General features: G+C 39.5%; 3 protein-coding genes across 6 annotated transcripts in view; 1 reads left to right on the top strand and 2 right to left on the bottom strand.

The window, feature by feature from the left end:
- The window catches only part of phactr2 (phosphatase and actin regulator 2), a 38,568-nt gene extending 18,476 nt beyond the window's left edge, over positions 1–20,092 (top strand). For 3 of the 4 annotated variants that reach the window (XM_079362514.1, XM_079362516.1, XM_079362515.1), the window contains exons 2-13: positions 2,419–2,601; positions 3,836–3,910; positions 4,310–4,450; positions 5,670–5,915; positions 7,868–8,414; positions 9,338–9,513; positions 10,108–10,264; positions 10,576–10,631; positions 12,747–12,808; positions 13,197–13,334; positions 14,578–14,654; positions 16,159–20,092. In XM_079362514.1, the coding sequence (XP_079218640.1) occupies positions 2,419–2,601; positions 3,836–3,910; positions 4,310–4,450; positions 5,670–5,915; positions 7,868–8,414; positions 9,338–9,513; positions 10,108–10,264; positions 10,576–10,631; positions 12,747–12,808; positions 13,197–13,334; positions 14,578–14,654; positions 16,159–16,174 (1,874 nt within the window). In that variant the 3' untranslated portion in view covers positions 16,175–20,092. The remainder of the gene's footprint in view (positions 1–2,418; positions 2,602–3,835; positions 3,911–4,309; positions 4,451–5,669; positions 5,916–7,867; positions 8,415–9,337; positions 9,514–10,107; positions 10,265–10,575; positions 10,632–12,746; positions 12,809–13,196; positions 13,335–14,577; positions 14,655–16,158) is intronic. The other variant, XM_079362517.1, reaches the window with a different exon arrangement.
- A 9,190-nt stretch (positions 20,093–29,282) lies between these two features.
- On the bottom strand, positions 29,283–30,367 carry sf3b5 (splicing factor 3b, subunit 5). Its single transcript, XM_079362208.1, has 2 exons — positions 30,238–30,367; positions 29,283–29,900 (listed from the first exon to the last, which is right to left on the bottom strand). Exon 2 carries the CDS (start codon positions 29,871–29,873, stop codon positions 29,613–29,615), a length of 261 nt encoding a protein of 86 aa, XP_079218334.1. The 5' UTR covers positions 29,874–29,900; positions 30,238–30,367; the 3' UTR covers positions 29,283–29,612.
- Positions 30,368–38,460: 8,093 nt separating this feature from the next.
- Positions 38,461–71,225, bottom strand: oprm1 (opioid receptor, mu 1). The gene is made up of 6 exons (XM_079362377.1): positions 70,555–71,225; positions 43,603–43,952; positions 41,905–42,080; positions 40,966–41,144; positions 40,296–40,479; positions 38,461–39,731 (listed from the first exon to the last, which is right to left on the bottom strand). Exons 1-6 carry the CDS (start codon positions 70,812–70,814, stop codon positions 39,726–39,728), a joined length of 1,155 nt encoding a protein of 384 aa, XP_079218503.1. The 5' UTR covers positions 70,815–71,225; the 3' UTR covers positions 38,461–39,725.
- Between the last annotated feature and the right edge of the window lie 864 nt (positions 71,226–72,089).

Genomic DNA, 72,089 nt, shown 5'->3' with positions numbered 1-72,089 from the left:
TGCCTTGTCATCCAACTTTTCTTTTGTTTCTGAGGAGTAATGGAGACGGACATGAGCTGAGATCAGATGGTCCGTGCGAAGCTTGGATTGATATTTCACTGTCGCATCTTTAGTCATTGTTGGATGACATGTATTCTTCTTAAAAGTAACTCGAGTCATTGTTGGAGTGTTTATAATGTTAATGTAGGTGTTGTTCTATCTTGTAGTTTGTGTTTTTGAATATATAAACTACATTCACGGCAGCATGACAAGGTTATTAGCACATTTAAAGTTAGCTTACGAACTAGCCAGCCGGCACTGAGGGGCGGGAACCATTGCCATGGTAACAGCGAGCTCTATCAATCGAGACGTCGCTGTGACACTCTATGATCATGGGTGGTGTAGTTCTTTCAACACATATGGAGAATAAATCTTTTTCTTCAAACGAGGCTGATATCAGATGAGATTGTGTCTCTTACAGGAGCATAAATCGTCATTTTACACTCGGGTAGCTCGTGGTCACTCTACCTGTGATGGTTATGACATCATGGCGAACAATCAAATCGGCAATGGAGAAAATGAACAGGATTTTAACTTCCGGTAACAAACTGTTGAGCCCTCCTGTCTTCAGAGAAAGCTCCGGAGCGTCCTCTGTACGATGTCATCTGACAGTGTGCGACTGTATCGCTCACGATGTACAACCAAAGTTGACGATAATCTGCTCGCACTGCGTAGACCTGAGCGCTCGAAACGCGTTAAATTAATCTCTCTGTTTATCTGGCTCTGATATATTTCTGGAAGGTGCAATTAACAGTATGTGTGTGTATGTGTGTGCACACTTGTGTTTATGTCTGCTGAAAAACCTAAACAGAGATACAGTAAATAAAGTAAAAATGTTGAGATTGTTATTTAGAGAATCTGTATTATTTTACACGTTAAATCTGCTGGACCTTGACTTTATACTCATGAAAATGGTGTATAAAGACTTTTGTCCCCCAGAGGACAAAATTGCTTTATTAACAGTCAACCTTACGACAGGCTAAAAGCTAAAGCTGACTCTGCTCTTCAATTTTTCTGACATACTGTGATAGAATCTATCCGTCAGATCAGCGACACACTTTATTATGAAAAGCTCCAATCCTTCAGATGACATGAAAAACATTTCACCCCCTGTACAGTGTGTGCTGAGAAAGACATTCAGACCAGTTTAGGTTTTTTTTTTTTTTTTTTTTTGTAGCCGGCTGTAAACATGTTTATTTGTGCTGTAAGAACTAGCCTTTTTAAAAGAGTGTGTATGTGACATCTCGGGCTTCTGCAGACAGCCTCACATGGACACTAGAGACAGAATCAGAGAAATGAATGAATCATCTGAGGAGTGATTTGAAAATGTGAATATGAGAGAAGAATTCAGACTCTGGAGCAGCTCTTTACTCTGGAAAATCACCTGGGAACCTGTTGTGAACCCTCATCGTGTTCATCTGTAACTGACAAGACCAGCAAATGCAGTAGTGCCAGAAGAACTGAAATTACTCTGCACTTTGTGCCAACCCCTGAGACTCTGGGAAAAAAAAGAGTCGTAATTTACTGCAGAAATAGTAAAACGTTTAATCCCCAGCGGGGTCCCTCCAGTCAGAGTGATTCAGCAGTAGATGTTATGTAGCTGAAAAAACAAAACCCTTCCTCTTCTTGAATATGAGGAATTGCACCTCTCTGTCCTCCGTGTGGTTCTGACAATACACACACACACACACACACACACACACACACACACACACACACACCATCCATCTGCAGTTTTCCAGAGTTCACGGCACGTCTTATCCTTTTAACAGGAAGGGGAGGAGTTGTGGAAGGACATGGATCTGGCCAAGTCATACAAATACAGGCAGACACACTTCCAGGACTGTACAGACACACTACACAGTGTTGTTTATCTACTGAAAGCTGAATTATATAGAAAGGCAAATAATTCATTCAAAAACATGCTGCCATATTGTCCATGACTGAAGTCTTGAGCTTTCCTTTCACTGCTTTCTCTAATCTTTTTCACAATGGATTTATTGAGTCCATAAAAATTTGAAAAAGCGCCTCTCGTTATCGTTAGCTTCTCAGATGATTCATCAGTTTGTTTGTTTTTTTCTTTAATCCTGTCAGGATGTAACCTTACATCACATGGATCCACACGACAGATAACAGATCTTCTCATTGGTTTACCTTGTGATTTATCAGATCGTTTTGTTTGAAATGAATCCTGCTGAAAAAACCCTGCTTAAAACAAGGACGATCTGTTCCTATTGGATATTGTGTTTTTCATGTGTTATTGTGATTATGATTTGATACAAAGAACCGAGGTGCATGGTTTGTTTAGCAGCTGGTTTATGTCTTCGATCAGAGTTTTTGTGTTTTATGTGTTTGTGTCTCTGCGTGTCTTTCTTCTAGTTGATGGGTTGGAGAAAGCATCAATTGCAAGCTGTGAAGTTGCTGTGGAAAGTGCCTCCAATACCCAAAATGCCCCTGGATCACGGCAGCAGCGAGGAAAGCTGTCATCACTCGGAAAACTGTTTAAACCCTGGAAGTGGAGGAAGAAGAAGACCAGCGACACGATGCAGAATCTGACCATAGGTTTGTGTGTGTGTGTGTGTGTGTGTGTGTGTGTGTGTGTGTGTGTGTGTGTGTGTGTGTGTGTGTGTGTGTGTGTGTGTGTGTGTGTGTGTGTGTGTGTGTGTGTGTGTGTGTGTGTGTGTGTGTGGTGCATTGTTTATACAGCATCATGGCTTCAGGAATGAATTCATACTGAACATTAAGTGCGAACAGCAGCGGTGTTGCTCACAGGCCAAACAATAAAAAAGGAGAGCAGTACACACACTCTCTCCTTTGCTGCTGCGAGGTGTTCGTATTCTGCTCATCACTTCTTATCTAAGTGTTCTCTTCACAGTCTCATGTCCCTCGGGTTGGTTCTTGGCTACTGGTGAGATGCAGAGCGAAAACGATTTATCAAGTCTTTTTTTTTTTCCGATTTCTTTTTTTTTTTTTTTTTGGACGTCGGGTGCTGCTGGAGCGCATCACACTCGGGGGCCCTGAGAGTGCTAATCCTCGTTTCTCAGTAGCATCAGGAGCTCATGGTCTACAGTCAGGGTTACATTTTTCACCTTTTTTTATCTCCATCATGTTCACTTCCTGCTCTTCCATTATTTGTTCTTTCTTTTTTCAATTCAAGGTTAAATACTGTTACATAATACATATTTTAGTAAGCCTTTTTATGATTTTGAGACACCTGGTCAAACGCACTCTGAAATGTTGAGCTTCATTTTTCTTTATCCCAGAACTGACTCGATAAACTCAGAATTGAATATTTAACTGTTTGGAGCATTTGGCATTTTTGGCCATATTCAGTCTGATTTTCATTCCACAGGATTGTTGGTTGTACAGATACTCTAATGTGAATGTAATGTGAGTATGGAATTGGGAAAGATTTGACTCCCAAGAGTACTGCAGAGGTACCCTTGAGCAAGCGTGTCTCACAAAAGTTCAATCACAATTTATAGAGTACATAACATTAAAGATCAACAAGCTTCTCCAAACACAATAAACAGCCTACTATCATGTACTGTGTGTCACAGAAGAACAGCAAATGAGTGTTTAGCCCCCTGCTTGTTGATGTGCGGCCGCAGGCTGTCAGCTTTGTTCCTCTTTTATGACTCCATACACGGTGCTGTCACGTGCGCTGTGAGGATTGCAGCGATGGTTTTTGCAATAAGGAGAACAAAGTGGCTCCTGTGCGAGGAGAAAAAGAAGACAGAAGAAAAGCAAATAAAATGTGCTGAAACATACACTGAACTTCTGTTCATCTTTTCAGTTCTGGAGAGAAAACTCTCCACCAGACAGACGAGGGAGGAGCTGATCAAGAAAGGAGTTCTTATTCCTGACCAAGGTTCGTCCGATCCCTCGGTCACGTGTTTCTTTATTTTCCACGTATCCACTTGTCAGCTGCACAATGTCAGACTTTAATATCGAGATACAGGGAAATAAAAAAGGAGTCAAATGCTAAATGTCTCTGAGTGGTCCATGATGGAGCCTTAATTACAACTCTGAACATTTCCTGACATTTACCATCAGCTCAAAGGGGACAGCTGAAAAACTTCTTCTATCTTGATTATATAAAATGCCTTCTTTTCCCGTGTCCACGTTGAGTTCAACTTTCCCGCCAGTCTGAGTTTCTTTGGCTTGTTGTAACTTCAGTTCGATCAGGATCAAAAAGACTTTGACTAAACCCGATAAAAAACAGGGATTTTTATGTAGAGTAACATTTTGGTTTTTTTGTCTCTGTTAGAGGAAACGATCAGCAGTGAAAATCTGAACGGTCATGCCACAGCAACAGAGACAGCAGAGGAGGTCAAAGTTGACATCGAGTCTCCAGAAAAAGCGCCGGAGGAACAGGCCACTAAGCCTGTCAGCACTGAGGGCAAAACAGGTACTTCCACATCAATCATGTGATCTGCAGCTGGGGGATACCTGAAGATTTCACTTTTAAATCTCTGGACTAGTTGAGGCCTTGAGTTTTGGATGTTATACTTTTACTGCTTTTATTAAAAAAAAAAAAAAAAACAAGCAAGCAATAACCTCACAGGGTTTGGTATTTCTTTTGTAAATTGTGCTGATAATTCCTCTTCAAAAACAGGAAGCGACTCATTGTCACTATCTGAAACAGCACTTGCATTCAAAAGGGAAAACAACTTTTGACTGGTGCTGAAATCATATGAAGTAAAAGTAAAAGGTGTTGTGTTTGCTTTGGGGGAAATTGTACTTCACCTTATAGTGGGGAAAGAAGTGGAATAAAGATTCTCAAACCAAAAACCATTAGTTTGGTAGATGCAGATACACTTAATCCACAAGTTCTAAAAATCTGCTTGGCTGAACAGCTGTAAACACTAGCAAACCCTTCCCACTGCAAAGAGAGTATCAGGAATATGGAACTTCTTGCAGCTCTGTAGTGACATCATACTTAAATGGTAGAATCAAATTCAGCCTTTTTTTTTAATACTTTAATTGCCTTTCCCTACGTCGTGAAATGCATTTGTATCGGCAGCAGTTTTCTGGCTGACATTGAACCCTCTTTGGGTTTCCAGACCAGGTCTAATGTGCTCAAATAGATATTCCCATTATATCAGCCTGCAGAAGGCATTCTCAGTCTGCACCCCGAGCGGTAACCTCTTCCTAATGCTCTCCCTGTGCCTCAGGAGACAGGCCTCTGTTCTCCTGTCTGGTGCTGCTTAAGTGTTGTGCTGTTCTCATCTCACCCTGTTAGCATTGAACTCAAAGCTATTTGTTTGTTGATCTGTCAATAAACAGAGCGGCCGGGGTAACAAACACTGCCTGTGCATGCAGGAGGAGCACAGGCTCGGTTCACAGTGGAGGGCAGGGAAGGTTAATGGGTACAACTTACGTGCTGTGTCCCCAGCCTCAGTCATCACTCTTCTTTTAGCGTTTCTAAAAAAAGCTGCTCCAGACTACACGATCAAGCATTGTCTCTTATCATCATCATCATCATCATCGTCATCTCCTTCTGACCCGCCTCAAATCTATCTCTCTATCTATCTATCTCTTTCCTTGCTTGTCTGCATGTCATTTATTCACCTCATTTTGTCTGAAACTCTTCATATCTTACCTCTGCTGCCTCCTGATCTGCTCAGCGAGGCGTGACAATAAGCCTCTCCCTCGGGCGAACCAAGCGAGACTTCGAGACGCTCAAGCTAAGAAACCGCAAAGTGCCGCTCCCCCCGTGCCTTCCAAACCTGCAGGTGGCACTGCGGCCACAACCAGGCACAGAGATGGCGCTTCGGGAACTAAAAAGACAGCTAAAACCACAGGCAAGGCAGGCTCATCCGCTCAGGCTAAAGCTAACCCGCGGAGCACTAACACTGCTGGTCGTGGGACTGGTAAGTCTGGCTTGCTTCGAGCCTGTATGCTGCCTGCCTGAACCCCCTGCATGGAAAATGTGCCTGTTTCAAAATGTAAAGCTAAAGAGAAGTCATCATAAAGACGTCTGCAGCGTAAGCTTTAGCCTCATGCCCCCCCTCCAAATGATGTGAAGTATAAGTAGAGTCCAATTCCTGTAAAGTGGCTAACCCCCCCTTCCATGTTTTATATCATCCTTTAATCATTAACAGATAATTACAGTTAAGTGAGTATCTGTAAACATGTTACATTTGTGATTTCTCTCAGTTTTCTTAGAAAGAAGAAGTGAAAATTCAGTTGTCAGGCTCTGAAAACGGCTCTGCAGTGTGTTGGTGTGTGTGTGTTTGTGTTGGTGTGTGTGTTTGTGTTGGGGTGTGTGCGTGTGCGTGTTGATGTGTGTGTTTGTGTTGGTGTTTGTGTGTGTTGGTGGGTTTGTGTGTTAGTGTTGGGGTTTGTGTTAGTGCGTGTGTGTTAGTGTGTTTGTGTTAGTGCGTGTGTGTTGGTGTGTGTGCGTGGGTGTGTTTGAGCAGTCACGTGACCGTGATTGAGGTCAGTGTTGATGTCAGGGCACGATCATTACCCGTCACCCAGCGTCTGTGTACTTGTTTAACCTGCAGCATGATGAAGCTCGGCAGCACAGAGGACAGGATACTGCATGATGTTCATGCGGTTCTCCTCTCGAAGCCTCCGTTTAATGGATGTTCAGTTATTGGGAAAGTGGAACAAGAGTTGTTGTTGTCTTTGAAGGGCGTTTTAAAGTCCATGCTGTTTCCTCAGGCTTCCTCCACCAGCACACAGAGAAACTTCAGAGACACACAAACGACTACTTCACACAGTTTTATTTGAGATGTGCGGTTTATAAATGTGATTAGATATGGTAATTCTATTATTAGAATACTAGGCTGCAAGCATTTGCTCTTTAATGAAATGAACTATGAAAGTTGGGCACAGAAATCAGGAATCAAACGATTAGACAGTCAGCAACAGGAAATAAGTGAGAGATTGTAAAAGGTTTGTTATGACTGTGCTAAAGGAAATATTGATGGACAGCTTACTAGTGTATTTATAGATTGAATTATTACATTAATCTATTCATAATGTGCTTCCTGTATTGCATTAAATAAACAAAACTCAGTCTGTTTCCTTTTGCTTGAATGAAAAACTCGTTTCCATACAGCCAGACCAACAAACAGCCAGACTGTCTTTTTCAGTTTTTAATTATTATTATTTTTTCATATATCGTGTCAATTCAAAAACATTATCTCATGGAACCGTGACACGTAGAACAGACCTTGAATATACCTTTTTAAATTTTAACTACATAGACAACTTCTCCACGAGGAAACACTGCAAACAAAAAAAAAGAAAAAAAACTTCTAAAATTAGCTTTCCTGCCAAACTCTCCTCTTATCTAAAAGTTACAAACAAAACCCACGGCCTGGAAGCTCAGTGAACATCACTTCAGAGTGTTTAGATTTCTGTGTGGTCCTCAGTTTGACAGACTTCTGTTAACAACATGCTGTCTGCACATAAAGTGAATGCTACACGGAACAAGTTTATCGACTTTCCTCTGATCAGCCTGCAGGGGTCCAGCTCACTGGAGAGCCAAATGCTCATTTTGTCAGAATAGAAAAATGTGTTTTTGTTTTTTTTTTACATCTCACCCAGGAACATTTAGCTTTTCTTTACATATGAAAATAATGTAATACCACTTCTATATACTCATACGAAGTACATTAAAGTATTATTAATAGTCATCAGGAGTTATGCACTTTACAACAGGATGAGTTTAAAGCCGACCACATGATACACTTATGGAGAACTTTTGTACTTTACATGTTTTTATTTTGGAACTACATTTCTCTGACTGTGGCAGTGAATCGACTTGAAGATGGAAGAAGTCTCATTTAAAATCTTTCCCTTCTCTTTTTAGTCAAATCATCACATCCAAAGAAAACAGGATCCACAACAAAAACTACCCCCGTCTTGACTTCCACCTCCAACTCCACCCCTCGTTCTCGCGTGTCTAAAGACGCTGCAGCACCGGCTGCTGGGACAGATGGAAGGACCAGCCGGAAATCAGACACTCCCACCTCTTCCTCAGTACCTCAAAAGGCCTCTGCAGAGACTCCTAGCCAGCCCGGGGAGCTAAAATCCTCCCCTCTTTCCTCAGACACCAAGACAGCTGCTTCATCTAAAGCGTCAGGCAGTGAAACAGGGGGGACTTCTCAACCTGCTCCTGAGACTAAAGCTACTCTCAATGCCTCACCTGCAACTGAGGAGACCCACAAAGATGAGGCTCCTGGATCCACTGTCCAGACTCTCCACATCAACTCTGCTACAGAGGACACTTCCTTCACAGAGGGAGAGACGGACAGCTGCTCAAAGGAGGAGACAGAGAGGAGGACAGGGGGAGAGGGGGGAGAAGAAAAGAAGAAAGAAGAAGGAGAAGCGGACTCTGTTGTGGAGAATGGCCCAAGGTAAAACATGTCGTCAGCATAGTGTAGCCACACTGTAGTCTTCAAGGTCCCCTAATAGCCGGGACGTCCTGTATTACAAACTGAATAGATTTTTGGGGACACCCTTTGTCCTGAGTTGACATTACTTCCATGTAATCATGAGATGACGCTGTACTGATCCTGGATCAGATCATCAGGCACAGCCAGTAGCCCAGCATGCACTAATCACATCCGTCAAGTGACACCTGTCATCCAATCACAGCCCTTCTCCCATGCATCAGATGTACATACAGCATCAGAAGCGCTGTAATAAAATTTGTTCATGGATGGTTGACGTTCAGACGCCCTGTGGCGCACAAATATATGTCGATAAGATTAGAGAATAAGATAAAGACGACGCGGGTTAAGCACTTGATGCCCTCGGGAATTTGTCAAACTGGGACAGAGGTGAGAAAAACACAGAAGAAGGCCAGCTTAGCAAGAGGTTCCTTTTATGCTTTTATAGGATTGCTTGATTTTTGTGCAGTTTTTATTTTTGGACTCCAACCTTTTTGATTTATTTTCTCATTTCTGTTAAAGTCTGTTGGAGTTGTTCTCAAATCAGAGTCCATGGACAGTCAGAGGTTGAAAAGGGGGGGCTACAGCGGGTCCCAAGTTGAGATTGGAATCCCTTCTTTCCACTCTAAAAACTCTTATTTTATCTTTAGGTTACCCAATGACCGGATGTGATTTCATTCACTATCTGTATAAACAATCTGTACAAGTATTCTTTTTGATTTCATCATCATAGCCACACAGCTGTGGCAATGAGCTCCAAACTAAATGTATTAGCCTTTATGAAGAGTTGGCAACCATAGTTTATAAATTATTAAAGTATTTAAGTTATAAGTACATCTACGATGTTATTAGTTGTGTGCTAAAAACGTTGTGGTTATTTCCTGCAGGTCGTCCGGGCGCCAAGCTGACAAAACAGCAGGCCTGAGTGTAAACATGGAGCAGCCGGAGGTGACGGTGATCCCCGACAGGCCGAGAGACAGCACAACTAGTGACTCTGACTCTGATGGACCAATCCTGTACCGCGATGAGGAGGAAGAAGAGGAGGACGACGAGTACACAAACAGTATGGCCTTAATCCTGGATGACATCCTGTAGTGTTCAAGATACTCAGAACATCATTTATATAAAGAATACTGAGAAGCTTCTGGAGGCACTTCTTTAAACAATCGCTGTGCAAATGAGTGAACTTGACAGAGAAAGTCTTTGAAATGTTGAAATGGAGTCACCAAAATTGGGCCAAATCAAGTTTTTGATTTTAATTAATGACAATAGAGACTGTGATTACTCATTAGTATTATCAGACCCTATTTAATAAAAGACACCTCTATTAACTTCTAAAATGTATAAATCCTCTAAATGGGCCTAAGTGAAGTTCAAAGAAAGCTTGCAGCATGGAGTGAAACAGCCAAAATAATAATTTGAGGGTTTTGCTGTTGCACTCGCATTATGGGATGGCCAGTCAGTTTTCTAGTGAGCACCCTATAGATCTGAGCCCATCCAGCTCATCAAGATCAACACGAAAATGGAGGTTCCTAATACACATTGAACACGAACAATGAACTTTTGGCTTGATGATGTCATTTCTCCCATGTTCTGCAGCTCATCTCCAAGCTGAACAGGATGTGACTGCCTTCTCCCTGTTCTTTTTTCGTTTTAGGCGCTCTGGCCATAAAGATCCGCCGGCGAGACACCCTGAACATCAAACTGGGGAACAGACCCAGCAAGAGGGAGCTGGAGGAGAAAAACATTCTGCCGCGAAGCTCAGAGACGGAGAGACACGAGATCCGCCAGCAGATAGGCAGCAAACTGGTCAGGTACACACAAACACTCACTGAAGTGTGAAATGTTGTAAGGTGTGAATTTCCACCGTAGATTTGGCAGAGGTTCATAACGATGGTTTTTAATCATTTTCATTTGGCGTCGTTGTGGGTGGTGTACTGGCACGAAGGATGCAGTAAAAAAAAAAATCTGGCTGAAGTTTTTTTCTTGGCCTTTTAGACAGAACTGCTTGTAACAAGAAGCCTTTGGATTAATAAGAGAAACAAGGTGTTTAGTGATCTTAACTGTGATAATTCAGGTTTGTTGTGTTAGTGGCATTTAAAAGCACAGTTTCTCTTTTGTTCAGGCGTCTGAGCCAGAGACCCAGCACGGAGGAGCTGGAGCAGAGAAACATCCTGAGGCGTGAGTTTCTGAAATGTTCTCTTTGCTCTGACAGGAGATGTGATTACATTGTTATCACGATGTTTAGAAACTGAATAACGTCTTTTTTTTGTGATCACATTTATTTGTATTCAATCAAACAAAAAGTCATGAATCCCTCGAGGAGAGTTTTTTTTATTTATTTATTTTTTATATAAAGTATTGAGAACTTCTTGAACAAGAAAACAAAAAAAGAAACAGGCTGAGCACAAAGAATTATACAGAAGAGCAGAAATGTGTAGTAATAATAAATACTGATAAATGAATAAATGGACTGAAAAACAAAAACATTATGTGAGAATATAATCAGAATATTTACACCTTTTTTGTGTGTTTTTTTAAATCATTTTAAATAGCAATGGACTCCCTTTCTTTCTAATTATTGACATCAGGTGTAGCAGCCACAACTTTAGCTAGTGAATCTGCAGAAGGCAGTTGTTGTGCTTTTACGACGCGGGTCGAACTATTTTGTCAGTGGTTTCAGAACAGGATGTCCAACAAACTCCTGTACCTGTGTCAGCCACGTTTACACCGTGTCATGGAAATGAAAAGTTCTACAAGACCAACATTAGAATATGTTTTAAAAATGCTTTAGTACTTTATTAATGTTACTGAATAGTTCAAAAGGCTTCAGTCATTCTCTTCTCTGAAGCTGGAAACGAGCTCCCTTTTAAGTCTCATTTAGAGTTTGAACGTAGATCATCCTTAAGTGATGGATCTTCCTGGTTTGATTCAGTGGTGATCCAGCTGTCTAGTCTAGTCTAGTCTAATCTTCATCGGTGAAAACAACAGATGTCCAGATTTGGCTCTTCAATCATCATGAGTCCCTGTTTTTAAGAAGTGCTGGGTCTCATTCACTCGACTGATGTGGTCACATTTAGTTCAATTCACTGACTGCTTTAAAATCGTCTTCATAAACACTCATTGATGTTTCTTTCCTCACTTGTTCCCTACATTGATAATGTGCTCATTATATACACACACACACACACATACACACACACACACAAACACACACTAGATTGTGTGTACATCTTATTGTCTTTAATTTGTTTCTAGACGATACAAACTGTACTCCATGCTACAGAGCAGGACTTTAATCATTCAGTTAGAGGGTTTGCCAGCTTCCATTGTTCGCCCACAGAGACTTAAAAAGAGTGTTTAAGCTGGAGGTATTATAATTTCAAAACAGTTTTGCTCTTGGTCTCAATGAAGCAATTCAAAAAGCAATTTCTTCCACTAATGAGTTGTTGCTTTATGCTAATTGGAAAAAGAACCAAACAGTCCAGAGTTTCATGTTTGTTTAACAAACAGCAAATTTTAAATTCGAACTCTGATATCATCCGTTATGTGCTCTCGGTGAATCCGCAGTGACTATGATTCCTTCTCAAGAGAAATACTGACAAAGCACAGTTAAATCCCAAAAAAGGACTCTCAGGAGTCTAAAGGAAGATCTCTGAATAAGTGAGCGAGAGAGCAGGTACATTTCTTCCATGAATGAGCACTTTCTCTCAGACTGTCACTAAACATTAAAGTGAACAGCTGTTAAACCGCGAGAATGATCTTTGACCTTTACAATTGACTGGTGTAGGTAAACTAAATCACTGACATACAGGCAGTTGGAGCACAATCTTTGAGAACTTGTGTACCCTCATAACCAGACTATTCAATCAGAGGGTTTGCAGCTTCAGTGCATGGACTCCCTCTGAACGTGTTGGACCTTGTTTGGTTTACACGCATCCTCAGTCAGGTCATAACACAGGCAAAACATAAAGTAAACTTGTGATGCGTGTGTCCAGCCTGAGGACTAAAAGAGACAGAGATGTACAACCTTATCTGTTGATGCACAAATATACATGGATGAAGACACTATGAGAGAGAACGCATGTTTATTAGTTATTTATTAGTAAACAGATCATTAATTGTCTCCGGACAGAAAGACATAAATACCCACCTTTGCTTCCTGCACATTAAAACAATCACACCGCTATGTAACCATATAGTGTGGTGAAGCACATTGTGCTTTTATAAATAGAAGCAGAAGTCGGTTGCAGACATGGAAGGTGTGAAATGACTCTGTTGGTTCTTTGTGTGCAGAAAAGAATGAAGCAGAGCAGCAAGAAGCCAAGCAAGAGATTAAGAGGAGACTCTCCAGAAAGGTAGAGTAAACAAAAGGCACACACACGTACACATACACAGGGGAGAACTGAAAGGACACAGCGGGGCTATATTTAAACTCTTAATATGTTTTCCTTCACCTTATGAGTCATGTTAGGAGGCAGGAAAGATGCTCAGTGCACAGATCAGGCCATCTAGTGGACACAGATAGAACTGACACTGAGCTGGTGCGTTGTCCTTGTGGCATCCAGAAAACATTTTCCCTTCTCAAACAGACCTTTTTAAAAAATCAATTCCTTAATTCAATTAACACACACATTAACAGTATGTTCGACTTAAGTAAACAGTAACTTAAAATGTACAATGAAAAATACTGTTTTGGGGCATCTTGTTGAATTTCTCTCCCTCCTTCTTTCTGTGTGTATGTAGCTGAGTGTGAGGCCGACCGTTGCAGAGCTTGTCGCTCGCAGGATCCTACGTTTTAACGAATATGTGGAGGTAACGGACGCCAAAGATTATGACCGGCGGGCAGACAAACCCTGGACACGGCTTACTCCGGCTGACAAGGTGATATGTCCATGTGATGTGCTAAATTGTAAAACCTTTGATTTGAAGTAAGGAGGTAGTTGAGGGATGTCAGAGTGCTCTACATGGACATGAAAATGTCGAAACCTCGCACTTTAATTCTGCTGCTTCAATCCTCGACGGCAGCTTTCCAAACAATGCTGGCTGTGTGGATTCACTCTTGCTCAGCCCATAATAGCATTATAAGTTTGTGCGCTGATGTTTGGCTACAGGCCTCGGCTCCTTGTTAGTGTTAACTCATCGCAGGCATGTTGGATGGAGTTGCAGCTTTGTGCAGGCGAGTTAACATATTTACATGCATCTCATTGGGAAACAGGAAATGGTCATCCACAGACTGTTGTCACAAATCTAGAAGTTTTTCTTGAAAATCTTCGTGTTTGGAAGCGTTTAATTTCTTCTAAAGTCGACACATTGTTTAAAACCTCCTCACAGAAGATGAAGGCTCCCATTGTCGGGGTGTGGTACTCGAAATGGGTCTTGAGAACACTTTTTGAAGGTCTCAATCTCATCTCAGAATAGATTGCATTTTCTCTTGGTTTCAGACCATCCAAGACCACCACTGTTTGCCAGTTGTTCACATCCTTACTGAGATTATAAGGAAAAGAAAACTTTCTAAAAGAATAAATCGTTTCTATTCATTCATAATTTGATGTTTGTTGTTTTCCCCCCCGGTTACAGCAGCAACATTCCCAGTGTAACTTTCTAAGTGATTGACTCGCCCGCTGCACACTAGTTGATGATTTTCAGTGACATTTATGGTCTTGGTTACCCCCCTGCGTTGTTGTTGACCTCTCAATGTGTTGGTCTGGTCTTGACTACAACACTACCTCAGTGTGTGCTGGACAACTAACTTAATGTGAAGCCTGCCCTCTGCTGTTTATGTGCAGAACTACATCACTGTTATTTTCAATTTAAAGGTTGTGTCATGATAACAGGAAATCAAAATCAACTTTATTATTACTTTACTTAACTGACTAACACAACATGTTGAATTGTTCAGAGCTTCCTGAGCTGAGGTGATTTATGAAAAGAAAGCCGTAGCTCCAAAGTCACACTGAGAGATCACGGACCGAACGGGATTATGTGATCATCACAGTGAGAAACAGCTGCGTGTGGAAGACAGTGGACAGGTGGTCTTGTTCGGTCCTGCTCGGTGCATTATTATCATACTGTGTGTGTGTGTGTGTGTGTGTGTGTGTGTGTGTGTGTCCCTGTGTCCCTTCAGGCTGCTATCCGTAAGGAGCTGAACGAGTTTAAGAGCCGGGAGATGGAGGTTCATGAGGACAGCAAACACTTCACCAGGTACGGGAAAGCTCGATGACTTCCAGCTCGGACCATAACTTTCACTTCATTAGTAATTCATCAGCGTAAATCCTGCAGTTTATTTGCTCCCATTGGATCAATATTGAAATTATTCTGGTTCCCAAAAGCCATTTCCTGTAACCACATTAAAGTCAGGATAGACAGACACCTGGGTCCACTCCAGTTCATTAGCTTCAGGTATCGATTGCTAATAAAGTTTCGGTTCACCCTCTCATATGTCAGTAGACCTGGGTCATGAGGTTGTGTATAGTATTGCTGCACAGTGAAGAAGGGAATATCTCCACAAGGAACACATAATAATAATAATAATAATAAGACATTTCTGTATGACATTCATTCTAACTGTTTCCTTTGTAATCAACAATGATATAATTCATTACACACATTTTAAATATACCATTTCTATGACTTGTTTTGTTCTTGTGTTCCCCTTTCATTGTTTCTCAGCCCTCAGGAGAACCGCTAAGCTCTGCCAGTCTGAACATTGTTTTGTATTATGTCATAACTGTGGAAAACAATAGCTCCTTTATAAACTGCCGCAGTGTTTAGATCAGTGAGCACGAACAATCCAAAGGTAACACCAACACCATAATTGCTCTGGAGCTGCAGAAGATGGATTAAATTCATTTTTTTCACAAGTCTGAGAAGTGCCACTTTATTTAAAGCTCATGTAAGGAGTTTTTGAAACAGACTAAAGAAGTGGTGTCTTTTCTGAAGATCACAGAGTGGCGTTCATGTTCTTTTTAAAGTCACTTCGAAGGCCTGAAATCGCTGCCATGGGGTTGTTGTCAGATGAGAATGTCAACAGAAACAGCCTTTGTACATTTTCGACAGCAACATTTTACAAATTGCGTGTGTTACATTTGACTGTTAGAAGACAGCACAAGATTTATTTTTGGTTCAAAGACACAACATACCCAAGTACAAGGCAAAATCAACAAGGGGGTGAGCGGTATCGTTTTTTCCACAGAGGGCGCCAAAATAGACCCAAACAAAATCTTAAATTTGTTTTTTAAAAAACCAATGTAATTCGACTCCAATAATCCATCACCGTTATTTCTTTCATTATGACTTTATCTGTTGACTTGAGAGTAAAGATGGCTTTGAAATAGAATAACATTCATGGTGAGGGTTATTTTCTAGTGTGTGCAGGTCTGAAGCACATTTTATAAACTCACCCTGCTGGACTACACCTTATACGTTTTAAGGGTGCACACTTATTTTATTCAAATAGAAAAGAATAGAAAGCCTTATCATTATACAATTCTACAACAAAATTAGAAATTGCATTTTTCTCAATTCAAATTACTACATTCAAAATGACTCCCCTCACATCTTTTTGTTGTACAGTGTCTTTCAAAAAAAAAAATCTGAAAAGTGAACATGAGAGAAATAGCAGTAGCCTATGAAAACACATTATAGCACAACATGCAACGACAACCATAAAAATCCCAAACTAAAGTATGTGTCTTTCTGTTTTCAGATTCCATCGACCCTAACGTCTCTCACGGCCAGCGGGATGTCGGCACCCCAGGCTCTCTAGTCCACAGCTCCCAGCAGTCTCCCTGCCCTCCACAGCCCCAGTACCTGATGATGATATGTATTTCTGTCTAGAGACAGCTACAGGTGTGTCTTAAGGCCAGGGCCATCCATGGACACCAGTGAAACATTTGCACAGATCTATTAGAAAAGTGGTGTGTACATGGCACAGATTATTATTTATTGAAGACCCAATTTACTGGTGTATGTTTTTTTTTTTTTTTTTTTTTGTTCACTTCAGGCCATGAGTGAGATGATCCTCAGAGTGGTGAATGTGCTTTAGCTGTAAGAGTTTGTGTACTTGCCAAGCTATGCCTTGTCAGAAACTGCCAAAGGGCCAAATATGATATATAAATATCTAATAAAATGCCAATGGACATCCTCCTGCAGTAGGAAACGGGAGAGATGGGATGGTTGCCTGCTGATGTCAGTGCCTATGTGATGGATCAGAGGGGAGAAGAGGCAGTTTGTTCTGCTGGGATGTGCCTCATGGAGTTCAATCTGATAAACTGCAGTACATGTGCCACTAGAGGGCATTATAGCATAACAGTTACGGAATGCACGGATAAAAAGACGTTTAATGTAGATGAAGAATAACCTGCGAGTGTTATAGTTATATCTGCTGAGGCCGAAGGTTGCAGAGGACGCCCGAGGCTGTCGCAATGAAGTGCAATGGATATCAGTTCAATTGGAGCCTGTTCGAGTCCCTCAGCACTCTTACTCATGAGTCACAAGCATCATGTGCCATCATACATCCTGTGTTGAGTGGTCAAAACCTTCGATCACAAAGTGCTCCACTTGCTTTTCAGAGAATCTCATTTTCAAGTTTGACTTCGGGGTTTTTCATTTCAGGCTTTTTGGCTCTCACTCAAAGTGACTTTGTGCCAATCAACAAGCATGGCTTTGAGTGTATGTTTGTGTTTTTACTTGAAAGTTTACAGGTTTGATTTAGTTTGGCAGACTTCATATCCAGGTTTTGGCACTGAAGCATTCAGCTTGTCTTCACCCAGAGAAGTGGTTTCGAAAAAAAAAAAAAAACAACCTTCTTTTCTGTTACCTTGAAGATATTTTTTGGAGTTTAGTTTGTCAGACAGTGATAGACACACAGGGAGAGACAGATGAAGAGCCCCTTTTACACCCTGACATGTTCCTTTTATACCCATCTGTTTTTAATAGCACACCGTATGATGTGTCTTTTGACTCCCAGGTGGTATTAACAGTGAACCTCATGGTCAGTGAATCATTGGAACATGTACAATAAAAAAATTCTAGTTAATTTATTCATTATAAATTAAAATGTTCAGAACCTATTTTCATATTTGATGAAACATTTCAGTATTATCTGGTGAAATACTGCACCGCTCCTTAAAAAGTGTTTGGATGCAGTTTTCTTCAGACTCAATGCAAACAAAGATAACTGTGAGCTGCACGACTGAAACACATCAAAGAGAATGTTCTGATGCCCACACAAAGACATTGCATGTATTAGTGTATTCAATGTCTGATGTCAATGAATTGTAAGTTGTTTGGATCATAATTCACCTTTGTTCTTTTTGATTTGCTGATTCATAGTGCTCCATCCCAAAACATCAAGACTCAAAAGATACGTCATTAAAAGATGTGACGGGGATGAATTATGACGTTCTCTTTTGTGTCCATATTTAGCAGAGCTATCGCAAAGACAGACCTCAGAAAGTAAAACAACAAAACCGAGAATCTCAACATATAAGATGAGAACATGGCGCATTGCTCGCTGATATGGAAGTTAATATTTGGAAGTCAACAAAAGCCTTTTCCTCTCAGCCTATTTAGACACTGAAGGAGGTTTCGTGATTGAGCCTGCTGATGTCCAACGGTTGTGCTCGCTTAATAAACCTCCATCCTCCACTAAACCGCACGTTCTTCCAATCACGGAGAAAAGAGCGATTAGTCCTAAGGTTGATGTACAGAGAAGAGGAAACGACAGTATTCAATGATGTCAATTTCTATGTTCTATATATTGATGATTTTGTACAGAATGTATATCGAGCATGTGCATACGATGAAATCATTTTGTTTACCAATATGATACAATAGAACTTTGATGTGACTGTTTTAAGCTCTGATTTTAGTTGTTTGTTTTTTTTTTTCATCCAAACACAATGAATATGAAATGAGCAGCACAGGTATATGTGCCTACAGTACCTGCTTCCATGTACATGTAAAAGACATTTTATATGGAGCTCTCAACTCTGCTGTTTTTATATTCTGTTTGTCCTTCATTTCACCCGGACTCCATGCAGAAGATATGCAGCAGGCAATTCTTGAATGGTCAGTTTAAAAGCAATTTTAAATTCTTTACTGACCTCTGATTTAATTCATCGCCACCAACTGGGAAAAAAAAAAAAACCCACAGGGCATGAGTTGAAAATGGCGTTTATTATTCTTTGTTTAAACTCTCTTCAGAGTAAATTTAAGAATGTAGTCAAAATGATGGCCTGCTACAGCTTTCTTCTTGTTTCTTGTTGCTGAGAAAATATGGTTGAACATCTGATAAATAAGACCCTAATTGAATTCATAGTTAACAAGTTTATTGATAACACGTTTTGGCTCAGCCCATTAAAATATTTTAAGCAGTATGTATTGTTATTCTTCAGCAAATATTTGGAAAACATACTTCATTAGCCAAAGAGGCTTAAAAAAATGAAAGAAGAAAATAGATATGAAATAAAGCAGGGGCAATATGGGGTCGTCATTTTATCTTCTTTATTTTTTAGAAACTATGATACTGACTGCAACACCAAAACTAACATGCTTATAAGGTATACATGGATAAAAGCCAAAATGAATTGAATAAATTGAAAACATCCAAAATAGTTGTAACTGAAGTCCCACCTTTGATTCGGCAAATAGACAATCATAATTTGGATTTTGGGGGTGGCCAATCAGAATTTAAGGGAGGTCCATGACACCCCTCTGGACACACCCCTGCTGTGTAAAGTCAGATCTTATCTCTTCAAAACAGAAAGGTGACTTAATGATTGTGAAGTATTGAATGAGCTGTCCTGGACTGTCACCACATCCACGTGGATTGAACATGTTCAGTCTGCGGCACCGAGTCATCATTCCAAATGTTTTACGACATTGTTTATGTGGCATCCAAACTAAGCAGTTGTGAGCCCTGGCAGTCGATGATTGGTCATAAACAGTCAGTGTTCATCACAGGGAGCCAGTCCTGTCAATGCCTTTATGGCTGCTGACCGTTTCATCTCATCGTGTACCTTGTGGAACTTTTAAGTTAAACACAAGAAAATTGCTGGAATTCGACCCAAGCGTTCAATGTATTTATTTTTTTTCCGTCTGCTGCATATTTTATAAGGTCACATTTATTTTTTAATCAAAGGTGAATTAACATTGTCAAATGTATTCCTCTGAAATATCTTTTGAGTTGGGTTGAGCAACATTAATGGACACTAAGACTTGCCTTCCCAGGTATTCCTTATAATCAACATTAGTGAAGAAGACCAGATGACGAAAACGTCAACATCAGAGGCTGTGCTGATAGTCTTTGTTGAATCTTCCTATCTTTCCCCCACATTAAAAATCCAGCAGTTTCTGCTCAGCTAGAATCAGACTACTGCTGCTGCTGTTCGTAATCGAGAAACTTTAATTTTTAACATGTAATCTACTCATTCATGAAACTCACTGTAAGGTTTCAGGAATTATTTGCGATTCCCAAGTGTCATCCAGTCACAATATTTACCCTCTGACTCAAACATTCAGTCAGTGTCTGGGCTTTATTTTAAGTCGTAGGATGATGCTGTATATTCGAAAAACAGCTACTGTTACGTCCAACTTGTGTATATTGTTTTTGTATATAAAGAATCATTGAAAACGTTTATTTTGTCATCCTTGTGTTTGATGATGAATTGAACTTAAGGAAGAAGTAACCAGTGGAAAGGAGGTGGGAGAAATGTTATGAACCCCCTTTTCTCCTTTTCTTTGAATGTATTTTTCTAGCCTCGATCACCACTTAGTGTTGAGTCCTCGAAGGCCACATTTCCTCATTCACTATTTAGAGACATGAAATGGAAAGCGCAGACACTTACTCTCAGAAGGGCTTAATTTTTAAATATGTCACAGCGGTCCTTGCGAATTTCCTGCACTAATTAAAAACTGAGCCAACATTTCTCTTTAAAATGTCACCGACATTACAAGGAGGGCTATGAGAGAAATTGACAGCCTTCTGGAAACTCAAAACTGTTGCAATTATTGCCAAATTAGCCTTTCTAGGATATTAAAACCAAAATAGAGAAAAGCTTTTCTCATCACCTTCCTTGTGCCCTTAATTAGAAAAATTGTCAAGGCCTGATAGCTCTGAGAAATGTGCACTGAACTGCACCATAGCCTACAGATATTTATTGTCCCCTGAGGAAGAATGCAAATGACCCCAGTGATCCTCTGACCGGTCTTATTAAACAACCATGAGATCGATAGTTTGTTTTGAGCTGAATAACAGTGAAATGCTATAAAATTGAGTTCAGATATTTATGTTCCTGTCTTGGTGAATTGCAGCCACCAGATGTTTTTTTGCTTTGTTCAGTGATTTGTTTAATGACCTAAAACCAACAACATCTGTTTATAGAAATGTTCAAAAGAAAGGGCACATTAAAAGGGCAAATCGTAAATGTGAATTTAGTCAACCAAAGCACAATGCTGAAATCAGTGGCAGTTCTAGAGTCTGTTGGGGCCCTAGGCAAAAATCAATTGGGGGGGCCCCTTCAACCAGCATTCTCTGTCATCATGTATATTACTGTTCTGACGCTAACTCCACACCCTCTTTTTCTGTTTCTTTTTTCTTTCCTACCGACAGGTCACTAATCTTCATTTTTCCTTGTTGACTTTCTTTAGGGGCCCCTTCAGGAACTTTTCCTACTGTTGTTGCCAAATGTTCACACTTTGGGGGGGTTACTCTGGTTAAGGTTGGTTAGCCCTCAGGGGCTCCACGCTGTTGTCTGCCTTACCTGTTAACAAACGGCGCCTCTGGGTTGAAAGACGGAGTTCGTGCAGTGTCCAAAATGTACTTTCTTTCCCATGGCCAGCAAGTGGCTCCTTCAAGGGTTGCAAAAACAAGTGTGATTGTATAGAAAAGGATGAGAAAATAATAACCTGCTTTTGAGCTAGCCTTAATAAACTCCCATCGACGGACTATTTAATAACACTTAGGAGCGACTGTAGACAGTGCTGAGAGATGAAGGGAGCCAATATTAACTTCTTCCTATGTTGACAGGCGTCTAAAAGCCGTAAATCAGTTTAAAAGATAATTGAAAAAATGTGTTTTGTGATTAGCGATTTTTTTTTTTGCACATGACGTTCCGCACCTTTTGCTCAAGACTACACTGTTATAGTGCAAACAGGTAACTGCTCTCCTCTGTTCACCTGAGGCAGCAAATGCCCACTAAAATCCTAATCTGGTGACAAACAAAAACAGAACCGCTATCTGTTACAATTCACCAATTTAAATCATACACAAGATAAGACTTGTTTGTTGAGTGATAGTGGGGTTGAGCTAGCTTTCTGTTCAGCAACAACCCAGCTTACCTCTGTGATATCCACCCTGATGACCAAGTAGTGTCACTTCTGGCTCCAAGAGGAAAAGGAAACAATAAAAAAAAAAATCTACATTTTATCATCTTCACTTTAAGCATGTTAACGTGTATTTGTGCCGCTGTCTTGCACACACTTTCAGTTATGATGAAAGACATTTCGATTAACTTTAATAGCTTTTTTTCTAACAGAAAGTCCATACAAACAAATGCGTCCTGCAATATGCAGACATTGTGTGACAAACAGGACTGATGGATAACTGCAATGATCTGCAGTGCCTCGAAAATTACATTTGGCCGAATGGCATTTTAATACCCCAGACAAAAGATAATTCAGTGGCTTCTCTTTTGGTGTGCTGTTTTGGTATTATTTCTTTTACTTTGGATTTTGTACTCTCGGAGTGTGTGTCTCATAATGCCTGTGTCACAAACATCTCTGAACCTTTGACTGAATGTGCATTGGGGTTTATATGGGAGGTCTCCATGCCAATGACCATTAAAGTATCCAATTTCAGCCCGATGTAGTCAGCCTCATCGAGAGGACAAATCTGCCAGCTTTTAGAGAGGATGTGGGCGTAATGGAGTTGGTTCTTAAGCAGAGGAGATGAAAACTATGGGGATCGGAGGATACAAGGGAGGAAGAGAGGCAGAAAAAGACGATAGACAAAAAGAAATGAGAGAGTGAATCAACAGCAGGCTAACGTTGAGCTTTTAGGGCCAGATAACTTGCTGCCTTTGAATTGATTTTACAGCAAACGGGTGCTTCAGCTGGAGCTCAGCGACGAGAAAAGTGTAAATAGAATTTCCTTGATTTGCCCTTTATGTGAGCCCAATTGTCAGCTTCACAGCTCCCTCGTTCGATATATAAATATATATTTCCGGCAGTAGTGAGAATAGGTTTTATGGAGCAAAGGAGGGCAGCCAGATGACTGTAGCAGCTGGTGCTTATAACGGAAAGATGGCCTGCTGGACCACAGAGATCATAAACCTCCTGCTCTCTTCCATACACACATCTTTCTCCTGTAAAAAAAACCAAAAGAAAAAAAAACCCACCAACAACAACCTTAACCTCACCTTTTAATCCTACAATGAACTAAACTGATAAATTAACCTTGGTCATATCAGAACAGATCCTTAAACCTCTACTTTAAATCTAACCTAAGCCATTTTTCATGGGGTATTAAAAAAGCAATTTTCACAGAATGTTTCCACCTTGAAGTGTTAAAACTGATAGTACTTGTAAAACACAGGTATACACAATTTCCAAGAGAAAGAAAGTTCCAAGGAAGCGTGGGAAGGCAGTTTTTATTCCTGGCACACTGCCTGGAGGTCTCAGCTGTAACGCAGGTCTACTTCTCAGTTTTAAAAAGGTGCATATCAATCATCAATCGAATTCCTTACAAAGTAATAAAAAGTGTGATCATTGGAGCTTTAATTCCAACCTCATACTCTTTTGCCGACAGTCATTCCACCGCTCAAATATTCGCACATTTAGCAAAAAATAATGAAAGCTTTTAATGTAGGTAAGTAAAAAAAATAAAAAAATTCTCAAAACCACGTCAGCCTTATTTTCAGTCTGCAGATATTCATTTAAACATTCTGTCTGAGCTGTGGGTGATGCACTTAATAGGAAGGTTGTCATTTAAAATGTATTGTCAAACCCTGCTCAAAAATGTTTCTTAACCTGATATAAGTAAAATCTTATTATTTTAATTTTAGCCCCATTGATTCATGCAGTTTCCTCTCTGGGTGCTTACATTAAAGTTGTGTTTGCATTTAGCTAGATACAAAATACTCCATTCATGCAATTGGTTCTTTGTAGAAAATCACATTCGTTCAATCATTACTTTTTTTTTTGCTCTATCTTCTTGATGTTTCCAGCTCACTGGAAAACGTATTAAAATAGAAAACACGAAGAAAATATAACAAAAACAGGAAGGGGAAAGAAAACAAAAAGGAAGCCATGAGGTACGCTGTACAGAAGAAGAGACAGAGGAGTTTAGTGACGGATAACAAAAGAGGAGAAGGGGTTAACATAGATGGATTACACAGGTGGGTGGCAGAGCCAGGCAAAGATAATTGGATTGTGGGAGTGCTCATATTTGAAGAGGGTGAATGTGTTTCTTGGACCTTTCCCCCTTTTGGCTGAGCACCTGTGTAATCAGAGGAGAGAGGGGTGATGTGTGTACCAATGGAAAAACAAGCATGAACACAGAACAGCCAAGTGGTCATTAAAAGATACAATTCACTCTGTCAGGAGCCATTTAAAAATGCAATCGTGCGCTGAGTCCCATGCAGTTTCCAGTCTTAGCATTCAGATGATCGGGAATGGAATTAATTACCTCGACTATCAAGACCCAGCAGGAGGCTGAGTAGTCTCAGAGGTGAGGCGATAATGAGCTGCCAGGCTAGATTCGGTCTTTCAGTGGGTGTTGGGGTGTGCAGTGTTGAAGCAGTCCAGTACTTCCTTACTTCAGCTCCAGTATCATGGAGCCTCACCAACAAAAAAAGAGTTCTTCAAATAGGCTTTTTCTGTCTGTTTTAGCTTGATGATACATGCACTTATACACTCGATTGACTGACTACACTCAGTCAATATGACAAGGTAATATTCTTTCAGAATAATCAAGTCTATTAAAGCAAATGGAGGAAAGCAGTAAAACCCTCAAACTTAATGACTTTGACAATGGCCTTTATTTTTTCTCTGTTAATGACAACATAATCCTTTCTATTAATAGTGATTTAAAAATCAATTACCTCATTGTCACCTGATAATGAAAAGTTTTAACCTGTGCCCTTGAGAAAACAGTATTAAATGATTTTTGCAAGCAGAGCCAGTTTGGTCTTTCAAAAAAAAGGGGTGTCATCTATCAAGTCTAACACTGTGCTCTGGGCTGCATGGGCCAGATATTATCAATATGTTCATATGTTGAGCCAACAAAACATGTGCTGTCTATGCTTGAGCCTTATTTTGTGGTTCAACAATTTTCAGAAGTTAATGGTATAAAATTGAAGTTTAAAATATTCATAGGCTAAGCACAATCTTAGAGAAAGCAAAGGACATTTTATTCAAGAAATAACTGGTTCCATCTATCTTCTACGGGAGCCCTCACAGGTATTCAACCACACGGGCCATAGGGGGCCGGGCCCACCCACATAAATGCTTGTGCTTGAGGCGCAGATCTTTTTTTTTTTTAAAAACCAACTTAATGTTATATTATCATAGATGTAAATTATGTTGCATTGATGTTGCATTCTATATCAGTAAACTATTAAAAATATAAAGAAACAATGGTGTGATTGTGTTTGATTGATGGGAATTTACACTGCAACAGCCTATCACGGACTGACTAAAAAGAAAGTTAAACTACGTATGTGATGTAGCCTATCGTCACTGTAGCCACTCGACGTTACCGCGGATTTTTGAAAGCTGGATTTTCGCAGGCTGTGCCGACTGTTCTCACAGCACACACCTTTGCCCTAACTTTAGGAGCTTCTACAGTCATGTGTGAAAAGTCATTTTCCATGCTCCAAAGCGTCTTTTCAGAGCATCAGCGCAGTGTGCTGCTCGGAAGCAAGGCCCAGCTGATTCAGCTTGCTTTTAAAAAGAACCTTGAACAAGTTTAAGTCCGGATGAGAAGGTTCTCTAACGCTGCATGCAGCTGTACTGACAGGAGGACTGGTGAGAGGACAGCGCTGCTGCCACTCAAAGTGTCAATGCATAAACCTCTGTTGACTGCTTTAAAATGCAATGTTTGAGAGATGCCTCTGCTGTTACATCTAATATGTTGTATAGTCAAGTGTGGTATGGATATTCATCATAACATTGCTTATGTGGTGTATGGCTATTAGGCTACACTGTAAAAAGAGATACACATGAACTACTCAATAAAATTGAGGCAGCACATTGCACACATTATTATTAGTTACATCTGACCTTGTTAAAAGTTGAGCTAATATAACTCAAATCAGTTGCTAAAGAATAACCTGTTTATATTGAGTAGATAAAAATAAAGCACACAAACAATTTAAACAAAAATATTAAGATGTCGTCACGGTAAAGAGCTGGCAGCAGAGACGCCACAAATATATCAAGCATTTGTCTTGATCTGGATAAAAGATGTCAACCAGTTGAGGGATGATAGTGGCAATAATGACACCCCTCTGTTTTTTTTTTTTTGGCCGTCCTTCGTTGAACCCGCCTTCCTCCCACACCCACGATGGAGGGCCAGCGGGGAGGTCGGAGGTCGCAGCGATTGTAAAGAACTTTTGTTACTTAAACTTATCCGTTTATAATAGATACACTATAGATAATAAAAGAACTAAATTCAGCATTTTAAAGATTTATAATATCAATGCAACTAAGAATACAACTTCCTTATTCTGTAGACTGCACACAACTGCCTAAAATATGCTTTAATGTGATATACAAAATAGGCAATACAAACTTATAAACGATTGAAATAAAGTTAGTGTTATTTGTAAGGGCAATGTCAACATGAATGCTGCTACTGTCAGATTGAAACAACAAATAAACAAACTGTAAGGTGACCCAAAGATTCCAGCTCAAAAGGTTTTGAGTAGTAAACAGACATAGCTTAGAGTCTGCTTTAAACTATGTACATGCAATAAATGCAATTTCTTAAATTTCTTTTAAATAACTGACCCTTACCAAACATTAAAACATCTGAGACGATAGAGACGGACGAGCTTTGTCACTGTCGATATCGGAACATATGGGCGAATATCAACAGTTTTTGCAATAATACTGAAACTGTAGTTATTAAAAACACAGATGTAATAAAGAAAGCTATTTTTCATTCTAATATTACATTTTATGTCATAGAAGTGCATTATGTAGTATGGGGAAGATGATCTTCTTCATAAATTGATTGATTTTATGACTGAGCAAACAAAAACAAATTTTCTTCAGAAATATGGATCAAAACATTTAGGGAAGAAAATGTGTCGTAGGTGCATTGTCACTGCGAGCTAAGCTTCATTAGACCCTTTTAAAAAAGGTCCTGGGACCAGAGTGTCATGTGTTTGATTCCAGTAAAAAGGAAGTTCTTAGCTCCTGTGTGAACTGCTACGCCGCGAGAAGAAGAAGGTCATGTGACTGCCTGGCTCCGTTTGATTGGTGAAACGGAGTCAAACGTTACTAGTTCGATTACATTTGATTTGGAACCTGCATGTCGATGAAGCAGGTCTCGTTGGTGTGTAGCACATGTCCTCCATATTGTGTTTCCTTCTCTGAAAACTGCAATTCAAATGATCCTCCTAAGATTGTTCAGTATTTTTTTAGGGGGTTTAGCGTTTTGCTTTCACAGCACTTAGCCTAAGCTTCCTGCATTGGTAGCAAATATATATCACATCTACACAAGGAAATTGTGTACAGCTTTTTTTTATCATATGCCAGAAAATTAGGGTTTATGAAGGGTGCCATTTACCTTAAAGCTAATTTCTCACATTCAAACCATTTGGCAAACTCAGGTGTCTGTTTTATTATCTGCTCATAATTTTATGTTTTTCCTCTTTATTTATTAAAGGAGAATGAGAGTTTTTTTTTTCTTTAAGTGTTTTACCTGAACCATGGGCCTAATTGCTGATAATTAAAGTACAGCCACCTGCAAGCCTTACTGCTATTAACAAATGACAGTCCATCTCCCCTGATGTAGCTGGGAACTGAAGAGCAGACGTCTGTTTATGTGCTCGTGTCTCAGAGAGAACAAGTCAAGCAGTTTATGTGAGTGTTTTATGTGCACACGGACCGGCCTCACGTTGCTTTCACGCCTGACTTGGCATCACCGCCTCCACGACTCTCACTGAGGACAGATGGCTAAGGATTTACCCCATGAAGAAACCCTCGAACACACACACACACACACACTCGACCAGATAGGATGTTCAGCACAAGAACTTCCTTAGCTGGCAGCCGCAGCTCCCACTGTCTTGTCTCTCAATCCAACAATGACTCATGCTTATCCTTTCCCACCAAGTGTTTTTGTGTCTGTGAATCTGGCTGACAGTCCTTGCTTTGATAAATCACCTGAAGTCAGCAATACAACAACAGTTCCTGCTGCTTTGCTTGTGGCCATACTTGCCTATTCAGGCACAACATGGACATTTTAACTGCTGCAAGTCCAAGAGAATAGTCTCCTTAAACCACCCCAACGCCATTTGCATCATAAAATCATTTTCTCTGCTTAGTAGATTAAGATCAAAAGCAGTGTGGGAATAAATGTCTTAATGTGTACCCTGTGCTGCTTTTATACAGATGACACTGCTTGACAATTTAATTTGTGCTCTGACTTCTCACTGCCATTACTTTCCTTTTCAGCGTATGTAAATGGAAAGTACCAGCCCTGGAAATTTGAAGCATTTCGAAGCATCATACACTCCCCCACATTTTAAAATGATGTTCTTTCTTTCCCCTCTCTTAATCCACCTGGCACATTGTTGTCTATTATGTTATGTGGACGTTACACACACCACTTGGTTATGTAACAATTCACTCAACAGTCAGGCAACAAAGTGAGATTCAATGTGTCAGGCTTTGGTTTAAAGTCAAGCACAACTGAAATGTGTGGGTGGATGATTGGGTTACAAAATGTGGTGCATATGTAAGAGACTGTGTAGGCGGACAAGACGTTGAATCCAAAAGGCCAAACATGAAATTCAGAGCAGAATGTCCCATTGGAGCATGTACACGCCACAGAGAAGCTCATGCCCCAGTTTGAGGTTAATAATATTCTGGCTTTCTGTTTATATTTTCAAAACTCACCTCTATAGACTTCATTCTTATAGTTTGTTGTAAAGCTACAGCTGGAACACTCAACACATGCTGTATGAATCATGAGCCTTGTACTTATCTTGAGCTTGGAAAAGGCCATCGAGGACACTGTTTTTCCTACAGACAGTCTTGGAATAAAAAGCCTGATTTTGAATTGAGTTGGATGACTATTTACATCAGGGATTTTCTTTTCTTTGTTTTCAATTGTAACGTCTTTGTCTTTTTCTCTCGACATATTTGAACTGAGCAGCAATACAGACTTTTTGTCATTATCTTTATTTAAATGTAGACGCTCAAAACATCCTTGCATTCTATATCTAAATTCTGAAAAGTAAATACATGTCTTGTGTCCTGCCTGTCTGTATACTGCTACTGAATGCCTTGAATCTCCCTCGGGATCAATAAGGTATCCATCTATCTGTCTACAGACTTAGAGAGTACTGATAAATGATTATGTAGATACTCTGGATAAGTAGTGCCTAAAATATCAAGATTTGTAAGGGTAGGCATGATAAGCCAAAACTTCAGTCTTGACCTTTTCACTTGATTTATTATTTAAAGTATTGTCTTTTCTTGAAAGGCCTTTTTAATGTACTATTTGTAATTGTCCTAAGGGAAAAGTGTGGAACAAAGTGAATTACTTCTACTAATCTGACCCACAAATCATCAATGAACAATCTGAGAAGTTAAAATGTCAACAAAAGAATAATTTTAATTGAATCAAAACAGAAACCCCAAAGGGGAATAGTTCATACAAAACATGACAGGTCGGGTTACACTTCTTTGTACATGTATTGTTATTATTTTGTCAAATCAAAGTTTTGATCTTGAGACAAGAAAAGTTGTTTTACTGTTCCTGATGCAAACATGGTCAAGATCAGTGTCCAGATTTCCATAATGGGCAATCCTTCAGTGTTGTAGCTTCAGAGCTCAGAAATATAAGACAAGCATGAACATAGGCAGACACCCAACAATCTACAAAACTATCCTGTAAAAAAAACAAAAAACCTTCTGGTGTGATTATGCATCGTCAGGTTTGTCTGCTGGAGGTCCACATGGCTGAAGCATCTTCTCCATCAGGTTGAAGCGGACTCGGGCCTTGCTCTCGTTCTCAGCCACAGAGAAGTAGTTGAGCAGGTCAAAGTGTCCCATATAGGAGCAGTACGAGTCTCTGTGCTGGTTCACCATCCATTCCCACTTGCTGGTGTCGGCGTGTCCTGTGCCTATGTATTTAGACTGAAGATGCTCCAGCTGACTGTGGATGTTGTATCTGTCAGTCATCCTCACCGAGATGAAGCCACCGAGGGTCTAGACAGAGGTAAATATTAAATCAAAGTTACCAAGAGATTAATGTAGAGCACTATAAAAGTTACTAAGAGATTAATGTATTTGAAACGTGTTCCTGATTAAATCAGCATGATTAAATAAACTACACTTCTTTAGTGTCAGTCTAAGCCAGTTATTCATAAAATCCTTCGATTTTATTCAAGTGTTTTTACAAAGAGAAGTCTGTGTGCTAGCGTGGCTATTAGCATTCAGGCTAACAGTAGGTGAGCAAACTGTCAGACTAATACGAGTCTCCATATTTCTGTTTTCAGGCCTCATATCTTATTCAAGTTGCTCATGTAACAGAATAAATACTCACTTGATAGAAAACTAAAGCTCAACAGCGAAGAATTCAGGCGATGTTTAATATCCGTCCTCACTTCGTCTTAGCCGATGACTTCCGGTACGTCCCCCCACAATGTTAAACCGGTAGGAAACAAAGCACGGAACATATCTATTTTGGCTCCACTTTTAAGAGTGTGACTCAAAATAATAACATAAATAATCTAAATATTAAGACTCAAGCTCTCGTGCACGAAAATAATATTTCAAGTAACCAATAAAAGGTAAAGAAAATAACCCTGAGAGTGGGAATCATTTAAAACATGACGGATTTAATTGCACATCCCACAGGTGTTTCCCAACATATTCTACTGCATACAAAATGTAGTCTTAGTTGCAGACAACTTTTTCCCTTAATTCAATATATATGTTATATAGTGCGAAAAGGCTGCATTTGTCATTTTTGACCAAAATCATCTAGCCTAACTCTTGTGTTGGCAGCGATTAAAAACGTGTTTGTTTTATGTTTGTCATGCATTATAGGGTCTCAGTCTTATTTTAATTTTAATTTAATGGCTTTTTGGATTTATAATAGCTTACTTTGCTAGGATTTTGCTTTTATTGCAGATGTCCTTTTTGTAAACGTTTGTGAAAGATGCTGCTGGGACTTTTTGCTCTTGAGTTTGTTTTTTGTGTGGCTAGTTAATACATTTGTTTTGCTTTGTTTTTCTTTTACTGTTAGCCCAACCCAAACTCTCATACATTTAATTAATATGTACTACCTCTATTGTTGCCATTTCTTTTAGCTTCAGTGACAAGTTATATCTATTTTTCTAGGTGGGACATACCTGGAAACTCACTTCGCACCGTTTGTTCGTACCACCCATCTGGAGAAAATTAAACTAAAGTAAAGGAACATGTACAAGACTAATTTTTCAGTGTTTGTGTTTTATGTTCAGCCTGTGGTGAAACCTTGATATCCGCTAAGAAATGGTGCAACATGAAAGCAGAGAATAGCAGAACAATGCTGTCAAGATATAATTTCAAATGACATGCGCTAAAAGCTAAATCTATTGTAGGACGATCATAAAAAATTAATCCACTAAGAGGTTCACCAATGTGTGACTAAACTGGAGAACACACTCTCTTCAGAAATAAGGACAGCTGTTCACTGATGTTCTCCAGCTCAGCCACTCTTTTGAAAGATACATGTTCAGAATAAATTTGAATGAAGAATACCAGCAATTACAGAGAAAGATCATACCGCATCATGGAAATCTTTATGGATTGAGATAACATGTTAGAGAGCATGTTAAGAGCTGTGGCAGTAATCGAGGTGGATGAGGTCAATGCTGTCTTACATGATTACTGTGGGGGAGACACCAAATTGTCCTTATTTCATTAATGTGGAAAAAAATGAGTGTCCATGAAGGATGTTGTGAGCTTAATTTAGTTAATGTATCTCTATGTTTGTGGTACAGTACAGCCTTCTTCATTGAGGTTTGATGGCTGTAACTATATTGTATCTTTAGATTCTTGTCAGATTTAGATTGAATGGTCAACTAGGGCAAAATATAATAATATTATTCAAATTTTCATCAGAATCAAAATAGAAAATGCAATTATATTTAACGTCTTTGGTCATCTCACATCTGCCCTGGAAAAAAAGGAGATAAATGAAGGAAGAATGAAATGTGCTGTAAACACTCCCTCATGTTATGTATATGCCTGGGTTTGATTGTGCATCCGTCTTGTCTTCAGTTTCTATAACAACCTGCTGTTTGTATAACAAGTGGACACAGTGGAGATACTGCTGTAAAGAAAATCCATACAGTGTTTTGAGACACATTTCACGCCAACATCATGGAATTATTGTTGTATTCCCATGATTTCCTAGAAAGCAACATTTACGTGAGACTGAAATGAATTCCAGGAAATGACAGTGTTATTAAACAATTTACGTGGAAAAAGGAGAAAATTGCATTCCGAAGAATTAATTCCGGTTCACTGTCCTTTTAAGGCTGGTTCACACGGCAGGATTTTAAAATTGTCGGCCGATTTCCCAAACTGTAGAGACCACACACATGGCGATAAATAATCGGAGGTTTTACAGTTTCGGTCGTACAGTGTGTGGTGTGCGGCCACACGGCAACATCAACACACCACACACGAACCGATTTCACTCGCGAACGTCCCCCGATCAGATGGGAAATCTTGCAAAACCTCTCGAGATTAAACGTGTTTCCAGAGTCAACAAACGGACGAAGAGGATGTAATAGGGATCGTTTTACTGTGTTTTTAACTGAAAAACAAAAAACGTGTTAAAAAAGTTTTAAAAAGAGGCGTCGGTCAAAGGAGCGGAGACTACGGGAGCATGAGCTGTACTTGCTACATGTTGACATGGAGGTGAGTAGTTGTTTTGCTCCCGGTATTTTCGCTACTACGTCACCTCGCTTTCTGATTGGCTACGCGTCACATTCAACAGGCTCATGCTCGTTTTCCCCTCGGGGGACACCACACATGATGAGAGATCGGGCCAAAACAATCCAACATGTTGAATATCCCCGATTTGAGATCGGAGCGGTCCCGACGTTCTTCCGACCAGACGAGAGCAGTCTGAACACACCACACACGGCAGGATGATCTTATAAGATTATTTTATGATGATCGGGGCGTCCTTAAGATTATCGGAAGGGGAGAATCTGGGCTAAAATCGGCGTAATTATCCTGCCGTGTGAACTAGGCTTTAGTCAATGCAAGCAGCTACAGAATAAACAATTAAAACAAATCACAGGGAAGCAAATAAATGCTTGTTTAAGTGTTAAAAAGGACGAAGACGGACAATACGGACACAAACCGGTGGAAGAAATAATACAGCTTACTTTGTTGTAGATCTTCCCCTTGAACTGTTTTCTGATGAACAATCTTATCCTGCTTTAACAGTCAAACAGATCACTGTGAATCTCTGACCTAAACATCCACTAAGAATACACTCTGAGACTGGCTTATAATATGAACCACTTAGAAGTTGGATTGTTTCTTTGTACGTTTTATTACAACTCAGTTGTTGCTACTCGCAGTCCTTGAGCTGAGGCGGGAAAGGACACCACTTATTTTAATGAATAAAAGAGTCCCTCATGCACAGCTGTGTAGTTGCTTTATATTCATGTATCATGGGACATACGAGTGTGGATTCTATTCATGCGCTTTTCCTTGAGCTTTTTTGTGTTTGTCCTGTCAGATATTTGGATCTTTATCTCACTTTCGCAGAGCTACTCCGATGTTAAAATAATAGTCACAAGGGCATGATAATCAAACTTTGACAGCCAATCTTTTAGTGTGCAGACTTGGGAACTGCCACGCACAGCACTATAGCAGGAGGAGAGGGTAATGAAATCAGGCGGATGGACGGGAATATTGCCTTATTGGATGGCCTGTGCACCACAGACCTGCTGAGTGATAGTCTTGTAAAAAAAAAAAAAAAAAAAAGTCAGCGATACTTCCAATGATTTAAAACAATTGCTGAAGATGGAACACATAACCAACCAGCAGATGTAAGAGGTGCATAGAGAGAAGTAGTAAAAACAAACAGCACCCTGCAGGGTTGTTAGAGTGATGGCTGGTTGGTCGATGGACAAAACCGAGGCGGCTCGTTGGTCAGCTGTCAAACTTCTCGATTCTGCTGGGTAGCATGTTCATCTGTGAGGTGAATGGAAGCTTTACAGGACTCAGTGGCTTGTTCCTGCTAATTTGCTTTCTGATACATTAGCCTGGCTCACTTGAGGTGTTTTTCTCGCTGACATACTGCCTGTTTCCTCGAAAGATTCCCTGGCTTTAACTTCCTCAGCACAACGGTTCTCTTGGTCATAAGATGAAAGCTGGTTATTCTTTCATCCAGGTGTGAAATGGCCTGAAGAAGCCACTGCTCTATGACAGAGCTGAGTGGTTCGGGTATCAAGGCCCTGGAGGACTTAAATTGGATTTGACACGGCTCTGAACATATACAGTCTCATTCCTTCCTGTTCATTTCTGTTGGATTTTCACAAGCTCTTGCTGTTACGAACTCCTTCATTTCTCCAGTGATTAGATGCAAACATAAAGTCGAGATTCTGTTTCCTGAGGGCTGTGGCTGTGATCTGAGCAAAGCTTCCACAGATAGCAATACTTTGACCTTTGTTTTTTTTTTCCCTGAGAGCCTTCAGAGCAGAGCAGATGACCAAATAATCCTAAAATAAAAAGAATCACACTGTGCATGTATAACTTAAAGGGCAATGCTAATCCGTCATACCATGTACAATTGCTTGAAATGTCACTTGTCTTTATCTTTGATGGCAGATGAATTGCATCTGTAAAGCTCTTTATGGTCTTCTGCCTGCTCCTGCACGTTTTCACCCTTCCTTACAAGCACATTTGAATACTGATAGCAGAGGCAGCTAAATTAACCAGGACTACTACAATTAAGTTCAGGGTTCAGTGACTTGTATAAGGACAATTCAACACATGGACCAGGATTTGGAGATCAAACCTTCAACCATTTAAGAGAAAGACAACAACCACCCAATTATGTATTGGCCATAATCACTACTGTAGCTATTGTACTGACAGTTTAACTACCATTGAAGTTCATCTGCTTAACTTGCTTTGGTTTAAAATTTACACACACTTCTTTTGTTTCTTTATTAGGCACTGTTGTATTTAACCCTTAACGTTGAGGAACTCGTATTTGAGCGTACTACGACTATGACAAAATATGGCACAAGAATGTATTATTTTCAGTCTTCTCCGATGTCCCCAAATTGCTGATACCACACTTACAGCCCCTTTCCACCAAGCGGTCTGGTTCAGTATAGTGCCAATTTATTTGTGTTTCCGCTGTCAAAAGTTGGAAAGGCGTTAGTACCCTTCTGTTAGGGTGCCAAGGGTACCAATCTGATCCGTAAGGGTCCCTTTTGAGACTGTATTGAACTGAACCAAACCAGACCACTTGGTGGTTCAGTCCAGTACAGTAAACCCTGATCTTGTGTGTGTTCCCACTGCCAACCTTACCCCTTAATTGATCAGAAAGGTATCAAAAAAGTTAGTATCTTAGTTAAAAGATAAAAGTTAAAAGTTAGTAGTACTTGAATTTCCTTCGGGATCTATCTATCTATCTATCTATCTATCTATCTATCTATCTATCTATCTATCTATCTATCTATCTATCTATCTATCTATCTATCTATCTATCTATCTATCTATCTATCTATCTATCTATCTATCTATCTATCTATCTATCTATCTATCTATCTATCTATCTATCTATCTATCTATACTTTTGATGGTGGAAATGCTATTAAATGGTTACCATACTGAACTGAACCAGACCGCTTGGTGGAAAGGGTTTGTTTTTGGCTTGTTTCTGATAGATATTCATTCTTCAGGCTATTTCATATTGAAAGCTATAAAAGCAGACTGTGTAACACATGAACTTTAACAAATGAAATAAGATTATCACCAGATAGTCAATGTATGAGCAAATAATGTGTTATGCATAGTAACAAGATGATGAACAGCACAAGTATGTTTAATTTATGTGAAACTAGAGTCGGAATGTATGTTTGCATAAGTAAGGCATCTGTTAATATATCCAAAACAATAATTAGTATATTAATGTCCCGTACAGGCGATTAAAAACGGAAATTATATGTTTCTGTGTGTTTTGGATTGTTCAATATTTTTATTCAGACTCTAAGAGGTTGTTTAACTTGGGTCTGGTTCATTTAAGTTCTGCACAGACGGTTCGACAACATCACGGCTGAATGAGAGCACCGTCCCTGCAGGAGGAGGGCACGTTTACGGCCATCAGTTGTTAATCATTGTGACGGAGAAAATCCTGCTGCCAACACCAATAAGCAATGCTCGGCTCTTCGACAGACCCATACATGACAAGGAAGACATGAGAGCACGCCCACTCATTTCAGAGACCCTGCTGCTGATGGGGTTTTTTTCTATCACGAGCACCAATGTGAGCACCTCGTGCTTGTTACACATGAATGCAGAGACACTCTTGAAAACGTGCAAACATGCACAGTGACAGATTGTCTGGGGTTGAAGAAGTTCACACACGATTTACTGGGTTCATTTGCATTCGACGAGAAATCTGAGACGATGTTCTGCGTTAACATTTTCTGTTTCTGTTTGAAATTAGCCTCCATTCGCTTAAGTCCAATATGGAACAAATCTAAGAATAACACGAAGGGAAATTGTGTGACAACAGTTCGCAGGCAGTTTAAATGCCCTTTGTCCCTTTCATGCAAGGCTTTGTGAGGCATAAAGTACCATATGTTATCAAGTGGCTCCCTGCTGAGCCTGGGTGAGGGTCAGAGAGGAACAGAGGAATCCAAATGAAACACATTTTGCTCTTAACAAGACTTTATGACATAAATCAAAACACAATTTTAAATAGATGAGCACGGAGAATGAGGACGCTTGTTGATATCCGGTCATGCAGTAAAATAACAGCATGACAAAGCATTTGACCTAAAAGTGAACATGATTGTTTCTTATCGCTCTCAGCACTCAACCTGTCCATCACGTTTAAGTGCACTTGACTTTTCAGGGAAGCTTTCAAGAGACTTCATCAGGAAAATTGACCAGGCATGTTCAACATGTTGTCGAACATTCATGCTTGCCAATCTGTATTACTACATGTGAACAGAGCAATAGTGACATGATTTACTGCAACTTCAAGTCATTTGCTTTGCCATCTTATACCACAATTTAATACACTCCCAGCTGAAGAAGTAATTTCCAATTAAAATATGGATATCACCTGGAGATCATCATGTCACTATAATATGTTTGACATCTCAACATATAGTGATAAATGAAAGCTGTAGGAGATAATAAGTGACCAGCTGATAAAAAGCTTCTGATGGCTTCTGGATTTAAGTAACATCTGCCCCTGTGATATAAAAATTATGTCTGAATCATAACCCACATTTCCCCTGTAATTCATGTTTACTCTTTTATCTGAATTTTCCATCTGTGAATGTACATGAAAGATTGTGTCTTATGCTGCCAGTGTAAGACATCACCGACAACAGACAAGACAAGACAAGACAAGACAACACTGCAGAACATTCTTTATTCATATGCAAGAAAAAAAAAGGCATCAGTGAGATTCAGAATTACACTTTATTCCATTGACAATGCACTGATTTACATATAGGATATCAGCTCTGTTACAATGTTTTCCATTGAGTATAAATGATTGTCTGTACATTGGATTACAAGACATGCCATTATAAGTTAAACCATGACTGAATAATGTACAAATGCAAAAGCTCATAACGTAACGAACCATGAAATATATTAGATGTAACTTTATTATGAAGATTATATTCTGTGGTCCACAAATGTCACTTGAAGCAAAAATACATCTGAATGTCACATTTTACATTGATGCCAAAATTACTATAAATACCATGATTGACAGTTTGCAAAGCTTCAAACATTATGAAGCATAAAAATGTGACGCTTGACTCCTCAATGTTTGCTTCCACTGAGAAAGTTTTTTTTTTTGTATTATTCATGCTCTGCATCAAAGTCATGTGACGCACATTCTGGCCTTTCTGGGTGAATGCTGTATATTCACTCAAAATGTATTTTCAAACCAATATAATTAAAATAAAAACCTCAAATCTAATTCGCCAACAAGGATGCCACTCTAATATAATGTACAATGATTGGCTACCTGGTTAGTTAAAGTCAGGGCTCAAGGGAAAAGCTTTTGCATTTCAACGTAGTTTTTGTTTGAATTGGAGACTTGTCTTTCTTCTGTTCCACGATGATTTGTCGTCACTGTGTTATTTTTTTGAATCAAGACAAACTACAAACATAAATGTAAGGACTTTATGAAAACTTCATAATTACAGTTCAAATAGATTTGTTCAGTGGTGCAGAAACAAAATTAAACTATCAGAACATGCACGTCTGTGTGCACACATACTTAATACCTGTAGTATTCAAAATAGTTTGGATACGCCAGTGCACATCCAGGAAACATAATCAATAGTCTGTAATGTTACTTTAGATTTTTATGCACATTGTTTGATGATATGCATTTGTTCCATTAACAGGGCAGGTTCTATCAGACTGTTGTCTGACTGAGTTGTTTAAAAAAATCACAATAATCTTAAAGGTCACCTTAATAATCTTAATTAATCACCTCCAGAATTCCTCATCGAGCAAATGTAATATTTAATGTTGAAAAAAAAAAAAAACAGAGACTCACATTATTTTGATTAAAACAATCATGTTCATCTTTACATATCCTAAAAAAATACTGACAGTACACAGAATATCAAGTAGAGCTACTGTAAAGGCAACTGGCAAGTATAGTATACAGCATAACATGTAAGCACAATCAATTCTAAAGACTACAGCAGATGTACAATCCTGCATGGCTTACTTGATAAAGTCCTCAGAGGAGAGTTGACTTTTAAATCCCATCCTAGTGCAATGGCCATCATAAGCAATGGTTAATCACACAACACGCAGTACCATATGTTCACACAGTAAGCCACGATAGCACACTCTGTGCACTGTGCAAACAGGCTGATGCATCTTCTCTGCTGGTTTATATGATCCATAGTTCAGCACAAATGTGATAAACCCAGCTGTTATTTTCTTCATTTACATTCAGAAATGTGTAATATTCAGTGGTGCTTTACTGAATGGCTACTCAAGGATTAGTCATTCAAAGGTAGAGATAGTCTTTCAGGGACAAAATAGCGATAGAAGAAGAAAAACAAGGGATGAAAATAAAAGGGAAAGTAGATGACAAAAAAAGTGGCATTGAGTAACACGGCCTTAAAACTAAAGCCGTCCTTGCAAATGTGCAAACAGTTTAAATAGAAAACACGAGATAGAAAGGAACAGATTGCCATGTAGTAATATTAACTCTGCAAACATAAGAAAATTAATTGATCTACTTTTACAACACTGATATACAGCACTGAGAGTTATGACAGATTGATTTAATCGAGACAGCTTAATAGAGAGCAGATAGGACAAACACCACATTAGTCAGCTGTTTTACTGATTTGTTATACGTCTGTGTTTGTTTACTGCACTATTCTGTCTGTACAGTCAATATTGACCAAGTCATTTTAGAACACAATGTTTAAATGTTATTAAGTCGTAAAGGCTTAATGCACAATTTAGGAGGCCAACTTCTTCTTTAGTTGGGAGGTCATGATATCGTAATGAATCACGAGTTTCTGTTTAGCTTGCAAAGACGTATTTCATGAACGTCAGTGAGAGTCTCGCACGGACATGCAGTGAAACTAGTTACGACAGGTTGGCAGAAGATTGCCATCCCATCATCAAACTGCTCCGTGATATCGAGTCTCAGTCTGGTCCATGGTTTGAGGGTTTGGTTTGTGTTTTGTTTTGTCAGAGCCCTGTAGTGACCTGCGTGATCTCAGAGTTGAGATCGTCGTTGGCAACGCGAGTGTCCATCGACGATCCCTCCAAGGCTAGTCATACCTGCAGAGACAGGAGTCCAGAAAGGTATGTTTATATCATGCTGTGTACCGCCATTAACTATTTACCCCATCATAAATTGTGTATGCATATTCACAACTTTATTCATCTAGTTTATTAGATTCAGAGAAAAAGTTGTCATAAATTTATAAACTTCCAAGCAATTGATGAGGAAATGGATACATCAAGCATGTCAATGTGAGACTAAAGCAGGCAGCCAGTAAGCTTAGCTTTACGCTAGCCAGAAAAAAAAACTTGCTTGGTAATTTGGAATTGAAAAAGTGTGTCCACAAAATCCCATAACCTCAGCAATTAAAGCATTATATCTCTTTCAGTATGTTTTTTATTTATCAAAAAGCATAATTACCACTGCTTACCAACCCTATGTTGATGACATGTCTTAAGCTAAGCTAATCTGCCTACAGTATAGCAACATGTTTACTGAATAGACATAATAATAATTACAGAATTTCAAATAACTTTGGGTGGAAAATAAATTGTGAAACTTTGTAAAAGGTCGAACTATTCCTTTAAGGAGATACTCAAACACACAGAATAAATGGCTACCTGTTGATTGGACCTCTCCCCCGTGTTTGCGCTGTTTTGTTCACGCTGTGGCAGCTTGCGGCTTGTGGCTCCGGTCCGCGAAGAGTTCTGCATCTCCAACACGGAGGGACTCGGGGTGCAGAACTCACGGAAACAACGCTTGAAGTTCTCGTCCAGGTAGCCGTAAAGAACAGGATTCAGACTACTGCAAAGGGGGACAAAGTAAGACAAGACATGTACTGAGGAATGTGATAGCTTCTAGTCAACTGAAGGAATTGTTAGAAAACACAACACCAACTAATGTACATAGTCAAAATGTCAAAACCATTTGCTTTTATCACTACAAAGACACATTATTTCTCTGAGCAGGCACCCTGTTATCTGTACTAAACCAGACTTTGCACCTTAAATTGAACCACCAAACATGTAACGCTTCTTTGATTATCCCTAATTTAGATGAATTCTATTTGTTTGAAAATTCAGGAGAGTAACAACAAATGGGACTACACCAATACACAAAAGTATACAAACAAAGGAAACCTCACAACCAGAGTTTTACTGATTGTTAAAATGTTAATTCCCATCAGGATAAAATAAACCATCAAACTTTCACATTATTGAAAGAAGGACTTTATAATGATTTGTTTGAATTACTAAATAACATTAAGGACCAATAGTTGTGACGTCGTACCTGTTTGTGTAGCCTAGTGCAATGCAGAAGTGCCAGGTGATAGTCTGCAGCGTGGAGCTGGGGATGTTGATCAGAGCTGTGATAATGACAAAGATATGGATCGGCGTCCAGCACACAATGAAGACAGCAACCACCACCAGGACCATACGGGTGATGCGACGCAGGTTTCTGTCCTTCTCCTGTGATTGATAGTGTTAGGAAGGAAGGTGGTTTAGAGTTCGGGGTGACAGTAGTGCAAGGGAAAAAAAAGTGTTGGAGCAAAAAAAAAGGAAAAGCAAGTAATAATGACAACGTTGAGATGGGAAAGACAAGGCAGGGGATAGTTGAGGATGAGAAACAGGGTGGGGAGAAGATGGGTCGGTTGAGTGATGAAAGGGGAGGTGACAGGGAGAGACTCGAGAAGGGGAAGAAAAGAGAAAATAAATGAGCTGAGTTAGAAGAGCGGTGGTGGTTAAAGAGACGTGAGCAGAATCACATTTGTTTGATTTAGCTTTTTATATCTTCTTAACCCTCATTTGAATTTGTGTGTTTTGCAGCCAGTGTAAATTTAGTCAAATACTGAGTGTGAAATAATTGTGTTTAGGTAATTTCACCTTCTGCATTTAATTAAAACTAAACCTCAGGCTACAGATGATTCGCAAAATTGCTCTCTCTTGAGAGCAATGAGTGCACTGTATTAGCACGGACCTTCTGAGCAGCCTACTTTGTTTCATTATTCTTAAAACCAGAATAAATTAGTGATTCAATCAGTGCCCCATGCAATTAGTCGATCCAAGCTTATATAATGCGACTGATTTGTCAATCATGTTTGCATTTTAAAATCCTATTTGCAACACACTTAAACATCTGCAGATAATGAAAAAAGTAACTTAATCATTGCATTCATTTTAGCTAATGTTTAAAAAAAAAAAAAAGAAGAAGAAGAGGATTTTTCTTCACCTGAGAGCCCGACAGCATGCGCACGCTCTTTAGCCTCAGGATCATGAGGCCGTAGCAGACGGTGATGATGAGGACGGGCATGATGAAGGCAAAGATGAACACACAGATCTTCAGCAGGGTGTCCCAGTACCAGGAAGGGTGGGGGAAAATCAGCTTGCAGTCCACAATGCTGGAGGCTGTACGATGTGAAGACACGCACGTGCATCATTACGGTCACGTGTTCAGAAGTAAACAGACACACAACCATTCACTACAAGCCTTCATTTATACGCTATATTCACAGAAATATCTGCGGTAGTATTTGACGACCTGAGCAACGAATGTGGTCTTCAGGGCTGGGTCCAATAATTATATTTTACAATGGTCTATCAATTATTTATAGTAATTAATTGATAAACCATCTAGCCTATAGGATGACATTGAATCAAAAAGGATCCATAGTTATCAACACAGCTTGTCTTACATGTCTAAAACCTAGAGATAAGATATCACTGTTGATATAAAAACAGCAGGAAATCCTTCTAAGAGGTCCTTTCTCACTATACAGTAACTAAAAGACTGCACCAACTGATGTGGCTATCTGAAGAATGTGGTACCAAGCTGCACACAGGAGATTAACATGTTCTTCTAAACTAATACGACTAAATTATTTGTAAACACTTGCTTATTTAGACATTGAGTAGACATAAAGCAACATCGTCAACATGGGTGGATACCAGTCTTTTTAGCTTGAGCTCCACCACGACTATAGAGACACGTGACACTTCAGCTTCTCTTTAGCTTTCTCATGTAGTCTTGTGTTTTTTTTTTTCTCATTTCCTCAAGTCATTAAAAAAAATGTTGGCAATATGCAGACTGTTACTGTATATTGGTCACCAGGCAGCCATATAAGCATTAATAGGTCTTTTGTGCACATACACAGGAAACACTGAAGAACTCTTCTGGGCTTTCAAAGTCTGTTGGTGTACATTATCACTCCTTCGAGCTGGAATGCCGAGAATGAGAATGTGTTGCTCCATGTTTTGAGTAATTGTCTTAATCCAGGAATTTATAATGTACAAAGTCTTACATCTCTTTGCTTTGTGCTTTGTCACGCCACATATCTTATGGCCGTTACGATTGGACCTTTTAAGTTCCTCTTTTTTTTTTTCATGTTGGAAGGAGACAAGCCAATTTCTTGCAATAAAAATGCTGAGGCATGTGTAGAGAGCTAATCTCCGCATTTTTGTTGAGCTTTTTATAAAGAATAGGAAGCATGTTTTAATGCTTAACAAGCTGGATGCAGGTCTATCAAATTTCCTCCATGATAAGAGCAGATAGATATTAATAACAGAATGAGAATTGGCCTCTGATAACACCTAAAATGCAGTATTCCTATATGGGTGATTATGTGAGTTAAGTCATCTTGAAAAAAACATAGTTTACTCTCGCCCCAAAATTTGACACTTACAAAGAACAGTCCAGTAGTAGTGTAAGGACTGTACCTTTTTTCAAAGTAAGTATTATGTCAATGATCCTTTTTGTCGCACAAATAATTTGTGTTTTATAATCAAATCACTTTCCAAAGGCTAGTCTGTATAAATTCATACTCGAGTCTAGGTATCAGGAGTAAAAATGGTATCACTCCATCTCTAATGCAAAGTAAAAGCATGTGAGTGCTTTTTCAGAATAACTGCAAAAAGCAAGTGAACTGCTTACGTGTGACAGTGGTGGAAGCCATGAACATTACTGGAAGTCCAATGGCGGAGGAGAGAATCCAGTTGCAGACGTTGACGATCTTGGCGTTGCGCGGTGTCCTGAAGTCCAGAGCCTTGACCGGGTGGCAGACAGCCACGTAGCGGTCGATGCTCATGGTGGTGAGCGTGAAGATGGAGGTGAACATGTTGTAGTAGTCGATGGACATCACCATCTTGCACAGGATGTCCCCAAACGGCCATGTGCCCATCAGATAGTTGACACTCTGGAATGGTAACGTGCTGGTGACTAGGGTGTCAGCCAGGGCCAGATTGAAGATGTAGATGTTAGTGGCTGTCTTCATTTTGGTGTATCTGCACAGAAAGCATGGATGTATTGTGAGACAGTGGCCAATTTACACAGACACTTAAAAAGCCCCCAACTGCTCTCAGCAGGATCTCTGATTGATTGAAAAACGATGTAGCTCATTTGCATTCCATTACTGGCACTACGTAGTTGTTTTTTAGTCATTTAAAATACATTTTAGAAGTCTCTTTAAAGTATTTTTGTCTTTTTGTAAAATTGAGGTTGTTTTGAGTACCTTTCTTGTTTTCTCATGTGTTTTTGTCATTATTAATATGTAGTTCTGTTACTCTTTAATGGTTCTTTTGAGCAATCAAAGGTTGCAATGTGTCAAAAACCACCCTTTACTTTGAATTGCCCACTGACGACAAATAAAGTTTTTTTTTTTTTTTTTTTTGAATTAAAAGTACAATGGTACAAATTGGTTATATTGGTACCATTCCCAATATTTGACTGTGAAAAGAGATGTATTCATAGAGATAAAGGGAAAGAAAATAGTAGTACAGTAAATAGTACTGCACCACAAAAATTAAGTTTGTTTCTGCACCGGAGGAAGCTCAACTATTGAACTCCTGTCTTTGTAACACTATGTGTAGAATTTGAATGCACTGTGAAAATATTTCCCCTGGTTCTCCCAGGAGCTTGCAATCTATAGCAGACATTGCTGCATGAGCTGGGCAGAGCATCATGGGAGGCCTTCTGCATTTCCATTTTCCATTAGCAAACTTTTTTTTTATATCTCAGTCTTACAGAAGCTGAGATCAGAAGTGTAAACTTCCCAACCCCCTTAGGGTATTAGGCAAGAAGTATGTCCTTTAGGCAAAGTAATGACAGTAATTTGAACTAAAGCTTTTGAACTTTGAATATAAATCATTTCTATGGGTTTGTTATAATTGGAAGTGTATTTGAGTTTCATCCTGAATTATTTATATCCAAACATTCCAGCTGTTTTGACAAAACAAAATGCTTATATTATGATATGAATATATTGTTTATATTTATATATATATATATATATACTGTTTTTAATGAAATCTTTGATGGGTTTAAAAAAGTAAATATCATTAACTTTAATAACAGTTTGTCCTAACGATGATGCCAGACACAAGACGAAGGTCTGTGAGCATGAAGACATAAGTTTTGGTCCGAAAATATGTTTCATTATATGTAAAATTGAATATGTATTTATTATTTATAAAAAATGTTAATAACAATATACTCAGTATTGTTGAAATTTTAACATTATTATCAATCTTTGGCTGTTGCTAAGTTGGATGTTTCAATACAACAATGACGTCACTGTCAGCGGACGGCAAGTGAGTGAGTGGTCTCCAAAATGTTATTTTAATTTTGCTGATATATTCTACTGCATTACACTCACTATATAGTGATTAAGGAGAAGATAATGAGTGAGTTAGTTTCAGAGCTGTGGGTTCAAAGAGTATGGAACACAGAGTAGAGAAAGAGAAGAACAAGTATGGAATCATTACGCATGATGATTGAAAACAGACGGACGATTGTTTAAAGCTCTTGTCAGAGAAGACATATTCTGTTTAACATTGCAGTCCACTTTGCCACGAGGCGAGGGTGAAGCTGGATTACATCAAATGGATGTAAACTATTTACAGGCATCATACGCTGCAGACTAAAGACCCAAACAAAAAAATATAAGCAAAAACGAATTACTATTCTCATATTTGTTTCACTGTGTTTGAGAGAAAGATACTGAAAATGTTGGTAAACAAATTTATGGATGGAATTTGAAGTGAAACGTTCAGCCACATCCTGTAGCTCGAGACAACATGAGAGTTTCTGACGTGTGAGTAAAGGGTGGCCTTTAAACAGTCCTTTTTTTATGATATCCACAGCTGGGTTCCTCTGTGAGGTCTATATATGCCTGTGAGCCATCAAAAAGCTCAATGGATCGGTCAGCTCAAAAATTGACATTATAAGAAAAGCTTAATCCAAGAATGCAGTTTGGCAATTCTTTGAAAGGCACAAAATCTAGAACCATTCAGTTTAATTTTAATAGTTTGAGTAAAACATTGACGTCATTCTCTTACTTACATTAGGGATATATGATTAGTTGACTAAACAGCTAAACATCATCACACATACAAGCCGGAGACCAGAATAATAGTCAGTTAAACAAATCATAAATAATGTGGACCACAATGCTGCTTAAATTAATAAATTCATAGAAGAAACGATAGTGTTTCCTCGGTCCTGTTTTGATCTAGTTATTTTATCTTATAGCTTTTGTATTGTAGGGTCGGGGAGGGAGTTGTGTTGTTACTGTTTAATTTACTATGATGTAAAGCACTTTGTGATGCAGAACAGAACTAATGTGAGGGGTCACTGAGACCGCCCTCATGTTTTATACAGTCTACTGTCTCTATTGGACTGTTCCTTGGCATTTGAGTAATAGCAAGGCAAACAGCAGAGAATCCAGAAGGTTACATGTTCTGGCAAAGAAATAGATTCAAGTAAATATAATGTTTTATACCAAAATGAGAATTTGAATTGCTTCCATAATGTAAAAGTAGTTTTTTGATCTTTTCCACACTTTCCCATTTAATGACCACTGTAAGGTCCAATATTCTTCCTCTGGTTTAGATGCTCTTTAGTGTGTTTTACAGTTGTCTTGTGCAGGTAAAATGGACGGGACATATCTGAGAACACAGACGAATGATTGACCAATTACAAGAGATTAGATCGGACAACCAATCCAATCAGACTTGGCACACGTGGGGTGTTTTTTTTTTTTTTTTTTTTCTCATCGTGGGGGATTCTGAGTGTTAGAAATACAGGTAGATGAGAAAGTCTGCATGGAGCGGCAGTACATGAAAACAGACATTTTTTTTCAAACATGAACGATTTGAACAAACTTTAGTAGACACATAAATGAGATATATGAACCCCAATTAAATTAATCTAAAAATACAAAGTGACAATGATACATTACACCTTCCGCCTTCACTTTATTAAACCCCTAACTGTCACTGTACCTGCAAGGTAATTTACTTCTGCTTTGCCCTGGTGCGCTCCTCAATAATCCCAAATCCTCTTAGCCAAAGATGACAGATAGCTCATTAAATTCTGATTAACTATAACACTGACAGCTTATTGTGTTTGTTATTTCAGGCTTTATTTGCACAGGGACTGGTGAGACACCTCAGGATGAAGTGAAAAGGCGCCACTACGCTGAGTAGTGTGCTGGAGCTGAAGGTAATAACATCCCTTTATTGACTTTGTGACTGTTGTTAACGGGGCTGCAGATGATGGTGTGTCATTCTCCTGTGTGTTGAATGTGTCAGGCTAATGTATTATGGAGACCCTGTTGTATTAAGGTGAATGGCCTCATCTCGTCCAAATTAACTGAATGGAGTGTTTTATTAATGAGTTTTCAGCTTTATTTATTTGTTTATTTTTTGCCCTTGAGGTTTTGGCACAGTGATCATCCAATATTGTCATCATATCTGAATGGATTTCTTTTCCGCTGAAATCATCAACATTTTTTGGAGAGTAATCATTCAAATCGGCTTTTTAAGGGACTTTTTGGTTGGGTATGACGAGGCAAATGATACCGTAAATTCATGGTTAATATTTATCTTATTTATAGTTTACAGGGACAATGCATATCAATAAAACATTTCTGTATTTTGTTTCACCAGTTGGTAATGTTTTCATTTATGTAAAACAAGATTCAAATTAAAACTGTGGAGCAATAAACTTAACAATTGGAATTTTTAATGATTGGTAATCCATGCACAAAGTTTTTCACTTTCGTTAGTTTCCCTGCATTGGCTCTATCTCCTGTTGGGCCCTGAAGGCAGGAATTTTGACCAACCCATCAAATGATGACAATTTGAGAACTATTGGTTTTTTTGTGGTTGGCTGATTACAACCATAGTTGCAACTCTAACTCTAATATGTTTCCTTTAGGTCATGTTAGCAAAGAATTCAAAGCTATCACTTATCAGTTGTCCTGAGGATATGTAGATTAGCTATCTATCTTTGATGAATGATAACATTTACAAACTGTCAGACTGTTTTGTACAACTGTGATAAAGAAATGGAAATTGGCTGACTATGTTCAACAGTAAACACTGATAAGACAGAGGTACTTATCATCAGGTTTCATCAAGGTTGATAGGTTCACGACGTCTCTTTCCTCAGCTCTGAAACTTTGAAATATTGTTGGTTTTAATATATTCACTGAGTAAACATTACTTTGAAAGGTGTTATTGCAAAATAAAAGGACTTTTAGGCCCCGTTTACACGGAGTCGCTGTGACAGTAAAACGAAACAGTTGAGTATCGGATTGGCCTTTCGTTCACACTTTCGTCGGTGTTAAGCTTTTGCATTCGACCTCCAGGGTGGAGCGAAACTGATACGGGGGGCGTATTGCAGCCATGTGAACGAAACAGAGCGAACTCTCTGGCTACGATGACCTCACCACACCTCCCCCCATACATTTGGACATGCGCAGGGGTCGAGAACAAACATGAACAACAATGGCGGCGGATTCACTTGTGCTATGTGCTTTAGCAGCTATTCGCTCTGTATAGTCTCTTAAAACAAAACCTTGATATGATACATCATGTGTGTCGCCGCCGAAAGAGCATCGAATACTTGCGGCAAATAGTTCAACCTTTACCCAAGCGCAGGGCGACCATACGCAGCATTTGGGTAAGACTTGGGAGAACTGGCCGCTAAAGAGGATGTTTTGTAGGAAGTGGTTGTACTGGTGAGTGTCGCGTTGTAAAGTTCCACTGCCCACTACTGGCTGGGCGTGTCATTGTTTTCACACCGTTTTTAGACGGTCTGTACTTCGAATCCGTTTCGATGTATTCCTGCCACAGCGTCTCTATGTAAACAGGGCCTAAGTGGCATCGCATTTCAGAATATTTTGTTGATGCAAATTAGTGGTTATATAAATGTATAATGAGCCAGATGGATCTGAAAAAGATAATATTTTGTGGAGAGAAACAACACCTACCTACCGGTGCTGTTTCAATCGTTTTTATGAGCTGCTTGAATTATAAATGACAGAACAAAGGAAAAAACAAACATAATGGAAATTGACTGACAAAATGCAACACTTTCACTTAAGTGTAAAATGTTCCTGTCAGCAGTAATTGTTAAGTATCATTCATCAAGAGGATACAGATCTGCTGTGAATACTTTCTCATTTTCGAAACAAGCTCTGATCATTTTCAAGAAGAGATAAGAGCAGTTTCTCATTATATTTCAGTAAACACGCCACAAATGAAATTGTTCATAGAAACTATCCCGTCTGTTATTGACAGAAAGACAGAGTGATGGTAAAGCTGCTGAGGGAACAGACAGAAGTAACGGTCCAGAAAAAGTAAATCTTTATTATGCTGCGTCTGTGAATAAACAGCCAACAGATGAAATTGTTCAATCTGCCTCTAAACAACCTTGACTCGGTCTTTTTCTGGACCAGTGAAGTACAGAGGCAACGGACACGCCTGCAGTAATGGACCTTCAAATCTACCAAAAACAGGCCTTTCAGGGAATCATTAATAATTCATAGCTTGCATCAGCACTTTAGCTGTGGTTTCCACCTGAGGGTGTGAGACCCTTTCTCATTACTCTCTTCTGTTTTTATTGCTCTATATGAGAGAAAAATAACGATTTGATAATGATGTTAAATATTCCTTGAAGAGAGAGAGAGGGACTTAAGTCTGATCTCACAGTTTGTATTTTGATCCTCCAAATCTTTGGACACATGCAGGTGCACAATAGTGTTGGTAAAACACTGAAGATCTCTTATCTTACCTTTGCATAATCAGGCTTTTAAATGGATCGGGCAGGGACCAGCTTGTTTTAAATATGCATGAAAATTCAACAGAGATTACTTTAGTATTATCCTTTATCAGACTGATGGCCCCGATAAGTTACCTGAGCTGAATGACAAAATATTTACAACCTCTGCCTCAGCTCATTCCAATAAAATTCGTGAAAACTGGATGTGCTAATATCCGCAGATATTGGTCTTTCATGCAGAACCCCATATTAAACAAAATTGTGGGCTCTAAAAGAGCAAGAAGGCTCATGCTGGCAGTAGCTCAGTCTGTAGGGACTTGGGTTGGGAACCAGAGGGTCGCCAGGTCAAGTTTCGGTGCGGACCCATTTTGGAAATTGTTCTGGTACCTGCTGAGTTCACTTCCTGAGTACTGCCGATATGCTCCTGAGTACCAAAGCCCAGACCAATTCAGGAGCTCCTGCTGTGGGCAGGTCCCTAACTCTGACATCTCTCCATTAGTCCTGTTTGTGCATGTTTATATACTTTATGACTTAACAGAGTGTAAAAACAGAATTTATACTTGCGGCGGGGATCAATAAAAGTAAATCTTCTTTATACCATTAAGCTTTATCATCTGATCACATGACCTACTGTACATCATTTCATGTTCATCCATCCAATAGATTTTCAGATATTGTGTCTGGAATGACTGACCAAAACTGGCATCACTTGAGCTCATTTGTATGACCAGAAAAAAAAAAAAAAAAAAAAGGACAAGGATAGGAAAAAAAGAAAAGAAAATTGTAGACATGTTGTGTCCTCATTAAGACAAACTTCTGACAGGTGCCATTCAAAAGTTTCATGTGCTATGAAGGGTAATTTAGCTGTACCACTTCAACCAAAGCTGCTCAATAACAATACAGGAAATCTGTCCCCATTTTTTTTTTAAGGCAGCCAATAACATCAAAGCCTTCTCTCCTTTGACTTGGATGATGACTGTGACTGACGTGAACACACGTGGGATAATTACGCAGGGGACAAAAGGCATTCTACCCAGACTGCATGTCTCCGCTTCATGAATATAGTAAGCAGCATGGAGCCGCTCAAATGGGACGGAATGGAAATTAGCTGACGACTGTGTGCAACATGTGAGGATAGAGTTTCACCATGGCAACAACCATGACCAGGATAAGGAGACTGCAATGGTTGGCGTGCTTGTAATAGTGACAGGAATGCTAAAAGTTCATTCTAAGACCAAGATGATGAATTTAGCTTGCATCACTCTAAATTTCATTTACCATGTTAGAGAAACAGTTTTAAGAAACCAAAATATTCTAGCAGACCTGCCTGAGAGAAGATTTGTTTGATTCCCTGCCTGGGTTTGTGTCTGGATGAAAGGATCAGAGTCAATGAAGCAACAAGAAAACGTCTTTATTTACTTGACAGTAAACAGTGAAATACTCACATGGTGTTTTGAAGGTTTAGAGAAACATTCTGATGTTAGTTTGTGTTTAATTATTCTTTTTGCTTTCTGATGTGTAAGCATCAGCTTGTGAATATTTACATCCACTCGGATATAATTCAGGAGCAACGGCTCCTAAAGAAAATGTTAAACAGATAAACATGAACTTAATTCAGGTTGATTTAGCCAGCGCCGTTGATAAACAAATAAAGCCTAATTGATTTAGAAAAAGAGCAGAGGCTACATACTGTTGAGAGTGAGACAGATAAAAACAACTTGTTTTTTTTTTTTTTTCTTCCTGGAAAGTTTGACTCCAGTAAACATTTGCTCTGGGTTTCTGTTGCCTGGAGCTGCAGCTAGGAGTGTAAGCTGGAACATTTAGACACGTTAACAGATAATAAGAGGCCAATGACTCGGCTTGAGTTTAAACCCTTTAGGCCTCCAGATGAACTTTGAGTATTCGTTGTGGATCAAGCCTTGAGTCAACAGTCCGGTCACAATATTAAAAAAAAAAAAAAGAAAAGAAAAATTAAACCTACACACTTCTTGTCCAGAATTTGGAAGAGACGCTGATCAATGTTCCCTGACTTTTGTTATACACAGACCTAAACATAATTCATCATCACACGGTGAAGCTGGCCAATGTGTGTGTAACCTCGTGTGTGATTCATTAGCTGCTGCTGGGTGCAGATAAACCACTGAGTCTGGAAAGCAGAAACAGAGTCTGCTCATGTGAAAAGACATCTGTATGCCTCTGGCTCTTACCAATAACACTGTCCGTGCACGCTGTGAGAGGCATGATGGATTTGGGTGCACGGTGTGTGACTCTGCGTGTCTCTCTGACTGCTGGGGATGTGTTTCTGGAGTGAGCAGTGTGTTCGGGATTGTCTGTGCTTTTAGTATAAAAATGTAGCAATTTTCGTTCAAATGAAGTGACCTTATGTGGCGTACGGACTTTCTACACCAAGATATCGACAGACAACATCATAAAACAGAATATTAGAAATCACTTTAAGAGCGATCTAGCTGCGTGTAAACGAACCAGTCTGGAAAATGAGTTTTTGACTGATGCTTGGCAAATTTAGGTTTGCCTCTTCATCAAACTGATGATCAAAAAAATGCATGTTGCGTTCCCCAAGATGGCTAGGGGATGAGGGGAGTAAAAATAAATTAAAAACCAGAGGAAAAGAAGAAGGACCTAAATGTAAGCAAAGTTCAAATGGATTTACTTACAAACTAATGAAAAAGGTGCAACACACGACACGCATCTTCTATAAAACATCAGACAAAAGAGAAGCCAAACTATCTTCAACAAAAGGTCAAAAGTCACAAGCAAATTCTAACAATAAGGCCTCAGTCGAAATCACGTTCCTTCCACAGAATGATCACACACAAGTTGTTTTTTTTTTTTGGGGGGGGGGGGGGTTATTTGACGCCAAAGAACACACACAGCCGAATGACTCCCCCTCTCCTGCTCTTTACAGTTACAGGTAGTTAAATTGTCACGGGGGGGCGCACGAAACACTACGGCATCCAATAATGCCATCAATGAGAAACACTCATTGGTTTTCACCATTATCCCCATGACTATGGGAGATAATGAGGATAATCCCTCACTAATCAAGAAATATTATATGGATAGTATTATAATATCTCACTTTCTCTTATGTCTTATATTCCCGATTGTACACCAGGGGCTCTATAGAGCTGTAAAAAAGGAAATGGAAGCAAACAGACAGATAGAAAACAGTATATTATATTTAGTTTGTTATGGAGTTAGCGGACAAGCAGGGGATTACAAAATCATTAGGATTCATCCTTAGGGGACCGTGATGGCTGGTGTTAAAATCTGTTTCAATTAGTGTTCGAGATCTTGAAGGGTTTCACTGGGTAAATAAAAACGTTTACCTTTTAAGGGGGCTCAATAGAAAGTCAGGAGATCATCTAAATATAAAAAAACTCAGAGGAGAGAATTTCTGTACCACAGTACACTATACAGTATGTATGGATGAACCGTGCTACAGAAATTCAAAGAATGTACACCAACTTGTTCTTGAAGAAATATCAGGAGATCACTAAAATCGTTAATGATTATCTGGAGACCATACATTTCTGTGTGAAATTGACTGGCAAGCCATCCAATATTCCCATCCTGCCATCAATAGGAAATGAACCAATACAAACCCTCCGCTGAGCTTTATTTAGGAGATGTTTACAGCAAGGAAGAGACGCAAACAGTTAAGTGTGCTCAAAAGGAGACCTTCAGCCATAGATTAGCAACAACAACAAAAAGGCTCATAATTGAAGCGAGCAAGGACAAAAAATGATTAAACATTTGTATGTTACATAACGGTGAAAATGGTTGATGCAGTTAAGTTTATAACAATTCACTGTTAATTATAAATGGAGTTCAATGACTCCAGCAGCATAAAAAATATGAAGATGTGAGGAATAACCTCAACCTTTCTAGGGTCAGACATTAGGTTTCTAATGTTGTTTTTCATGTACTGAATGATGGAGCCGTAAAAAGCCAAAATAATCATGGAACTAAAAACGAGAGACAACGCAATGACAACATATTTTACCTCAGCATTTGGCCTGCAAAGACAGAAAACACACCACGCTTTTATCATTAGAGACAATGAATAAATGAATCCTCTTGGTGTGGTCATGACAGTCCATACTTAGTGCCTTATTAGTGTTAATATGTTTGCAAACTGCATTTCCCCTGTGCGGCACTCTAAATCAAAGCATGCCCCAATTATTGTATTTTTTTCTTGACTCCTTTGGAAACCATTCCAGTAAATGAAAGTCATCTCACTGACTCCCTTGGGAATACACTGCAGGGGATTCAAATCCCAAAACTGCCTTAAATGATGCTAAATGGACTCACACACATTGCCCATCGCTGTGATAAAGCGATTGAGCTTCGGCACTTATTCTGACATGGAAAGACACTTAGAGATGTCTGAACTTTATATAGATGAATCACACTTACACGGCCTGCTGGAAGCAATAACAGGGCAACATTAGAATGATAATCACAGAGAGGGATAAGTGACGTTAATATCAAAGATGCAACTGAAGAAGAGAAACACTGAAACAGGAAATTTTTATAATAAAAAATACACGTCTCTTTTGCTGCCCTTGTGCCACAGCTTGATACCAGAGCTAAACCTGTAGTCCATCAACAGCACAAGAGAAAGTCAGAGAGCAAAACAGAGGCTGAAATAGTGCTACTGTGAATACAAGAGCTACAGCCCTTTTAGAACAAAAGTATCCAAAGCACTGGTGTACAGTAAATTGTCCTTTTACTCATTACCATTTGTGTTCAAACATGCTGAGCTGGAGAAAGAAGTTAAAACTCCACAGAAGACAATCTGCAGAGCGTTTGATGGTTATTTAATTCAGCTGGAGATTGCACCCTCTTAAAGCTATCAACAACAACAAAAGGTTTATGTCTCTTGTTCACTCACTTTTGTTGCTCTCTCAAACTAAACCTGACTCGTGGTTTCATTCAACAACAGTTAGTATTGCAGTGCAAGTAGACAAGCTTGAGAAGGAGAGGTGTGTTGTCACTCGGCGAGCAACACTCGGAAAGCTCTTTCATGTAACCACCCCCCCCCCTGCAGGAAGGACCTTTTCTCTACCCTTGTAACTAAACACATTTGGTCCTTCATCTGTTTGGATGCATGACATTACAATTTAAAAGTATGAGAGGGTTGTTTTGCTGACCTCTCTGGTGTCAAGCTTGGTTCACAAAGTGTCACAGATGGACATGATAAGAAATGTTGTATCCATACCCACACCCAACATCGATGTCACATGTTTTAATCCTTAAAAGGGACAGATTTTGCAAATGATACATCTAGAAAGCTGTGTGTATGGCATCGACTTTGCATTTAACATGAAGTATAAGGCATTGTTCATTGCATATGTCCCTGTTAAATAAATTAATTTAAAAAATCAACCTCCAACAATGGGTTCTGCATAGATTGTCTGATGTATCCAGTAATTAAAAAACTGTGATTTTAATTATGTGGCAAGAAACACAATCAAGATTGGGGGATATGGCTTGGATTATTCTTTGTTTGTTTCAGTTGGCTACAGGGAAATAGCTTGGGTGATTGGAAGGGGCAAGATTGGCTGTTAACAAGGGAGAGAGACCCATTATTCCGTCAATTCATACGCTTGTCTTAAAAGAAAAGGTCTGAATATGACTTTTTGGAATTACAGAGGCAACCAAGTAGGGAAGAAGACGTAATAGGAAATGTATTTCAAGTGGGCGGGCCAAGTCAAAACTACTTATTGTAGCTATGTGTTAATGGAAAAATGTCTATCAAATAACCCAGAGAAACTTCTCAAATACTTTTAGAGTGTTGTGATTGGGTGGTCAGGGACAAATTCCCACAGAATGACTTGCAGTCACTAAAAGCCCCATGCATGGAGCATCACTTACTACCACTATCTGACCCATCTCAGTGTCCAATTCAAAGAAGATGTGCTAAAGAGGTTCAGCTTGGTGCAATTCGCCCCTGTCATGAGTCTGATTGTAGGAAAGATTCTCAGCTATTTCTGAACTTGAGCTGCGCTCTTAAGCGGACACAGTTCAATTCAATCCTTGTTTAGTTGATACGCGTGAGGGAAGGCAGCAGCCCTTTTTTCCTGGTTATCTAGGAGACCAGGCTCCAAAGATCTGATTTCATTTTCAGTGCCTGTAAGTCAACTTCTTCCCAGGAGCCTGGCCCAGGCAACATTTTTTTAATCATTTTGTGATGATGAATGAAAATTGAATCGTTAACTTTATTTGTCCAGGTTTGCCACATTGAGATCAGAGCTCTCCTTTTCAGCAGCAGCAACACACAGTTTCAACAATTAAAACATGCAAACTCATATAGCATATATTTAAAAAAAAAAAAAAAAGATTCTCATCAAATAATAAAATCATCAATCAAATGTTGTTGTTCCTTGGCTAGAGATGCATCGACATTCTGTTGATCACTTTTTGTTTATATGTCGATTGATGAGGTTGATTTGATTTTGACCGCGGAACAGCAACAAAACAAGCAGAACAGGTATGCAGGAAGTACACAAAAAGGCAACAAACTTATCACCATAGACGACTTCACACTGTGTCACACTGAGCCAATCTACTCCAAGGTGTTTGAGAGGTTATATTTAAACCATTACGGTTGTGTTGCTTTCTCCCAGCAGGACTGCCAGAGTAAATGCATTTGTCCTCCAAGCAGTACACGATGTGCCCTTTCTATTTTATTTCCCAACACGTAAAAATGCTGCCTCGTAGAAAGCGCATGCAAACAATTTTACTGGGTGCCAACTGACAGAAACATTTCATAAAAACATCCATCAACAGTAAGAGGTGACATATTGGAGTGCTCTTGATTGTCCTGACTGGAATTGATGCATGGAGATCGATATCCATGGACAAACAGAGACAAAATCCAGTGGAGTGGAAACTCGCCAGATGTGCAGTTGTTCCACTTAAAGGTGAAATGCAAACCTCCAATGAAAGCTGATGAATAAGGATAGAAAAGCTGCCTGGAAGTTTAACAATCTACAGACACAAAAACTTGCTTGCTGCTTTACAGTCTAAAGGAAGAGTCCAGATTTTTATGTTCTGTAGAAAATCACCAATCCATGAAACTCAAAGCATTCCTCTTCCTGGCACGTCAGATGCAGCATTCCATCTGTGTTGTTGTGATTTTTGTATTAAATGTGCAGTTTTTGTAGCACTAACACCCTTGAGGGGGGTGCAGTGGCAGAGTGATGGATTCCTGTCTCTGTGAGTTGCATGCCGTACCTTGGTGGAAGTCATTATAACCAAGGACCAAATCAATACAAACAAACCGTAGCAAATCAGCAGCAGGATTGCAAAACGTTTGTCAATGTTTTACAGCTAGAAATCTAAAATGTTCAGATGGAATTGTCAATAAGATTGTTGCGCTTCTATTCTTTTGTTTGTATGTTAATATGTGTGTTACTTCTACTAATTAGGAGAAAACAACTCTAAAGACAAAGACCCATTACTGACTATTCATATCCTGTTCAAACCACACCAATCCAAACTTGGCTTCATAGTGGAGGGCTTGAATGTAGCTGCATTACACTTCAAAATGGGCTGCATCAAGTACACACATCACGTCTATTCAAGCACCACTGGATTGTATTCTGGTCAAAGGAATGACAATCCCTGCCTGCTTCACTGTGTTTCGATCATAGCAAGAGATGTACCGATTGTGTAAATCAGTGCTGATGTTTAAGCCATTCATGACGTTTCTAAATTTCTTACTCAAATGAGCTGTAAGATTTGATGTATTTAAGTTGTTGTTAGTGGTCGCTTCTCTCTCTCTTGCAAACTGCACGTCGCTGATTTTTCCTCAAGATGGTGTAACACCTCAACACTGCTAGCTTTTTTCTAATTTTTTTAATTTGACCATGAAAACCAATCAGACTTTGTCCAAAAGGTGACCTCTTATACCCAATAAAAAATAAACTGTTAGATATATTAGCCATCCAACGTAAACTGATGTGCAAAACAGATAAACATCCACACCTGGTAAAGGTGTATGCCACATTATTTGTAAATTGGCCGACGACTAACAACAGGGCAAGTACCGGCTGACAATGTCCAACTGATCGGTGCATAATCATAATGGTTTAATCCATCTTGAAAAAAAAATAGAAAAAGAAAGAGCTAACCATTTTATGGTAGGCCCAGACCCTCTCTGTGATGTTGGTTAATGGAAACAGGGAGCTGAAGGGGAGTTTATCAGCTAGTTGCTTAGGAACGCTGATGTTAGCGAACAGAACATCTCCAACAAAGGCTCTCTGTGCCCTTGGCACCCGTCTTCAATCCACATTTAATAAGTGCAATAGTTGTAAAGAGCATTGGAAAGGTTCAGCAGCTCTCCAACTGCAAGTTTTACTTAGCATGAGGTCATCACTCAAACTCTCTGGTTTCTTTGTTATGTTTGCTCCTCCTCACTGTGCAAAAAAAACAAGCCATCAAGAAGAGGAAAAATGCATTTTGGAAAACAACAAGATGTTGAAAGAGAAAACAACTAAAGGGGGTGTGACAGTTTTGTCAAATGAATTTCCGAGAGCAAACCTGCAATAGCCTCTGGTTCTTTGAAATGCCAGCGTGGATGGAGAAAGACGTGTTTAACGCTACCTGTCAGAGAATAAAGAGCAGAAACAGCGTTTGGAATGAGTCACTTTGTTATTGACAGACATGGAAAAGAGCTGAGAGCGCCCATCAATCATTCAGAACAAAAAGAGGCAAAATCTGTCTTCTGTTGCCTCCTCTTAAGTTTGTAATCAGTACTTCATTCTGGCTCATTTTCCCCAAGAAGATAACTGTGGCTGACATAACGTTTTCTGAAAAAAGAACTGGGCTTTGATAGGTCTGAAGGTGAATCAAAATTCTATCAGCCAAATTGTAATTGGCTGATAGACAAGCGACAAGCTTCCACGCTGACTGGCCCCTTCTTTGTTTTGTGCTTCTACCTGCTGTTATGTATTTTCTACCTGCCGTTAAAGGCTTTCAAAGGTTGTGTACCAACCGTGCAAAGCACAGACGACAAATCTTCCCCTGTTGGACAATGAAGGATTGTATTGAATCCCATATTTGTTCTTTTAGTATATGTCAAACAAAACACAATCCAAATCATATGCCCAAATACGTCTATCTTTCCATCAACCTGAGCTGAAAACAAATCCAGCATACTGCTTTCTTTGTGACAGACAGATAGCTCTGCACCATTCTAATTGTGTTTGGGGTTTCTGTAATCTAAAACAAGGTTGTTGTTTTTTTTTTCTCTTTGACACTAATCAAGTTCTGGCCGATCTTTAAAAAACTAAATTGCAGATAATGAAGCTCTCAGAATCATCCCTTTGATGGTTGAACATTGAAGGAGTGTTCGCTTGAAATCAAACAAAGCTTAGCTCGCGTAAGCAGTATAAATTGCAGATCATGAAACCCCTTTTAAAGTGCTTAGCAAAGGGACAGATTTTTAATCAGTGTTTTTGTTCAGTGTTTGTCCCATTTAATTATTAGGTCCATTTGTTTTGGAAAAGGAAGAGGGTTCTGCAGACAATTAGGCTTCAGCTAAATGACGTGGCTAAATGTCCAGACAGTAGAAACTGAACTGCAGTGACTTTGCAGAACTACTTCTCTGTTGTATCCCCTGAGCTCTTTTCAGTCTTCACCACCAAATCCTGAACGTTTTTAACTTAATGGAACTCTAACTTCTATCTTTGTCCTTTTCTTTAAGTCTTTCGCCTTTCTCTATCCAACACAACACCTCTAGTTGAATCCAGACTGACAGTATTCTCCAGCCAAGTTAATAAGTTCATTACATTAAAACACACATTCACACACACACTGCATCCTAATTACCTCTCTGCTCTTTCAACTTAATGGTCTCCTCAGCCAGAAAATTGGACTATGTGCCCTCTGTTGTGACCATTCACAGGGGGAAAAAAAGCATGCAGACTAGCCTTCTCTGTAAGCCTCACACTGAGCTGTAAACTCTGATACTGATAATAATGATCAATGACATTCTGGTTAACACAATAAAGCTCCATAACCAGCTGAGAGATTTATTGTTGAGGTTAGGCAACAAGAAAAAAAAAATCTTCTTGACTCGTTTGTTCCCTGTGAGTTTGTCAGCACTCATAAGCTAACAAAGTAATGAAGCATAAAACAAACAGGCCAGCGCCATTATCGAGCTGTCCGCTTGTCATTGGTTAGAGGTGATCAAGACCATGTACGTAATGGCTGCATGTTGCATGTAGGGACTGGGTTCCTGACGTGTTCAGGCCGTAGAAATAGAGCAGTAAGGTAAGAATAGAAAGCGATGTATGGAGTACAGAGACACACACACACTGGACTGTAAATGTGATGATGTTCCTGAATTGAATGGATGTTTTGAGTTGAAGTTTAATCTTCACAGATCTGATTCATATGGTTGTCACAATACCCTTATTTGCAATGCTCGTGTAAAATCCAATTATTTTTGTGACCTTTTCCAAAACCACAACAACAACAAAAATTGTATTTGTGCAATTTAGTGTCGCCTGCCCTGCTCTCTGTTTGTCAGATAACTAAAGGATACTTTATGTGTCTTTGTGAGACACCAAAGGGACTTGAGAAAACATCGATGATGGCCAACCTCTGAATCTGAATGGAACACGACTGCTTTCTCTTTTGTTCGCAGCACTTTTGGCAGGGTTTTTCTAAACATCAGTTCTTTTGGATTAAATAACGGCGAATGCATCTGTTTTTCAAACAACTAAACTGCTTTCGGCATCACAAAAAAAAAAAAACGAGCATGACCTCAAACCTTCCACACCCTTAGATGTTTAGAAATGCACATGAACGCTTGCTACACTGTCATTTAAAATCAAGACAGATGATCAGTTAGCACATTTCTATCCCTTTTTTTTCTATCCCTTTTCGAGGTGTAAAAAAAGTTACACCTCGGGATTCATTGGTTTTTAATAAAAGGGAAGCCATTCCCTTTCATCCCACTGAATTGTAGTCCAACAAAGGAATCTGCAGAATAATTAAACCATCCTGAGCCTGACCATCAGTATGTAGGATTTTGGGACAAATATGAAACTGCTTTAGGAGGGGAAAAAATAGGGGCTGATATATAGGCACAGCAGCATTGTTCCTTTCCATCTCAATGGGATGACGTTGCTTTGTTTCACATACAGAGAGACATATAGCCCGTGATTATTGCGTCATCAATTTTAGACCTTTGTTGGATAGCAATTAACTTGATTTAATTGACTTAATTCTGACAGTCTGAATTACTTTTTTTTTTTTTTTTATCAACCCAGTATATTTGAGACAAGCATCTTCTGGTTGACAGTGCTGAGCTTATCATGAACTACGCAGTATGTGCATTCTTTGCTGGAACAGTACTTTACTTTACAGAGCTTACTTTCCAGCCCAAGCTCATTTTCTTCTGCAAATCTTCTCTGGAAACCATATATCCCAATATTGGCGTAACTGATTAGTTCATGTCTGCACAATAATATCGGTCTTCTGGTGTATTAATCAGATGCTACGTGAACATCATACTTAGAAAATCATCAGCAACTTAAATCTAAATGCTAAAGTAAGGGCTCGGCAGTATGAGTTATACAGATTAGGTTATTTCTTACAGCACAGGCCGTATAGTATACATTTTCCTCTTTGTGCCATGGTAAGAGTACTGGGTCCACAAAATAAAAATTCCCCTTTGATATCGTGAAGTCCTTGAAACTGATGCTTTATAATGGCCCTTAGGATCTGTTTAAAAGCAATGGGCTTTTTAGGCCTGTGTCAACAAACAACTTTTTTTTGTACTTGAACTCACAACCTCAGTTTCCGAGCACTTCTTATCAGCAGTTATTGTTGCCAGAGCTAGACCGGAAAAATGTACCCTGGGAAAGATGGGTCAAACGTGGTCCTCCTCCAAAGCTTGACAAAGTTTATTTTTATTTAGTGTACCCAGTACTCTTACCATGGCACAAAGAGGAAAATGTATACTATACGGCCTGTGCTGTAAGAAATAACCTAATCTGTGTAACTCATACCGCAAAATAAATACCCCTTTATGATTGATTTGATCGGTCGACATGAGGACGTTGAGTTTAACGACACAGGTTTGGGATTAAGAATGGTGGCTGCGAGCGGCTCCGCAGATACTGACACTTACTGACTCCTAAGAAAACCCTTTGTGGCAATGTAAGACGTTTAGAGGAACTACTCTTTTTAAATAAGTTAAAACTATAATCAATTTTGGCTGCAGTTTATGGAAATGGTCCAACAACACATGAGTGGTCGTTTCCTCATGTCAGGGAAACAGGTACTTAAGGAAAGTATTTGGCTGAGCCAAACCAAACAAATCATTTCATTTAGAAAACAAAGACCGCAAAACAGACAGTACCTTGTGAGTGACAAAGTCTTGGTATTTATCAAATTTCAATGAGGTTTCAGTGCTGTGTTAGACTTCTGGAGCCTTACATTAAGCTCACCGTTAGAAACCATCTATGACAGAAACAACAAATATGGACGTTGCTTTGGGCAGCAGCCAGTGTGTACAAGAGAAACCATTACAGCCCCAAGTAGCCTACACTTAAACATGCGTATGTCGTTGTTGTTTCAAGAAAGATATGTTTCAAGATGCATCATTCTCAAGACACCTTTACCTTAAACCTTTTCATGATACCATCTAGCACGAGAAACCTTGAAATGTGCAAACCGGATTCCAGTCATATCGGTAACACGTGTAATCAATGAACCAGAAATTATTGTGGAACGCTCTGTTGCTGAGAATCAAGTCAGACTTGAGTGGTTTGAAACTGAGCGACAAACAGTGGGAACTACGAGTAAAGCCATTAGAAGAAAAAAAAAACACCAGTAAAGAGGATCTATTATATAACTCTTAAGATTGTGTTGATTCTCATCTTAACATCATATTTCATATGACTCAGCTAGAAACTCACATAAACAGCAGGGAAACAGATGTTTAACAGCTATGTTCGAGAGCAGGGTCATGACAAATGTGCCTCCTGTGAAGAAGCAACAGAAGGCCACATTAATTGTACATGACTTTACAAGGTAAAAGCTAGAGATGCAAAGGTAAAGTGATTTATCTTTCATTAACAAATCTTACTGTTGAAGATCCAAGTGTATCAGCCTGTGGAGGCCTAGATTGGTAAAAGCGTACTATGAACCGGACGTTGGCCTGGTTTCAAAGTTATGAACCGGTTTGATGAGGTTTTGCCTCTTATTCTACATTCTGGCACACAAGTAGAAACAACAGCTATTTACAGTTCTCCTTAGAAATCAAAATCATGTGGACTGGTATGGAAGAAGTAGTATGGTATGGTAGTCTGTTTTTGTTTGCAAAAAAAGCCCTAAATACATTAATAATAAAATAAATGACAATACAGAATGAAGAAACTCACCTGTTGAGAATGAAAGGGGAACCTGTGCTAAGATGCTCACATTAGCAAGCAGCTAAAGCAGACACCAATATTAAACCCTTTCTCTGTCCACAATCTTGCCTGGCTATAGCCGGATGTATAGCATGAGTCTACAACCTGACCGTGTGTTTAGGAGTGACGGCTGTCAGGACATGATTAATCCAGTACTCAACCATTCAAATGTTAGTTTGATAATATACATCATGACAAATCACTTGTCTCTTGGAACATGACAAAAACACAATACTTTGCAAAGACACAATGGCTAGAACTCATAAACTAATGGCTATAATCCATGAGGTAAAACGAATTTTGTGGATTAAATTATCAATTTGTATCAGATCAAATTGAATAATAGCGAAATCCAATTGTACCAAATTGTTCTGTATTTCAATGAATCATTCCTGAATTGGTTTGTAGAGCGAGACGATCGGCTTGAATCATCTTGTAAAGGAAAGATTCACATCCCTTGTTAAACACACATCCAGGTCTACCAGTTCAGACACTGAAACAACAAACTTTTAGAAATGCTTCAGATGTTCGCTGTTTTCTCCACCCAGGTGCAGCATCAGCTCGGTTGAATGGAGGATGGGGGGATGGAGGCCGGGGTTATGGTGAACTAATTTTGCACTCATCGTACTCAGAATGCCTCTCTGTGTTTCCATGGTAACAGGAAGCACTCTGCACCAAGGATCACGGCTGTTTCTGTTCAACCACGATTGATTGCCTCCGATCGAACGTGCAGGTCTCCGCTTGTGTTTGTTTGCTCACATTAAGTTTGTAGAGGGTCAGACGAGACAACAAAAGGACGAAGAGTTAAGTAGTGAGGGAGAAATGTTTGACTGCTTTAAAGTCATTATTACTCAGACAGTGCGGTGCAAAAACCAAGTCTCACCCACTGCTGTCTCTAGTCAACCAAGCAAACAATGCATTCAAGTCCATGGCAGCTAAGTGAGAAGGGGAAGTTTGAGACTGCATTAAGATTTCTAAGTAAATATCTTCTGTGTTCCATTGACTAAATTTCTGTTCAACAGAGAAGAAACGTCAAAAGACAGGCAGAAAAAGAGAGAGAGAGAAAATGTGATGGATTTAGTATGAAGCACATCTTTCATCTTTCTCTGAATTCTGTAGAAGATCTCATTAGTGGAGCTCGACAGTTACATACAGTATATCCATAGAACTTGAAGCTGCAAAACCTTGCATGCTTGCACATACACCTACACCTACACACACACACACACACACACTCTTGTCTGTGTAAGTATCAGCGCTGATGCTCGCTTGGTTACCATCGGGGGAAATCGGGTATGCCTTAATCTGCTCCAAAAGAACAGCCAAGGATAAGAGTTATGTCTGAACATCAATCCTCTGCTTTGGAGACAAACACGTTTAGAATACATAATGCCAGCTTCAATGCCATCTCATTCATCATAAACACTCTTGTACCCCTGCCAAACAGCTGCAGACAGAGATCATAACTTATAAGTCTAAAAGTGATTTCACTTCTATTACACAAAAAGTACAGCCTCTTTTCCCCTTGAATTGTTAGAAAAATGTGAGGGTGAAAGAAAAGCACATTTGGCACTTGGTGGTAAGAAGCGTATCTTATTCCATTTATTTTTTTCAATAAATTAGCATAGTTGTACTTAAGTGATGCGGTAGCATCAGAATAAAAGCTTTATCGTGTCTGCTGTCACATCATAATCACAGGCGGTCACACTTGCGTCATTAATGGTTACGATTCAAATTAGCATTACTTTGGCATAGGTAAGAAATAGCAGGGCTCGCTAGCAAAGTATCACACATCAGACACACGCTGCACGTCCAACAGGCCCAAAGCAGAGGACTTTGTAGATCCAAAATGACAAACCTGAACCCCGATGGATCCAATTCATTCAGGTTGTGATTAGGCCCAGTATTGTTGTATAAATTAATATCAAATACATTTTTGTGGAGGATATCCCCGATACAAAGCTGTTGGACAGACAGAGTTGAAAACACTCTTCTAATTTGTGATTCAGCTGGATTTGACCTCTATATCAGTGACGGAAGGTATGCATCTTTTTTTAATCTGTGCTGCAACCCTATCCCTAACCCCCCCCCTCCCCCCAACAGCTTCTGCTTAACATTTTTACACCCTTTGCTTGTGTAATTAGATCCCGATTCAGCCTCATCATCAACCATGCCACATCACAGTGCTCTTAGCATTTCTGCTTTAATCAGCGCCAATCAAGGATCATCTCAGATCCACTCAGGTGTTAAGCATAATTATTTGTACCCTCCGGGATATCAGTTCAAGTACATCATGATCTTGTTTTTTCTCCTGATTAACAAATCAAGGAGCTGATGAAATAGAGAGGATTTAACCTAGGCCAAGCGGACCGTAATAAAACACTGACCTCAACTTGCAAGTCCATGGTTGAGTCCTGGGCCCTTGGATGTGGATTCTTGAAGACTCAATGTGTGGGAAAGATTTTGTTTCAGTTTTGGACTAGTGTTGTCGTCAAGACCACACAAACTGAGACAAAGACATACCTGAGACCAGAGTTTTCCAAGACAACACCAAGAGTATAAATATCACAGAAAAATCACAGACTTCTGTCCATTAGGGGTGTAACTCAATTTGGCCGTAACACCGGGAAGGTTGCGTCTGTAACCGGGTGAAAAAAAGATGAATGAATTGATGTTGTTTGGGGTCTTTTTTAGAAAAGGGTGCTTTCCTTCTAATCACAGTAATGACGTTGAAAATGAGCCTTTCAGCTGTGGTTTTGACCCGTCTTGATTTAAAATCTTGAGTCCGCCAAGAACAAGTAAATGATTTAAATTCCAAGACGAGACCTGAAGAAAGTTGTCTATCTTGAGACCAAGACCGATTTCGAGTCGATTTTTTACAATAATCTGTCTGTGTTACGCACTGAGTATTTTAATGAGCAGAGAAGCTCAGGTCCATCAGGTGAGAAGCCCCTGACTGATGGATGTAACCATCTGTTTCTGGAGGAGATGTGCTTTACTTAACCACAGCTCAGTACTCTTAATTTGAGCGTTCATGTGTTTGCTGGTGAACTGCATCTTCTGTGGAGTTTATATTGTCTGTATCTCTTTGTCTGTATCTCTATTTTTCTTCTGGTGATAAAGTGTTGGATTAATGAGTTTCTTCCTTTAAAGGGATCATTGAGGGGCAGATGTATTTTATATTTGTAATTTATATAATCAATTATACATACAGGCTGGAAATTTCGCCCATAGAAGAATAATTTATATTAGTTCATTTAAATAAAGCTTGGTGCTACTGTTCCTCCTGACTGTAGACTTGTTAATACGCTTTAATGTATAATGTATTTGTATATATTATTTATTAGCTCTATTATACAACATCGTAATCATAACCCCAAACCGGCATCTACTCCTATCTGAATATTAAGTGTCTGACTTTTTCCTTTCCTGAGCACGGGGCCGAGCTAGAGTGATTTGGAGTTTTAAAAACCTTCAGGGACAGAAGCGGAAAACATCTTGAAAAGATGTGTGCAGAACTATTAGGGGAAGAATTCAGTGTGTAGAGAATGATGTTTGCAGTCTGGCAAATGAGCGTTCACATTGTGCTGAATCTTCCCTGGAAACAGTGGAGCAGTGAGAAGAAATATAGGTGTAAGAAAGGGATGATATATTGTAGTGGTTGAGGATAGGAGTAAATCAAATCAAGAGCTTTTTAACACTCGTCCTTCTCTCATAAAGTGGTCCAAGCGCCTGTCTGACAAGTTCAGCAATCCTTCTCTACTCGGCCTCTCTCCTCTGCTTCTGTCAAATCTACAAAGTGAGTAATCACAGGGTGGATCATCATCACCTTTATCTCCATCCTCCTCAATTTTGTCATTGCTCACCAACCATCTTTCTCCCGTGAACCCTCCATTTATGTCCGAGGTCAACACCCATCTTTTTTTCAACTGCTTTTCCCTCTGCAACTCTCTGGGTGCCTCAGCAATCAAACTTTTTACAATCTAAAAGAGCCTCATTTGCAGTGACGCAGCATCAGCAAGGGAGCCTTTCCCTAACATTAATATTGGATTTTCAAGCATAGTTAATGACTGCTAGTAAAACCCAGCCTCTCATGCTGTAATTCAGCGAGGGCAGATATGATCATCAGGAGGGGATATATTTGATGGATTTGTCCGCATGAACACAAACCAAGAGTCAGTTTAAAAAAAGAAATCATCTCACTTTAAGGCAGGGTTAGTCATTTTTTGTGAAACTAGCATGATTTTGAAAGTAGCATTCCCTCAGTGCTCCATCTACACCCTGCCCCACCCATCTTTGCTCCCTCACAGTATAAACTCCATCATCGAGACGTGCTTTCAGTGTGGGCTAATGCACGCAAGGGGTTGAGAACGAGCATTGCGACAGGGAGGCCTGATTGGTTCATCAGATTGGTACCTCGGGGCAGACATTGGTCGAAGTTTTTTACAGGCTTACAACGGCTACAAGAGGACGGATTTTCTTCAGGGGTTTTTTCAGAGCATCTGAATTATTCATTTCAGTCAGGATGATCTCAACCAAAATCTGTTTAAGTGTATCTGGGGAAAAAATGGACAACCCTGCCTTTAAGGAAAGATCCAGCTTTGGTGCAACTTACAAACTGAAATATCATTATAGCGTAAGTTCAGTAAGGAAGAGTAGATTTCTCATTCACCTTATCTCTTTTGCATGCTATCACGTTCCTGCTGTCAGTTTGGGCTGTCTTTGGGTAAATCAGCTGTCCTGTCAGCTGACCTCCTCTAACCAATGGCACAGCGTTTCTCCCCCATTTTCAGCCTATCATCGTTCAGCTCCCCTTTTACATATGCATCCTTCTCTGCCATAGCTCCTTAATGTTGGTTTCGTGCACCCCCCTCCACCTCCCCATAACCCCCTCATCTTCATCATCCATCAATTCTTCATCCAACTAGGTCTCATCAAGTCATCAGCTTCGCCACCGGGGTCTGGACTCCATGGGGGGGATTTATTCTAATGACACTCAAAATGTCATTCTCCAAACTCATCATCCACCCCATCGAGTCCAAGCGCCAAAACATGTCCTGTCAAGTCACATTTTCATATTATTCATTACAATAAATAATTTTTTTAATATCACTTGTCTCTCCTGGTTGAAGTGCTCTGCAGGAGTAAAATGTGTCAAAGTTTAATAACAGAACTCATTCAGTTTCTGAAGTGACTGTTCGATGATAAACAGCAGGTGGCCTTACTGGTAGGGCTGCAGTAACTGATTCCTCGAGTAATCGAGTAGTCCATCAGTTATTCTGGCGATTAAATCGAGCATAAGACTCGGATATGAAACGTTGAATGGTTAGCCTTTTTTATCACTTGCTTAATTCCAGATCAATAGTATTATATGAAAAATAAAGCATGTCTCTTAAATGAACAACTAATTTAGTTTGCTTTTATGAAAAACATCATGGTTTCTTGCTGAAAACAAAGACATGTTTCACTGTTATATTCTGTTTGTAATTAGATTTAATCATAGTTTTTGTTAACAAGGGTAAATAAAAGATGTGCTTTTTTTGTGTATGCAAATAAACTTCATGACACCCCCTGTATAAGTCCAGCCTGGGCCACCCCAGTCAAAAAAATTCTGGATTCGGCCCTGCTTGTTGAACTAAGGGACGTCATTTTACCAAACGCTGAAGAACACACCGTGTTAGTGACAGACACCTTCTCGAGGATTACAATATTTCCTTCATCCCATCCACAGTGATTGCTTTTGCTGAGAGAGTGACTGTCTGGTTTAGATTTCCTCTTGAGACTGATATATCTTAGAACAAACGTGGAAAAAGCAGAAGATAGTGCTGAAAGTCAAAGCCTGAACTGATCACCCATTTATTATATTAAATGCATAAACAGAATGCTTCTATTGAGACACACTCGTACACAGACCGCGTAGCCCACCGCCGTCTCTCTCTCTCGTTAAAAGTCAATGTAGCTCGCCCACTGACGAGTTCTCTCCCTCCTTTTGCTGAAAATACGAACCAATAGCAATCAATCAAATCACAAAAACGGAAGCCTTACTGGCACAGAATTAGTGCTGTGAAAAATTCATCTATTGGTCAATACCTTCCATAGACTTTCTGCACTATACAAGTGCAGCGTGCATTCAGAGAAATATCTTTTAGAATATGGAAAAAGAAAATGAAACAGTTCCTCTTCAATACCTCTTCAGGTAAGAGGCTCAGCCAAACTTAATATCCTGGTGTTTCATCTGAGACAAAGCATAAAGGAAATGTGTAAGTCAGTGTGATTGTGTTAAAGTGAAAACTCACTCTGATTCACATAAAACAAGAGCACATCAATAAGTCTAAGCATAAATTCCATAATGCTATTAAGGTATTTTGTGTATTTTGTAGCGCTGTATAGTAGTCCAGATGAAGCCTTGAGGCAAATAATCGGGTTTTTTTTTCGAAATCAGGGTAGATGATTGATTCGAGGGATCGCTTTAGTCCCACTTGCAACAATTCATTTGTGCACGCTCCACATGAATTATAGTCCATGAGTGACAGGCCATTAAAGAGAATAAGCTTCTCTTGTAAGAAGAGCTCAAATGAACGACATCTCTTAAACAAAGTTCAAAATATTGATTCATGAGATATCAACAGGTCAGCTGAGAGAACTTATTCAACAGGAAGGGTAGACAAATAGAAACAGTTAGTGTGATGCTGTGGATATAAGTTAAATAGAGCAGCTAGATAATAATAAAGATTACTCATTGGTTTTAGGTTAGCCATGATGCAGTAGTTGAGTTTAAAGCGACACATCTGTGTGCAAATGACTTGTTAAAAGAGCTTTTCTGAAACTATAAGGCCCCTCATCTAATTTACATGAAACACAGTCATGGGGAATAGGAAACATCGAAGTCACTTTGCATATGAAAACAGCAGAATCTTACAGGATCTATTGTGCATTTTTGTAAAATCGATTGTGCGGTTTAGTAAAGATATTGTGAATAAAAGACAGGGGGGGGAGGGAGAGATAAAGCGCAGGATAATTTATAACTGTAGTTCTTTTGAGCACAGTTGCTTTTCCACTCCTTCACCTGACTTGGCTTAGGCTACTTGTTTTCTACATTTCAGGTTTTTTACGCAGGAGAGAAAACTAAAAAAAAAAAGCTCTGTCAGCATTCTCATGGTCACACACAACTACATACACACACGCACACACGCACACACACACACACACACACACACACACACACACTTTGCTTTACGTTATTCACAGCAACAGGTTACTTCTCCCGTCAGTAACACGCGCTTGAACAAAGGATAGTGGTGTTTAATAGTGAACGGTACTCCTGGAGAATAACATGTCAGTGTTCAGTGCGCACTTTTCTTACCTGACTACGATGTACATGACCAGCACGTTCCCCACCAGCCCCACCACGCACACGATGGAGTACAGAGCGGTGATCACAATCGCTATGATGACCGGGTTGGCGTCGTCCTCGAGCCTGCCGGTCAGCCTGCGGTTGCCGTCACATCTCGCCTCCGCGAAGCTCGTGCTGTCGTTGCCGTTGGTGAAGTTCCGACAGAAGCTGCTGGTGTTGTAAAACTGGCTCCGGTAGTCCGCGTCCGAACCGTTGACTGCGCTCTCCATGGTCGCTCGGTATGTGATGTTAATGCGCCGCGCGTGCCACTATCCTCCACTTGGATGCTCTCGTCGGTGCCTGTGATGTCCCGCTGTCTCCTTGTCTGTGGTTTGTTTTGTTTTGGATGCAACGTCCGGACGGAGTTTCTGCAATCTCCTCTTGCTGAAGAATGTGGCCGCGTGCGATGTAGTGAGAGCACTGACGACCCTTGCGCACCACAGCGAGCCTGCACGGAACAGAGGCGATGGCGTGAAAATGAATTACTTTGCTCCCTTCCTTCCTTGGTTCCCTTTTCATCTCTCCTTACCTGACTAATCTCGTTCCCTATCTTCACCTTTGACCACTGTAGCATTCGTTCCCTTTTTTTTCTTGGTTCCTCGGTTCCTTTCATATTGTTCCACCCATCTTTGATTTTAATTTTTTATTAATATTGTTCTATAATATTTATTCTATATATTGATATTCTTATTAATTCTTAATTATTTTTTTCTTATTGTCTTCTGCTTTCACCCTTCCCCCTTTTCTTCTCATGTCATTTCTTTCCCTTTTGGTTCTCTCCTTCTTACTTACTTCTTTCCTTCTCTTGGCTTTCTTTGTTTTCTTCCATCCTCTCCCTATTTCCACATTATCCATCCCAATCTATCATCTATCTCTTAAATTTCTTTTTGATTGCAATATTTTTTTCCTGCCCTTATTTACTTTCTCCTTACTTTCTACTTTTTTTTCCTGTCATGCTCCCTTTTCACTTCCTCTTGCAGGCATTTGTTTGCTGCTTTATTTCCTTTCCTTATTTCTATCATAGTTTTTGTCTGTCTTGTACTTCCTAGCTCATCACCTTCTTTCTTCTTCAGCCATTACACTTTGATCCTTACCTTCTTTCCTTGTTTAGTGTTTACAATAACACCTTTCACATATTCACCCACTCAAGAGGACACTATAAGATAAAATGTCCCATCTGTTCCTCCTGAAAGTGACACAACATTTTACATAAAACAAACCCAAAACACAACAGTGATTCTGATAATCAAACACCATGACCGCAGCGAGTGCCATGCGGACAGAAATGAAGTTGAGGAGGAGTCCTGGGATTATCTGTCAAGTTGTCAGCCCACAGCGTTGATGAGTCTCCTCACTCCTGATTTCAGTTTTCTGCTGTCATATAATCAGTGAGGCCCAGCATAGGGGATGTAGTACAGTGTAATCCAATAGGGATTGATTTTAATCAAGATAATGCCCCTGCTTGTCTCATTACAGTTTCAAGAGAGGCACGAAATGGGCAAAGA

This window comes from Symphodus melops, assembly GCF_947650265.1.
Source record: "Symphodus melops genome assembly, chromosome: 15".
In the NCBI taxonomy this organism is placed as follows: domain Eukaryota; kingdom Metazoa; phylum Chordata; class Actinopteri; order Labriformes; family Labridae; genus Symphodus; species Symphodus melops.
The sequence above is the reverse complement of the archived record's forward strand: the minus strand, read 5'-3'. Positions and strand labels throughout refer to the sequence as shown.

Bases quoted from the DNA above. Each gene is read 5' to 3' on its own strand.
- sf3b5 (XM_079362208.1), bottom strand. From the start codon at position 29,873: ATGACTGACAGATACAACATCCACAGTCAGCTGGAGCATCTTCAGTCT.
- oprm1 (XM_079362377.1), bottom strand. From the start codon at position 70,814: ATGGAGAGCGCAGTCAACGGTTCGGACGCGGACTACCGGAGCCAGTTT. The intron at 43,953-70,554 runs GTAAGAAAAGTG...CTTTCTGTGCAG, and splicing joins GTCATGTACATCGTAGTCAG to ATACACCAAAATGAAGACAG. The intron at 41,145-41,904 runs GTGAAGAAAAAT...TATCAATCACAG, and splicing joins GCATGCTGTCGGGCTCTCAG to GAGAAGGACAGAAACCTGCG.